The sequence below is a fragment of the Glandiceps talaboti genome, chromosome 10, assembly GCF_964340395.1.
Source record: "Glandiceps talaboti chromosome 10, keGlaTala1.1, whole genome shotgun sequence".
Classification (NCBI taxonomy): domain Eukaryota; kingdom Metazoa; phylum Hemichordata; class Enteropneusta; family Spengelidae; genus Glandiceps; species Glandiceps talaboti.
In genome coordinates this window covers 3,061,795-3,120,000 of record NC_135558.1, presented here as the reverse complement: position 1 = coordinate 3,120,000, position 58,206 = coordinate 3,061,795, and the positions used below count along the sequence as shown (strand labels likewise).

At 36.0% G+C, this 58,206-nt stretch overlaps 1 protein-coding gene across 4 annotated transcripts; it reads right to left on the bottom strand.

Moving 5' to 3' along the window:
* Positions 1-7,661: 7,661 nt before the first annotated feature.
* On the bottom strand, positions 7,662-56,931 carry LOC144440939 (dynamin-1-like). Of its 4 annotated transcripts, none has more exons than XM_078130412.1 (20): positions 56,662-56,931; positions 53,576-53,649; positions 43,224-43,373; positions 42,297-42,500; positions 41,835-41,933; positions 41,083-41,243; positions 40,245-40,387; positions 38,835-39,038; positions 37,965-38,103; positions 37,303-37,389; positions 36,401-36,471; positions 34,394-34,457; positions 31,367-31,480; positions 30,046-30,155; positions 26,710-26,848; positions 19,707-19,853; positions 16,189-16,245; positions 15,505-15,683; positions 12,589-12,762; positions 7,662-11,646 (listed from the first exon to the last, which is right to left on the bottom strand). In XM_078130412.1, exons 1-20 carry the CDS (start codon positions 56,820-56,822, stop codon positions 11,583-11,585), a joined length of 2,541 nt encoding a protein of 846 aa, XP_077986538.1. In that variant the 5' UTR covers positions 56,823-56,931; the 3' UTR covers positions 7,662-11,582. The 4 variants fall into 4 exon arrangements, with proteins under 4 accessions (XP_077986538.1, XP_077986537.1, XP_077986536.1 ...); XM_078130411.1 differs by lacking the exon at positions 19,707-19,853 and adding an exon at positions 19,470-19,622; XM_078130410.1 differs by lacking the exon at positions 34,394-34,457 and adding an exon at positions 34,144-34,219.
* Between the last annotated feature and the right edge of the window lie 1,275 nt (positions 56,932-58,206).

Genomic DNA, 58,206 nt, shown 5'->3' with positions numbered 1-58,206 from the left:
GGTTTTTTTCTTTGGCAACTTCTACCTTGTTACGCTTCGCTGCCGATAACTACAAAATAAAAAGAAACTTTTTTTCTCGTCTCCTCTACAATATTCAGAAATGCTAAAATCAATGACCAATCCAATTATGCACACATACATACATACATACATACATACATACATACATACATACATACATACATACATACATACATACATACATACATACATACACACACACACACACACACACACACATACATACATACATACATACATACATACATACATACATACATACATACATACATACATACATACATACATACATACTTACATACATTGAACGAATGAATGAAAAATTGCAGGATTGGTATATATGAAATTGACAAGGTTTAAATCTAAAGTAGTCAATAAATATCGTGCTGCTGTAGTTGTCTTGAATGCCACATAAAGAATCGCCCTTTTTCTACATCTTTTTCTTTTTCTCTTTTGAGTGAAGATTTGACATCAGAAACAAAAAAGGAATGGTCTCGAGAAAACTCAACGCTGTAAGTTAGTTGAACTCTCGAACTACATTGTGTCCTGTTCGCAGAACAACCTCGGACCAGAAAATGTAAGAATAGTGTGAAATTTGAAGTTTTAAACATTAGGAATTACATAAATTAGAAGACTGAGTTTGTTTTACCTTTGCGAGTAAATCTTTACCCTTTAGGGACCTGGATTCTGTGCTAGCCAAGAGCACACACAGCAGCATAGCTGCAGAACAGATAAAAGTAAGACGAGACATCTTGGTATACCAGAAGCTTGTGATCCAGGTACGACTTCTGGAAGAAAAGGTTGGCATTTATAGACCCAAGCGGGATCGGTAGAACCCATTTTTAGTTTATTAGAGAGGACATGGAGTGGCTTTAGAGTTGGTCACCTTTAACAAATGCGTTATCCTCAGTTTGTACTGTCTGTGTTATTTATTGAGCTGAGTGATTTCATTACAAACTATGTAAAATAAAAGTCAGTGCTGTCTTATATTGTATTATAAAACATATTTGCACATCACACCGAAAGTTATCTTACCTCCCAAAAAATGTTGGCACTTAGAAGAGAGGCACCTGAGCATGAACTTAATCACGAGATTTCCCTATAATGAGATTTCTCCTTTCATTCTATCTCCCTTTTGTCAAATGTGTTGTTGTGGCAAAGGATTCACAAAAGTTCCAGCTACTTTTTAAAAGCCGGATTCTTAATGAGTCACCCTTGGGTTCATCTATTGCCTTGGGATATACGTACAGTTACGTCACATCGAAATACGCCAGTCGTCAGGCTGGTTTGACAAAAAATGTTATATGTCACACTTCATTGTATTGGTCGATAATTCTTTTTTTTGCTAGCATTGCTACGTTCCATCGTCTGGCCCGACAGAAAGTTTGACAAATATTAATATGTAGCTTGACATAGAATCTTTAGGTAGTAAAATGCTACATTATTGTCTAGCTGTGATACCATTATCTTCGGAGATTGTTACACAGTGACCGTAAATGGTTTGTTCTCTTTTCGTTTGTTTTTGGGGGAGTTTGTTTTTTTTAATTTTCTTTTCTGTACTGTTGTATGGAATGTCGGTATAACCATTAAAGTAAACATTTGCTACCTTTAGCAACTAACAGTATCATATAACCCAGGCAAAGAAATTGGCAATACTGGTAAGATTTTAGGTTTTTTCTAGCCCGACGACGCACTGCTTCGGGTTTACTGGTTTCAATTGTAAATCATTTTCTTAGACTATCGATAATCAACACAGGATACTGTACTTTACAATTATATGTCGACCATTTAGAGGCCAGGAAATCAAGATATCTAAAAGTATTCTAGTTTGACATGACCGCGTAAATATCGGCGAATCAGAAGATACAAAAAGAAAATGGTCCTAAGATATATGGGTGTTTATATAGCATTGCAGATGAATCCATTTACGTGTTGCAATTAAAGAGTTTAAGATCGTTCAGAAGGGTTTCTTCTCTTCATACTTTCTGGTTAAATCGATATGTCGTGTGCTGTCATAAACCCATGATAATGTAATAGAAATCTGATCAACTTGCTGCAAAATATAAAATTTTGGTATCATTACAGCAAACCCTACTGATATACGGTTATATAAGACCGTCTGTCAACATAGTGTGGTTGTTGAAAGACATCCACCGTCACCAATTTGCATCTTCAAAGTGATTTGCAGTGACGCATTGAAAGACTTTTAAACCGAAAGGACCAATAAACAAGGAGATTCTTTATTCTACAAGAAAAAAAAACATTACTATTGAATGTGGTAAAGACGTCATTAATAGATTCAGACACTTGGTTATTACTATAACTCGTACAAACTATTGATTACAGCCATGGGATGGTTGGTGCACACAATGCAATCAATCGTGATTTGTGTGGGAAGGTCTGCAGGAGTTGAATATACTGATACTTGGGCTATTAGAGAAGGCTGTTGTGCACGCTGGAGTTGGCCTTGAAGCTGGATAGAGGGAAAGAAAGGGAACACTGCTGTGATTCCTTGTGCAGAATGCACTGCACCATTACTACACCCATGTGAACAATAATCACACAATCATCTATTTCATGTCTATTATTAAAATCACAACTTTTTTCATCTAAAAGAACTTTGTGTTATCAGCTTTGAATCAATGTGCAAAGCAGATTACTAGTTTTGTTTGTTACACTATTCAATGCAACTTGTATCTCCAGGGAGTTCTTACAACAACTTAAACCATCTTTTAAGATGCAAAGATACATCCCCTAAATACAATGCAGTTTACATTACAACAGAATTCCAGCATCTTAAACACTAAACATGGAATTTTCCATACATTGAGTGCCAACGCCTCAAATTTAGCTGACTCATCCACCAAGCCCGGCCAACAACAAGAGATAATGTACTTGTTGTCTGCTAAATCTGGCATTATGGTGCACTAAATTGCATATATTTGATTGGTATTTATTCAAAGACACAATCTGAGCCTAACGGGGACTATGAGTTGAGTTTGAAAGTTAAGCAAAACTAAAATGTATACTAGTATATTGATATTTTTATTTGTACATCAAAACAAATATGAAGTCCTATTGATGTGTTGATATTGTAAAGTATAACAAACCCGAAAAAGACGATCATGTTGTTGACCCATTATGAGTTATTATGGTCGAATGGTTTGAGTGGCTGGTTTGGAATCTTCAAGTTTCAGGTTGTGAAGTCACGATAGTTTAATGGGTTAGAGTGATTGGTGTGTAATCTGTACATTGCTGGTTATGGAATTATGATGGTTGAATTGTAAGAGTGGCTGGCTTGTAATCTGTACATTGCTGGCTGTGGAGACATGATGGCCGAATGGTTAGAATGGTTTAGCTTGTACTCTTCAAGTTGCAGGTTGTGGCGTCATGGTGTTAAATTGAATATTAATGGTTATACTTATAAAGCGGTTGGCTTGGAATCTGCAAGTTGCAGGTTCGAGATTGGGTCACAACTTTGCCTCAATAAATCCACCTGTATAATTGGGGACCTAGTAGGATAGAGGTTGGAATGTGGGTGTTTTAATTATTGCTGTGCGTAATTGATAGTATGAAAAAAGTATATACCATGTGCCACTATAGGTCCGTGCCAGGGGTAATGATTGTGAAGCGCTTGAACTATAGATATCATACACGATGTACCTCTTAATTGGCAATTTAACTTACCAAACTATTTGAAACTTGAAACTTGCATACCTAAGATATTGCCTAATTACCGAAAATCATTAATTATGCAAATGAATCATTAAGATAGCCACATCAACAAAAACACTCTTTGTTGTTATGCACAAATTATATGAAATTATAAGCCGGCATTCTTTAGATATTGCCCAATGCATGTACCAAATAATAACGATAATGGGACGATATATAGCACGTAAGATCACGTAACGATAGCGACGAGATCTCATTCATTGTCTATGGTGTTATCGAACAGACACGGGTGGCTTGAAATTACAATAAATCACAGAAAAGTTACTTGTCTGTACATAGTAAATCAATCCATCACAACGCACAGAACGTTTGTTGCATTATTTTAATGCGATCGGTAAGATATTCTTTGCAGCATACGCAAATTAAACCCCAAAGGAGTGAGCGAAATACCAGTAGTCTAAAACGATGTATTAGCTATTGTTGAATCCCGCTATGGAATGTTATCAGGACTTGTTAGCCATCTACTAACAATAGACCGAGGTGCTGTCTTGAATGACAACACGATAAATTACACTGTCAACCGAGTACCGGTTACCGTGTCGGCCATGGTTACTATGACGTATGCAGTGACGTGAGTGATCTTTAGTCATTACAAAACATGGGGTTTCATGACGGTACGTGTGTGTGTGTGCTTTATTTCATTTGTAAATTAACGAATGTTTTAGAATGTTACGTCAAAAACTACTTATTCAAATGAATTTAAATCTGGTATGTATATTCTTTATAAAGCTGTTGCATATTCTTTAGGCTAATTCGCATAAGGCCTTAAAAACAATTTGGTTCCGTTTACCCGACCTCATCTAGTTTTTCACTGCCGACCCTAAAATCTTTTTACGTATTCGAGAAAAAAAATCGCGACAATTGTGAAGTTTCATGAGAAATAGTGGATGCAGAAACTGACATCAACTTAAAAAGACAATCTAAAACTGTTCTTCCAATCTGTAATGGCTGTACATCTGATAGGAAGAAATTTATAACACAGAGACCATTTGGAAAACAATGGAAAAATTGAACTAAACACTCGCACATGAACAAAAATATAATAATAAATAAAATAAAAAATCTACCCACTCCACCTATTCTAAAATCGGAACCACACAATAGTTTTATTAGGCCTAATGTTTAGCAAATTTGTTGGATGTATTTGTTTTATTGACAAAACATTCTCGAGATGTAAGAAACATGAGTGAAAAACTAGGAGGTAATTCATGTTATTGCCAATTTGAAAGTCAATATGTACATGTCAATAATGACCACATAAGACAAAAAGGGCAATTTGGAGTCCAAAAAATAGCTTTCCACTAATCGAGTGTGGCTCCACCGTTAATGAAGTTGAGTTTGTCTGTTCTATGTGGTACCACAGTGGAAATAAGTTTTTAACTTTTCTGTGTTATCCCAGCACAATAACGTTTATTTTGTCTGTTGTAATAACTGTTTTCTGTATAACTGTATACTGAATGTTTATTTTCTTGTGCTGAAATAAATCAAATCAAATCAAATCAAATCATCCAAGCATAATACGTTCGTCGACATTTCTGTTGATGTTGACAATTTAACTATTGTTAGTGTTACAGTACTAATACACACAATAGACTACTCTACTCTCTATTCTGAATCTATATCCATTCTGGACATTTCAAATTCTATTTGTGGAACGATATATATATACTCGGTGAGTATCAATCTGCTAAGACAGTGCTCTATACCGCAGTGGCAGAGCGCAAGAGTTTTGATAGTTTTGATAGTTCTGGAACTCTTTCTTGGTTGTTCACAACACTACTCAACACAACGCAACACCACCCACACCACCCCAGGGCATCCAACACATCACGCTACGCCATAACACAACATATCGCAAAACAAAACAAAATAATACAAAACACTTCATGTGTCATCTGTTACATACACATGGTTATTTGATGTAAGGATTACATGTTTACACATTTTAACTGGGGGGGGGGGGGGAGGGGGTCGTTGTATAATTCCAAGGTTGTCTACTTTCGTTTCTTTGTATTGGTTGCCATGATACCAACCATGCACGCAGTGTACACGTGGTTTGAAAGACGAGTACACGTGCGTGTACATGGTCTCAAAACCAGGGGACCGTCCTGATTCTCAATGAATGTATGGCAACTATGGGACAGCAGGTTCGTAAATCGTCAACAGGTATGTTCTATACAATTTCAAAGCATTTATCCCCCGAAATCGGTGAATTACGTGGATGTAACAAACTATGGCTTTCGAGAGAAAATAAATTCGTAACCGTGAAGAAATGTTTGTGTAGTTTTATTAATTGTAAATATGAGACAGTAAGCAGCAGGGTCGTAAATCTTTACCTAATTATATTTTCTATGGACAATCGTTGCCGCGGTGGTGCACGTGACATGGACGGTGCGCTGTCCCCCTGGAAGATATTTAGACAACCTGTGTTATAACTTCCAAAATAAATTCATTTATAGCATTCATATAGGAGGAAATAGCTTTCCATGGCTTGAATTATAAGTGTAGTTTTCGTGGTCTGAGGTGTAGTATAGGTTTTTTTTCTCATGTAATTTGAACTGAAACGTACACACTTGTATTCCCGGAAAACGTAGTGAATAAACTCGGTATAATATAACTTCAAGCAACTGTGGAAAAGGAACCCAGTGTCTATTGTTATAAGGCTATCCTTACTCGGTGTCAAATCTTAATTTGCCATCTAAATCGTCAATACTGGTATGCTATCTCTGTATTACATGGAAAGACGTGCTCCATTTTGGAATATATTAGTATGTGTCAGACTACCTGGAAAGTGACCCGGAACATACTGGAAATTCCGACTGAAGTTTATGTGTGTGTTACTAATACTAGATAAATTCAAGGCTAAAGTCAATAATTAATGTTACATTAACAAATGCAATAAGTAATGTAAAGTGATTCGATAATACAATGCATACGGCCCTGGATAATCCCCTCTGCAGTCACAAATCATACAATACGCTTGAGGATGTTATATTGCAAGTGCAAGTCCTCCTCAAAAGGTCGTTCAACTCGACGGGTTCGTTCACCTCGTATTGTTTGTAGGTAGGTAGGTAGTGGGCGTAGGTAGGTAGGCTGGTAGGCAGGCAGGCAGCCTGGGGTGGGTATATAGGTTTGTAGATAGATAGACAGACATAAAAGTTGGTGGGTGGGTCACAGACACTTGTGTGTTGAGATATGTTTCAGAATACAATAAAAGAGTGAATATATAATATGTGACGTGAAATGGTAAAATAACAGGGTTTCAAGGGTCGCGTAATTAACTCCACACAATATTAATGTATATTTCGCGGTGTGGACTTGAACGATCTTAGCAACCCTAGCTTCATATTCCCTGTGGGAAGGGACATTTTCAAGAGGAGAGAGAGAGAGAGAGAGAGAGAGAGAGAGAGAGAGAGAGAGAGAGAGAGAGAGAGAGAGAGAGAGAGAGAGAGAGAGAGAGAGAGAGAGAGAGAGAGAGAGAGAGAGAGAGAGAGAGAGAGAGAGAGAGAGAGAGAGATGGACGGTAGTTTTTATTAGTTGTGGTCGATGGGACAAAAACGACATTCTTAATGATTGTGAATACTTACTCAAGAGGAAAAATCAGACCACTCTCGTCTGGGTGCATGGTCTCGTAATAGAGCCTCCAGCGGCGGGAGTCTGGGTAACTGAGACTATGAGATGTGGAGTGATAGATTTTGACAATGGCATCTGACATTTATTGAAGGTTTGGTTGAAACTGGTCTGTGCGTGCTTGAGATACATGTGGCCATGGAAAGGTGGGACCCAATATAGTAGCCCCCTTGGGCGTTGCCTTTTGATGGCTAATTGGTGGCTAAGAATGATGAACCAATTGAAATCCAAATTAATTGCCAAGCCAAGAAAAACATACATTTTACAGTCAGAAGTGTATTTGACATTGATTTATTGCTGTCAGTAGAAGTCTTACAATATTCACAGTTTTAACAAATACATCACAACTTTTCTCAGTATATCTTGTCTTGTCCGATTCTAATCTTATCAATGGAAAAATAAAGTGACTCCCACACACGTGGACAATCATGGAAGTTTGTAGGATCAATTCATACATACTTGGTTCAAAATGTTGGGTTCTTTTCAAATAAAAACAACCCGCTGATTAGCCTAATGAGACACTGTATTATTACTTTGTCATTTGTGTTTTCCCTTGTGTAAAGAAATGCTTTGTGTTTGCCTGCCAGAAACTCTTTTACATAACCATGTTAATTAGAGGCATGCTAAGGAGTCACTCAGTGAACAATACAGGCATACTACGGAACAAACCAGTAAACCTTGGATGCATACTTGGGAGTCACTCAGTGAACGTAACAAACATACTAGGGAACTGATCAGTAAATATTAGAGCCAGTAGAGGCATGCTAGAAAAGAGAACATTACTAGCATACTAGGGAGTTGATCAGAACTGAGAACATTACTAGCATACTAGGGAGTTGATCGGAACTGACAACATTACAAGCATACTAGGGAGTTGATCAGAACTGACAACATTACAAGCATACTAGGGAGTTGAACAATAAATATTAGAATCATGCTACGGATCCTGTTCACTGATGACAACGTCCTGGGTATCCCTATGTTGTTGATAATGTATGATGAATTTGTGCGGAGTCAAGATGTCCGGCTACATTCTATTGGCTAAAAGTAGTGATCTTGTCCCAAGCCATGATATCAGGCTATAGTCTATTGGCTGAAACTAGTGATCTTGTCCCAAGTCAGGATGTTAGGCTATAGTCTATTGGCTAAAAGTATTGATTTTGTTCCAAGTCAGGATGTCAGGCTATAGTCTATTGGCTAAAACTATTGATCTTGTCCCAAGTCGGGATGTCAGGCTATAGTCTATTGGCTAAAACTATTGACCGTGTCCCAAGTCAGGATGTCAGGCTATAGTCTATTGGCTGAAACTATTGATCTTGTCCCAAATCAGGATATCAGGCTACAAGCTACTGGCTGGTATACTGGTATACATCAGTGAATTCACTCCCCCACCCCCACCCCCTGTCAGGATGTCAGGCTATAGTCTACTGGTTGAAATCAGTTAATTTGTTATGCATCAGCTACAATACATTATACACACAGTATTCTCCATATACACACAGTATATTATCGGGTCTTGCTATAGACTGTAAGATATGTTGTGTCATTGCACCCTCACTTGCCTCCTCTCAATTGACCAATGTGTGAGGGCGCCCTGTCATGACATACCTTACAAACTATAGTAGTCTTGCTTGTAACACATAAATACCACAAACATTTTGACTGTGACACTCATTAATTAGTGACTTCATAAACCTTACCAGAGGCCACTATTCAACACGAGTAAATACTTCATTTTTCAAACACTCACTTTTCAAATTTTTGAACAACACCAAGCACTCAAACATCAACACGCAGACAAACCTGTACACACACTAAGTACACAGTATGAAGGTATGTGGTGGACCAACTTATGGATTCTTGCAACCAGCACGAATGGGGAGGGGAAACTGGGGGAGGGGGAAGGGCTGTTTTATGTAAAACACATAGGAACAACATTTTGCTGGGATATCAGATACCATATTTGCTATCAATAAACCAACTCAACAATTGCTATGTCTGGTGTTATAGTATGTTCTTAGTTTAAGTTAGCAGAATTGTCCAAGAGGTAGAAAGGTTTGAAAAACCCATGTCATCCCTACATGACATGAAACATGCCTACATGGAATGGTACATCCCTATATTGAATAGCATATCCCTACACATAACGAACCATCCCTACATAAAATGGACCGTCCTTACAAGGAAGAACACATCCCTTCCCAGAATGGAACAATGCTACATAAAATGGATCATCCCTACATAGAAAGGGAATCCCTACACAGAATAGAACATTCCTATCATGTTTTTACTAAAAATTAAAATTAAAAGCATAGATGATATAATGTATACAATTTACTATCTGTTACAACCACACTTTTGGGGAAATAAAATAGTCTAGTTTTAAAATTCAACATTTTGACAAGTGTGGATTCTTAAATGTTTTTCTTTAAAACATTGTTTATTCCAAAATATGATGGATTTTACACAGAAATTATTGAATTCGTTGGTTTACAAGAATCCTACGGCTATTATTATGACAAAGTCTCTATTTCTATATTTATCACCATGGAGAATTTGAAGGTGTAAGAGAATAATGGAGCAGAAGTGGAGAATAATTTGTCATTTTATCCTTGTTACCATGACTACAGATGTTGCATCTTTGTCAAATCCATCACGATTAACCTTCATCATACCACAATTTAGTTTTTTATTTTCATTTCCATCACCCCTACAAACATGTTGTAATTACAGATTTATCTAAAAACCATCACCATTTTCACTGTTATGCGCTAAAAACACAGACCCTGTAAACAGTGAAGACTAACTAAAATCATAAGTACTATTTGAGTGTTATATCACAATTGACCTGCTAATAAATATCGCCCTCTAGCGTTAAAGTATTGCACTAGAATAAATTGAAAAGGTCTGCTTACAACAAATGATTAAACGAGTCTCAAATTCAGCCTTACACTGTGTATACATATCAAATGATTCTTTGCAATGATTTAAATGATAAAATACAAGAGAAAACACCTAACATGAATTTCCCTCTCCATACAACTTTCTTATTAACATCACTAGAGGGCGCTATTTACCGGGTGGGACAGTTCAATACTAGTTACAGCATAGACCCTCTGGAGGGTCTATAGTTAGTCATGTTTCTTATATTATCACACTACTTTGTCCTATCAAAACGGGCACGTCAGATATCACATTGTAATATTGCCCATTATTTCATCCTGTCATCCCTGCAAATTTACTAATTTCTTACAACCTATTAATTCACACTAGTACTGGATCAAACCAAGTGAGATACATAACAGGGTGAGCCAACATTGAAATGAGGGTGAATTTACTGCTGTCACACTATCATTTATATGCATACTCATTTTAATACTCCTACAATTCTGTGAATATGGTATGATCTCAGTTCACACCAGGATTGGATCAAACCAGGATGGATACATAATAGGAGTGGCTGACTATAATCTGAGGGTGAGTTAACACAACAGCCATAAACATGCATTTTAGTATCTATTCTCCCTACAATTCCACTTACATGGTACAATCTCAATCACTGAAAGTGGAAGAATGCATTTCAGTAGAGGAGCCAAACTCTATAAATTCACACTGATTTACACAACAGCAATTTACACGCATTTAGACAGCTTACTGTCCCTACAAGTCTACATTTTTTGGTATGACCTCAGGTGATATTAGTTGTGGAACAAACCAAGTGATACATACAATAGGGTAAGCCAACATGCATGAGGGTGAATCTAGTGCTTGTAGTAAGCATTTACACACCTTAACATCCCTACCGTTATACTTATTTGGTGTATTTTCCAATCATCACCACTGGTAATATTTGATTATCCAAAACAGGGCAAGATATCACCAGGTTGACATTACATAGGCGAGGGAGTACATTTCTCCTTCAAATACATTAACGTTTGTCCAAATCTTACAAATTTTTCTATTACTTTTAAATCATTTACACAATTTGGTTACCATAACTACCACACTGGGATTACGTTTCCAATCTTGTACAACTTTCAAAATTATTTCTTAAGAAAACGAAAAGAAACATCTGAATATAGACAGACTTCAAATTTGTACATTTGATAAAATCTAGTTGTTGTTTTTTTTGTCTTAGAATTCCCTACAAAATAATGTTCACAAATAGAATTCATTCACATCAAGTGAGATACTGTTCACGTTGGTCTGGCTGGGACTGCAGGACGTCCAGGAATGGGTGGAGCTGACCTATCAGGACGTCTGTTGAAAAAAGATCAAATTATTAACATTACTGTTTTGTTACAGGAAATGTCATTATTTACGAATACCGATTGATAAGGATAAAGGTTATATGACAAAAGTCAAGTGTCTTGGTGTGTCAGTAGCACTCATTCAAATCATTATCATATTATGATGTCATCATATTTATGATTGGTGATCTCAGTCTGGTGATCACCACCATGTGTGGATCATATGACCATCAAATGTTGGTCATACTGGAATCTGAAAGAAATTGACACCGTAAAAGTTTCATTTTTTTCCACTGGTTTTGTTTCTATAAAATTTAAAGAGACCACTTGACATACATTTGTACCTTATAGTTTCTGACATTGTGCCAGGTTTGGTTGTAATTGAGTTGTGGGTGTTAATGATATGGCTGTCCATGGACAAAGGCATACACCAACGAAAACACACGTACACACACACACATACATACATACATACATACATACATACATACATACATACATACATACATACATACATACATACATACATACATACATACATACATACATACATACATACATACGTACGTACGTACGTACGTACGTACATACATACATACATACATACATACATACATACACATACATACACACACACATACATACATACATACATACATACATACATACATACATACATACACACACATACACATGCACACACACATACATACATACACACATACACACACATACATACATACATACATACACAGGCACACACACATACATGCATACATACACACACACATACATACACATGCACACACAATAACCACACACACACACACACACACACACACACACACACACACACACACACACACTAACACTAACACTAACACTAACAGACAGTCCATTCCTATAGCCCCTCCTGGGCTGTACCCACTCTTGGTGGCTTTTCCATACATACCTAGGGATAGATGGAACACCACCTGTAGGACCTGGTCGGGATGGAACATCTGGTCTTGAAGGTACCAGTGGGACACTGCTAGGTCTTGATGCATGTACTGGACCACTATTGTAACTATTCATAGAGGAACCAATAGGTCTGGGTGGTGGTCTTGAAGGTACAGGCGATGGCGGTCTGAAAGTTAACCATACAACATGCATATTACACTTACTGACATGGTGGGATGAAAGTGAAAGACAAAACATTAACTGAAATTCAAGACATTTTGCATGCCATACTTGAGCATGCATTGCTATTCAACACAATATCTTTTGCTACATCTGTACATGAATGTCATGAGGACCAATTATAATTTGAAACGATATTTTCCACCTTTGATTTGCACACTCTTGCAGTGTTCTCCCCAGGATTTTGTCACAAGAGGGGGGAATTGTTGCTGAGCGGAGCGAAGCACTGCGTGCGCTTTACGCACGCTGGGGGGTGGTCAGGAGGGGGGTGTCCCCCCTCCTGCCTAGTAACTTTTGCAATTTGCATCTTGTAATGGTGGCTTTTGGTGGCACTTTATTTAGCCATTTTACCCCACTTTAATCATGTGAATTTCAACACAACTGAAGTGTCAAAGTGAGTTTTGATATCTTAATGTTTAAATAGTGACAGAATTTAGCCAAATTTACCTGTGTCAAAAAAATAGTTTTTTAATAGTTTGTCCTAAATAGTTACTCAAATAGCTCATTTTAACACAAATGCTGAAAGAGTGTAACAAAACAAAATCTTCAACTTTCTGTAAAAAATTGCAGCAAATTTCAAGATGTTTCAGGACAGTTGTAGTGTTTACTACAAAATGAAATCCATTTTCAAGAGCTTCATTGCATCATCACCATACCACTACCAAAACAAACAAAAGTCAAACACATAAGGGTGAAGATAACTTTGCCTTTATGCATAACAGCTGAGTAACTTGTCTCACTTCTGTGAGAATTCTCCTGTGTTTGTAATTTCCCCATTGGTGACTGCTTGTTCAAAGTAAACAGTGTCAGATTTGGTCCATCTATTGATATTCCCATAGTGATTCAATTCGTCTAAATGTACTCTTTTCTAGTTGACTTCTCATTAAATTTATCATTTAATTCCCGGACTTGAGAACTGCTCAGAATGACGGACCAGTATTTGCGGTGACGCAAAACCATGCGTATTATACCGTACGCAATGGAAATTAATTTTTTATGCATATTTGATCGAACGATCCGTATCCTATACGCAACGAATTTTGTTACATTTGCCATACCCCTCGACTGACGATCGTACTATACTGAGTGAGAGTCGATTGTTTTTATTTTGATACATAATACTATTATAGACCACTAACGAACTTGTACCCTGGCCCTGTTACAGTCAATGTAAAAAAGACGCAACACTAATGTTGCAATTTTTGTTGCCATTGTTGTGTCTAACTGGAAAATTAATAGTACATGCCAAACACAGCTGCACATGTTCAAATGGACACTCAATACGTCACGCTCCCACGTCAAAAAAAAATCACACTGTAAGACATGCCTAGTTCTCTTCAGCATGTTCAGTTTTTTTTACGAAAACAAAAATAGTCGGTGACAATACGGCATGGCAGTTTCAGTTAGCACAGGTCTTTTTTGAAAGAAGGCGAAACCGCTTCGTGTCACTATGGGTGGTAATGAAGTCAATCAAAAGAAAATGAAATAAAACGAATCGGAATACACAGTTTTCAAGTGGGACAGGTATCCGACAAAACTTTCTGCTACGACGACTCACTAAGATTTTGAAAGGTCAAAGATTGTACTATGACGACACATGCAACGTCCGAACTATTAAACTAAAGGGAAGGGACAGAGGGGAACTTAGCGTTCAACTTCAATACTGACGTAGCCATGGAAAATCTTACTTGCGTGTTTTTATATTAAGAGAAGCAATTCATAGACACAGCGACTCTGAAAACCATAGATTTTGTAGTACATTTAGTGTACACGTAAAAACAGACCGTTCCGAGACTTTTGTCACGGCCCACCTATCCATGAACAATGGAATCGCCCACATTGACACCACGTGTTTATCTGTGTTGAGGCCATCGCATCTCACCCGATATCTCCGTAAGTTCGATCGTGGTTCGATGGGTACGAAAATATTAGCCCATTTTCGTTTCGATTACAATTCAATAAATAGTTAAGGAACTAGAATGTACCATTTTGTTCATTTTAGTGACATATTATTTAGTATCATCTAAGTAGTGTCGGTGAACAACACAAGCCTTTCAAAGTTTCGCATTTCATTTTGTTTTTGTACCGTAAACTCGAGAAAGTGTGTGTTTACATGCAAACAATCCCACGATCTGAGTTCAAGTTCGCCCTGAAAAGGACCGACGTGTAAAATATTCCGTGTACCTCCTGATCTGCATTGAGCTAAATGACGGAGGAAAGACATGTTGACTGTTTGAAAGCTATAGAATGAATGACAAGTTTGATGAAAGTATGCGTGAATGTGATTCGCACGAAGTTTGACATCAGTGACAGTAGCCTCTTTACCGAGATATTTGACTTTCCAAAATGGCGACCATGAGATCGTAGCGAAACCGCGAGAGAAGTAAATCGTTTTGCCCCGTTTGTTGAAAAAATATTCAATTCATTTTTTTTTCGTCAAAACTTACAAGGGGGCGCCAAGAATTTACAAGAGGGCGCAGCGCCCCTGTTACCTTGTTCAGGGAGAACACTGTCTTGTACGAGGCTGGTGATATAATGTACACACACAGATAGTCTGCAATTAGCAAGCTTAATAGGTAACACGCTGTACAGAATGTTCATTCAGCATTCTATTCCAAAAGTTGTTCTGGATTCATGTACTAGCACCCTCTATGGAATAAGGGGAATAATGACTTCACGAAAAACTTACGAGGATCCTCTAGCCTCAGTATTTAGCCAATCACTGGTCACTGGTGGCGGTACAGGCGTTGATATTGTAGTAGTATTGATATCGCCAATGATATTGAGAGCCTCTTTACTGGCATGATACATCTTCAACATTTCATCTCGTCTCTGGACCTCCTCTGCTGACTCCTCCATTAAAGTGGACTACCAAATGATAGCATACAAAGATCTGTCAATCTAAACCTGGGATTACGTCATTCAACTCATGGAAATTGTGTTATTTTGCAAATGATTGCATCACCTTAAAAGAAGACATGAATGAAGCTTTCCTTGTACACAATATTCAATATAGTCCTGTCTTATTGCTTCATTATCATATCTTGTATAATTTATTTTCTTCTCTTGCTTATTGGTGCTTTATTAGCAGATCTCATTTACAACAATATCTGAATAAAGCAAGACAATACATTACTTTAAGTTTAGGTCACATTTTTTTCAGAAAAATATCCGTGAATATAATTAAGTTTTTGCAAACATGATGATAAATGAAAAATGGGGGAGGGGGAAATAATGATGATTTCCAATATTTTGATTCATATTTCAAGAGTTGATAGGATGCAGGGTATAATTCCCTTATTTTTTGTTTGAATGCTTTCAACTTGGCTTGTGTGGTATTATTGGTATAATATGAATTCAATAAATGACTTACCTGATCACCACTGGAGTAAAGATGTGCCAATAGCTCAGATGTGATAAACTCTTTTGTCTGCAGATAAGAAGAGTCAATTTTAGGGGTTTATGTACTACATGTGTTATCAATCTCAGATACTATAAACTAGAGTATGCACTATAAATCCTTGTCATAAACTAGTGTATGTACTATAAATCCTTGTCATAGATTAGTGTATCTACAATACTGAGCAGGGGTATTGTTGGGGGGGGGGGGATTTTCCAATTCGGCCAATTGGATCAAAAAAATATAAAATATTAGTGGAGTCATGTTCAAAAAACAGTTCTATATGATTTTTTTCACTGTCAATGATGCTTGTTAATTTGACAAGGAATGCAGTCATAAACCAGTGACACATTAACTGAAATTTCTGTTTTTGAACACCTACTGTGCCTGCAACAAATATTATAAAAGTACATCTATTATACAAATGTATCCCTTCTAATCTTTTGGGTATAAATTTATTTTGAATGTGAGTAAATAAATAACGGATGAGTTGGGGCAGGGCGTTAAATTTAGTCCTGTTTTCTCAACTTGGAGTTGTTGTGTCCACACAAATAATCCCCTGACAGAAAGATGATTAATCTACGAAAAACAACACTTGTTAAAAACAAAAGTACTGGACTCATGCCTGTGTGAGGGCGCTTGTGCAGCTCAGCAGAATATGTGACATATCAATATTACTAGAGCATGCTGCCATTCAGGACACTGCCCTTGTAATAAAAGCCAAAACATTAAAACTAAATCACATAGACAAGTTAGAAACAACAAACAGATCAGGTAAAACAAAAACAAACAGTGGTTAGAATAAAAGTAGAAAAGAGAAAATGTAATTTATCCTCTAAAATCAAAAAGAGAAAACAAAAACGTAGTGAAAATGATTTGGGTATAAATAAGTATTGTCATGTTATCTGAATAGTGTTAGTAAAACTGAACAAAGGATAAAGTGTTAGAAAACAAAAAACGCTGCATGCAAGATTGACTCTCAGTAAATTACTGGGAAATAAAACAGTGAGGATACATAAAATCAAAAACAAAACATGGAGAATCTGATGAAAATCTGATCAAGGAAAAGACTTTATCTACATTATTTGCAATATTTGTCTATCGAGAAGGTAGTTCCCTAATATATTTTAAAGATTAAGAAAAATGAACATAAAGGACAAGTATACAGTAGGCGTAAAATACAATAAATGAAGCAGACTGGGCATCTCAAGAAAAATCTGTCAAAATGACACTTATACCGTGGGATATTATAATATTCATGAGGGACCATATCACCTCAACCGCCTTCTCCTTGTTCAGAATTTAATCATTAACATAGGGTAAATTATAGACAACATATTGGGGAAAGTAACTATGTCTATACAAAGGAATACATGTGTTAATCACACAACTAATGAACTGTGTTTTAATGACCATAGTTTTAGGGAAGATTTCTGAGTGAGGAGGATTTGCAGGACACAATAATGCTATAATACTATCATGATACAAAGTTAACTGCCGACATCAGACTGTGAACAAACTGAACCTGTTACAAACAGGGAAAGTAAACAATTGAATTCACTTGGCTCAGCATGTTAGAAGTGCAGAGACTTGTATTACACACCATGGTTTGATAAGAACAATTTTATGGCCTCTTTATATGTACATGAAATGCCAGGAGAACTCGAAATTTGTTTGTGAATGTGAATTACTAAGCAAAGGCACTAGAAAACTGTTCTTATCAAAGTTATACAAGTCTCTACTTTTAACATGCTGTGCCATGTGTTATTAATTCAATTCAATTTGTTTATGACAGGTTGTGTTTGTCCATGGTCTGATGTCAGCAGCTGTAGAATTGAATGAAACGGATCCTAATTGTTTAACACATGTACACACAAGGAGAAAGTTTTAAGGCTGTTCATATAATTTGTAGTTATTCTCTTATATATAGACTCTACAATATGAAATGTTAGGTTTGACACATGCATGCACACAGAAAGTTTAAGGAGGAGAAAATAACATAAAATTTGTAGTTATTCTCTCATATAAAAGAGTCTACAATATGAAATGTTAGGTAGCTGTAAACCATACACGATGGTGAAATCCTGTTCTCACATTCACTATAACTCATGATATAATTAACATATGAGAAAAAAGTATCAACAATAGAAGAAATACTGTCATGGAATATGGGAAACATAGAGTCTGACACAAAATAGAGATCATACACACTCCACTGTACCAACATTGGTGGAGGGTCTATGGACAGACTAAGGTAATGGAATCAAACACAGAAGGACAGACACAATAGCTGTGTTTACATCTAGGTGCCTACTTCAGTAGACTCAAAGATCCACAATTGTAGGCAACCCCTTATGTACTGGCAACAGATTTTAGTCTTAGCTAAAGCAGACAGTGACTAAAATTGCCACACAAAGAGAGTGACACTACCACTACCAGACAGAAACAAACAAGGCAAGACAGACAGTGACACAGGCCATAGACCCTCCACCAATACTATGCACAGCCAGACAGAAACAAACAAAGCAAGACAGACAGTGACACAGCCAGACAGAAACAAACACAGCAAGACAGAGTGACAGACAGAAACAAACAAACATAACCAGATAGATGGTGATACAGCATGACATAAAATAAACATTATCAAGATAATGTTAGATAGAAAGTATCACAGCCAGAACAGAAAGTAGTACAACCACACAATGAAAAGAGATAGTTCCAAGAGGTGGTGGTCTTCAGAATTCCTGCATGTAAAATGATTTTTCAGTCATTACAATGAAAGAATGCAGTTAGTATCTGGGATTGTATAGTGTCATTAAGTCACTTGAAGCTTCTTATACATGCAGTCTTGTGTTTTGTTAATGGTGGCGTGTTTGAAAATCTACCTGAGTAACGGTGGTATTAGAAAGTAAAATATACCTGAGACCCAACTCATTCTACTACCATCACATTCACAAACATTTTGATTTCTCCCCTATCCCATAAATGTCTTTTTATTCTTTAAATTTCACATATTTAAGATAAATTCGAACTTTGTTATTGCACATTATTTTACATTTACTACATCTACATAAATTCACATATACACTAATGCTCTACAGGCCTTTAGCATGGGAATTTCTGTATCACTGTATTACTACAGCAGTAAGCTTCAAATGTCGTAATTGACACTGTGCAAGCCACTATGAATGGGGTGCATTTCATCAGATCAGATCAGAAATCAGAGAAAATCGTCTGACTTGGATAGGACTTACGTCGTTGATCATCAGGAACATTGACATTTTGGGTACAATATCTCGAATCTGTTTACTAACAATACCATTGTAGGAGTCAACCAAATTACGAACAGTCTCGACTTGCCGTTCCAACATAGGGTCCAATGAACCTATACTTAAATGAGGTCCTCGCTAGTAAACAATATAAAAAAAATAAAAGAAAAAAAAGATGATTACTATCTAAACAACTAGCAATGCAATTGAAACAAAACTTACATCATTGATAGTTAGATGCATACTGGTTTTGGGTACCAGATCCCTTATTTGACTGCTAATAATACCCATGTAGGAATCAACCAGGTTTCGAATTGTCTCCACTTGGCGCTCCAGTTGTGGATCCATTGAGCCCAGAGTCTCCGGAGGCTATGCGTTATGTAGGAATTAAAAAACATACATGTCATTTCAAGTACTGAATACATATCAGTGCAATCTCCGTAAGACTTACAAATGTAAGTAATTGGATGTAAAGACAAAGTAAGATAAAATGTCACTGGTCAAGAGAAGTCAATGAAAAGTTGGCATTTTGGGATCAGCACTTTAATTGATGTCTAGCTATATAAACTACTTGTATCTATCAGTACCATTGAGAGTCACATATAAATGATTAGCATATACTAGTTAGATCTACCCATGTTGAAAAGACACTCTAGTACAGGTTAGCTATAAACATACTATTGTGACTTCATTCTCTGGCAATGTTTTTTTCCAGTCTACAAGTAACTCAAGACAGAGATCCGATAGAGCCAGTGAAGCAGGCAGAAACTATATCAACAATTCTCAATTCTGAGTTGTATTTAAGTCATTTGATGGCAAGTACCACTGCTGTAGTGATAGCAACATTAAATGAAATAAGGGAAATGTACTAACAGTGCTATAAAGGTGAATACTATAGGATCAGTGTTTTATTTAAGGGCGGTAAGTAGGTAAAATCTACCGGGGTTCCCACATCATTTTACCGGGGTTCCCCACCAAAATTATGATACATTGCATGGGAAGCACTACCAGTTTTACCTCTTTCCCCCTTTCTGTTACCGGGGTTCCCAAACCTTAGCAAAAACACTGAGGATTGTATGATCCAATGACCAGAAGATTAAACATTGGCTAAACTAAAGTTATCAGTATATTTTCCTCTAGTCTTACATATCTTATTCATAATTATAACACATTTGATTACACAGCTTTCCTCGGTGAGAAATCCTTGGAAAGCTGTTCACCATGGATAACAAGAGACCCCTATCTCAGAGGAAGAGTGGTCTACACTTACTATCTGTGTCTTTAGCAGCCAACCAACCTCACTACTCACTCTAATGTACATATAAACTATTTGTATTGTTAAGCGTTTCATTTACACTGAACAAACTAAGGAACCAAGTGAGGTGTTATGGGAGAATAAAGGACTCTAGTAGGTTCCCTTTCTGTCTGAGACCAGATATATCACATTATTTACTGCACAAAAATGAAGTGGAAGTTAGACATTTGGTTAACACAAGATATTTTGCTGCAAAGGAAGACATGTTAATGCCCAAATATAGTGCAAGATATATTCATTTAGTACATCTATCGGTAATTACCATATCAACATATTTATTTGTAACAATCTGACAGAAATGCAAAGCTTTGTCAGAAGTACTTAGTTATCTCATAGACCAGGGAGTGGAGGGTCTATGGTTATCTGTAGTGTATTGTATATCAAAGTAAGTACTTATCAAAAGTTCCCCATACTAGGCAGCCAGGGAAACAACATTGGAGGTTGACACAAACTTGATTTCTATTTGATATGGTATTATTGCATCTACAGAATAATGTCTGCTGGTTGTGTAGGCACTTACATAGACTGTCGACAGTCGCTCGCGCCTTTTTCCCTACGTTTTATCTAAACTCCGGTCCGGCGCAACACTAGTAATAGTATAATCGCAAACTGATATCGAGGGCCGTATTGCGAAGGCCCAAGCGACTGTTGTCCCTTGCCGCGCCCTCATGCGATAACAATAGGAACATTCAGTTTGTAGACTATTGACATTTAGGTCATAGTTCACAAAGCTTGTCAATCAAAATGAACATGGCGTAGTAACCAAGCGAGTCAACACATCGAGACGCATTGGAAAAACTTTGATACTCGCACTTGAAAGACTTTCAGAGAAGAATTATAGATACCTATGTCTCTGGGAAAGATGTTTTCGTTAGTGTACTGACAGGAAGTGACAAGTCCATAGCCTATGAAGCCCGGGCTATGAAGTCGCAGGCCTGTGGGTTATACTTCCATGCTCCGATCGTTCTCGCGATACAGCTAACAACATCTAGTCTGCAATTGTCCCAGTAGTATCCTCATTGATACAATGATAGCTCTAATATAATCCCGTATATAAACGGCGAAGGCCCTTTTATTTGTGGTAATTTTGCTAAACAATAGGGAAGTGGTAACAACCTAGCGGCCGACCCAAAGGTTCACCCCCCCCCCCCCCACATCAACAACAAAAATCACATAAAAAGAAAACATCAAGGAAAAGACACAACAAACTGTCATATCATATAGCATCGTGATAAAGATTACGTAAATTGACTCCTCAATCGGTATCTGAAATAATGGGGTACAATAGCGTTAGGTATATATAGACTCAGTACTCTGTGGAGGCACTAGTTGAAGACGTGTCGGATCGGAGCACGATCTCCGTGCCGTGGTAAATATGGAGGCACTTTTCTGTTTCAGGTAGAACGTCTACCATTTGCACATTATCTGCGCCTCACTATCAAACATTTTATACATGAATATTATTACTATATAATATGCTAGCTGCAGTCGAGGGAAGGTAAAAAAGGTGTCCAAAACATCTGTTGCTTGACTGGAGTGTCGGTCGGAGTTGGTACAATAAGTCGACTTCCGTAGCACTCTCTTGCTCCAGTACCACAGCAACAGCTAGCTGCATGCTAAACAAGGCAATAGACTAGTGAGCATGACAATGTATCAGGCGTCGAGTTTGTCAACGACGTCATTTGCGAATGTTATAAAAACGCGCGGTTTCAAGCTTTAACAAAGAAAGATAGGAAAGGAAAAAGTACTTGATTATGACCATCAAAATGCATTTACGAGGTCAAATTTGCGCTGCAGTTTACGTGTGTTGCACGTTGAGTAACCTTACATTGAACTGTATGCAAATTATACGATAGAGTACCGCCCCATTAAATGACGTCACATCATGAATAAGTAATAGCAAGGGAGATGCGGCAAGGGACAACAGTCGCTCGGGCCTTCGGCCCTCGACCTCGGGCCTTCGGCCCTCAATTTGCGATTAGACTAGTGTTGCGCGGGATCGGAGTTTAGATAAAACTTTGGGCAAAAAAGGCGCGAGCGACTGTCGACAGTCTAGCACTTACACTGAATGATGTCATCATAGGCAGTACTAGACTGAATGATGTCATCATAGGCAGTACTACACTGAGTGATGTCATCATAGGCAGTACTAGACTGAATGATGTCATCATAGTTGACAGGCAGTACTAGACTGAATGTCATCATAGGCAGTACTAGACTGAATGATGTCATCATAGACAGTACTAGACTGGATGATGTCGTCATAGTGGGCACGCAGTACTACTAGATTATGTACTATATGTAATGATAATATTCTACAAGCGTTGGTGTTGTCACTAAGATGAAAGTGATAACAATGCATAACCAGTGCTGTTTCCATGGATTATGACAACAAACAGAAACAGGCTATACACATGTGGATTTCCAAGTTACCATTGAACCTTCCTTGACACACTTTCCTTTAGTATTTGGTTTTCTGTTAGCGTAATAGTTCAATATCTTGAAAGTAAATTGATTTACAAATTTTCTTTTTAGAGCTATTGTTAGTACATAAAAAGACATACTGGTAGTGTTGAACATTGAACATACCAGACTCTGGATTTTTTTCTTTGGTGAGAGAATAAAATATTCTTTTTTAGAACCAAATTACAACTGAATATCAAAACAGAAATCAATGTAAATTTTAAGATCTTTCGCCCTGTTACTAGGATTCTGTCATCAAAATAAAATGTTTTATGGACTTTATATACTTAAAATCGTTGAACATAAATTGTGTTGAGTGAAATAGACTATTACCATAGTCCTGGGTAGGACATTCAACCAACCAACCACCATGAACTGCCAAACGATTTCATCTGAGATGAAGACTACAAGTGGAATGTCCAGTTATGATTCTTCTGGGTCTTATTGTTAATGTAATGAATATACTAGTATAGAGTCTTGGACTCTTTTTAACTTTGTGTTTTGATAACTGAAACTAGTGGATGCTGTAAATGTGCTTATGATCGATATTGACATGAGAGATGTTACAGAATCACGGAAACTTATTACCTTTACCAAAATACAAAATAAACAGACAATATCATATTGCTTGAAGTAATTGCAAAGGATGATGTACACAGCTGAAGCAAACTCAACATCTTTAGGACAAATGACATACAGCATATATGTAGATTAAGCAATGTAGATATCTCCAAAACAGACAACATACAGCATATGTGTAACATGGCATATTCCTAGGTTTGAATGACAGTGTACGTGTAGCATGACAGATTCCCACGTCTGAACGACAACATACAGCGTATGTGTAGCATGACAGATTCCCACATCTGAACGACAACATACAGTGTATGTGTAGCATGACAGATTCCCAGGTTTGAACGACAACATACAGTGTACGTGTAACATGACGGATTCCCTGGTTTGAACGACAACATACAGCGTATGTTTAGCATGACAGATTCCCAGGTTTGAACGACAACATACAGTGTACGTGTAACATGACGGATTCCCTGGTTTGAATGACAACATACAGTGTACGTGTAACATGACAGATTCTCAGGTTTGAACGACAACATACAGCGTATGTTTAGCATGACAGATTCTCAGGTTTGAACGACAACATACAGTGTACGTGTAACATGACGGATTCCCTGGTTTGAACGACAACATACAGTGTACGTGTAACATGACGGATTCCCTGGTTTGAACGACAACATACAGCGTATGTTTAGCATGACAGATTCTCAGGTTTGAACGACAACATACAGCGATGCTGCGTACGTGTAGTTTACACAATGTAGACATCTCCAAACAGAGAACATACAGCATATGTGTAGCCTGACAGATTCCCAGGTTTGAACAACAACATACAGTGTATGTGTAGCATGACAGATTCCCCAGGTTTGAACAACAGCATACAGTGTACGTGTAGCATGACAGATTCCCCAGGTTTGAACAACAGCATACAGTGTATGTGTAGCATGACAGATTCCCCAGGTTTAAACAACATCATACAGCATATAATAAATGTATGTATAGTTAACAGGAGGCAGTGACCGGTTCCACGGATTTGAACGACAGAAGAGCACCAAGAAATGAACAGATACTGAAATGTCATTGTTTTCTTTGTACTATACCTTAATTGTTGCAGACTACAAAGATTAAGACACATCAGAAGTTTGCCATGGCAACATGTCAGGTTGTCATGGAGGTATGTCAGAGGTTGTCATGGAAACATTCAGGTTGTCATGCACCAATCATGTAACAAAGAAAATTAGAATTACAGCAAAGACTGACAAAACATCACATAATTATAATACTTTTGATGTTGTATTCTGACATTATTTACCAACAGAATTAGTCAATTCACGTGATCACTGCTCTGTACAACTTTTAAGAAAATATGAAATATCCTCTGTGCTGGTTTTATAGAATCTTATAAAATTACCTTTCTGAAAGAAAAATGAAAATAGAATTCAGTGAAATCAATGACCACTTCTAGGAAAGTAATTTTGCTACAAGACTAACCATTTATTAAGTCATTTTATATCAAAATGGGACTCCAATTTTTTCTGCAACTAGCTGTAACTTATTTCAGTTTATCACAAAATGTTCCTTTCTTAATGCATCACAAACTGTAGTTCACAAGGAAACAATGGTTTCACATTGCTCAGGGTCTGAAATATTTTGCACATAATTATTTCCTCAGCATATTTTCACACATTATCCATGGAAATGCACATTCTGCAAGGCAGCATGCTGTTAGTACATTGACCTTTGACCTTTGTAATTTAGCAAATGATAATAAAGCAGTTACTCAATTATGAGAAATGAAGATATTAGTTTGTTCCTTTTATGGTGTGGTTGAAGGCACATTACGGTCAGTAATATTGATAGACTAGAGAATTAGACAACAGAATAATAATTATACCTAGTAAAATACTAAATATTGTTAGAGAACTGTCAATATTTACTATTATTGTTGTTGTTGTTCTAAGAAGAATCGCACAGTTTAGTTGGCAGCTAAAAATCAAGCTGGTCCTCAAAATTAGAACTGTATGGTGTCATACTAGACTATTGATGAATTGTCAGTAATTTTCACTGATCAGTAAGACAATACTACTACACCTAGTTAAACATTGTCAATTCTATCTTTATATCAGTATTATCACAGCCAACAATGTTACTTGGTACATCCATGTAGCTGTCCTAATGGATACTAGTCTAACGCTATCCTTAACTGAATCTCAAGATCTCTCCTTTAATACCGTGTTGGCATCAAAACTAGAATGGAACCCACTATGCTGTATATGTACATTCAGTTGGTTATCACATTTATTTGTTTTATTCAATTACCGTTGACAAACAGACACAGGAAGCATACCTGATCCCCGGAAATTTCACCCGGTTTTTCACTCATAGGACTGTAAAAGTTTCAAAATTTCACAAAAAAGATGAATTCTTAATTGCTTTCAATTTCCATATCAAAAAAAATTGGCAAGGTCTTTGAGCAAATGTATTATTATTTTTTCATGGCCACAAACCTTGTTATTATTGGGGTTCGTTTTTTTTAATACATTTTTTGTCTAAGTAAAGATGCTGAGGTCAAGCTTACAAATTTGAAACTGCGCAAGGACAGGACCAAAGTGACAATTTTACTTCAATTATTCAATGTATTAATAGATACAGAAACTCAGAACCAGCATACATTATAGCAGAATCGCTAAGTATAACACAAGTACCAGTATATATATCATATCAGAACTTCCACCAGCTGCCACTCCCATGTAAGGGTCAATTTTTGGCTTACTAATTTCCATAAAAATTGTGCAAACTGCTACATTTCCAGAATACATAGTATCCATACTGATGATGACATCATCCAGATAATAACAGTCTAACACTTACCCCTTCCTCACTCCTGCCTTCTTCATCTTGAGTTCTCTCTGGGTAGACACCAGCACGTAGGAATGATGCCTTCCAACTGTCAACTGTTTCTGACGTGTCTGCTGATAACTCTAACTGCTTGTAGTCTTTGTACACATTTCTATCCAACAAAGACAATACGATGGGTGGTGTAAAACACAGAGAAATCAAATACCAAGAAAAGACAATACGATGGGTGGTGTAAAACACAGAGAAATCAAATACCAAGAAAAGACAATACGGTGGGTGGTGTAAAACACAGAGAAATCAAATACCAAGAAAAGACAATACGATGGGTGGTGTAAAACACAGAGAAATCAAATACCAAGAAAAGACAATACGATGGGTGGTGTAAAACACAGAGAAATCAAATACCAAGAAAAGACAATACGATGGGTGGTGTAAAACACAGAGAAATCAAATACCAAGAAAAGACAATACGATGGGTGGTGTAAAACACAGAGAAATCAAATACCAAGAAAAGACAATACGATGGGTGGTGTAAAACACAGAGAAATCAAATACCAAGAAAAGACAATACGATGGGTGGTGTAAAACACAGAGAAATCAAATACCAAGAAAAGACAATATGGTGGGTGGTGTAAAACACAGAGAAATCAAATACCAAGAAAAGACAATACGATGGGTGGTGTAAAACACAGAGAAATCAAATACCAAGAAAAGACAATATGGTGGGTGGTGTAAAACACAGAGAAATCAAATACCAAGAAAAGACAATACGATGGGTGGTGTAAAACACAGAGAAATCAAATACCAAGAAAAGACAATACGATGGGTGGTGTAAAACACAGAGAAATCAAATACCAAGAAAAGACAATACGATGGGTGGTGTAAAACACGGAGAAATCAAATACCAAGAAAAGACAATACGATGGGTGGTGTAAAACACAGAGAAATCAAATACCAAGAAAAGACAATACGATGGGTGGTGTAAAACACAGAGAAATCAAATACCAAGAAAAGACAATACGATGGGTGGTGTAAAACACAGAGAAATCAAATACCAAGAAAAGACAATACGATGGGTGGTGTAAAACACAGAGAAATCAAATACCAAGAAAAGACAATACGATGGGTGGTGTAAAACACAGAGAAATCAAATACCAAGAAAAGACAATACGATGGGTGGTGTAAAACACAGAGAAATCAAATACCAAGAAAAGACAATACGATGGGTGGTGTAAAACACAGAGAAATCAAATACCAAGAAAAGACAATACGGTGGGTGGTGTAAAACACAGAGAAATCAAATACCAAGAAAAGACAATACGATGGGTGGTGTAAAACACAGAGAAATCAAATACCAAGAAAAGACAATACGATGGGTGGTGTAAAACACAGAGAAATCAAATACCAAGAAAAGACAATACGATGGGTGGTGTAAAACACAGAGAAATCAAATACCAAGAAAAGACAATACGATGGGTGGTGTAAAACACAGAGAAATCAAATACCAAGAAAAGACAATACGGTGGGTGGTGTAAAACACAGAGAAATCAAATACCAAGAAAAGACAATACGGTGGGTGGTGTAAAACACAGAGAAATCAAATACCAAGAAAAGACAATACGATGGGTGGTGTAAAACACAGAGAAATCAAATACCAAGAAAAGACAATACGGTGGGTGGTGTAAAACACAGAGAAATCAAATACCAAGAAAAGACAATACGATGGGTGGTGTAAAACACAGAGAAATCAAATACCAAGAAAAGACAATACGATGGGTGGTGTAAAACACAGAGAAATCAAATACCAAGAAAAGACAATACGGTGGGTGGTGTAAAACACAGAGAAATCAAATACCAAGAAAAGACAATACGATGGGTGGTGTAAAACACAGAGAAATCAAATACCAAGAAAAGACAATACGGTGGGTGGTGTAAAACACAGAGAAATCAAATACCAAGAAAAGACAATATGATGGGTGGTGTAAAACACAGAGAAATCAAATACCAAGAAAAGACAATACGATGGGTGGTGTAAAACACAGAGAAATCAAATACCAAGAAAAGACAATACGATGGGTGGTGTAAAACACAGAGAAATCAAATACCAAGAAAAGACAATACGATGGGTGGTGTAAAACACAGAGAAATCAAATACCAAGAAAAGACAATACGATGGGTGGTGTAAAACACAGAGAAATCAAATACCAAGAAAAGACAATACGATGGGTGGTGTAAAACACAGAGAAATCAAATACCAAGAAAAGACAATATGATGGGTGGTGTAAAACACAGAGAAATCAAATACCAAGAAAAGACAATATGATGGGTGGTGTAAAACACAGAGAAATCAAATACCAAGAAAAGACAATATGATGGGTGGTGTAAAACACAGAGAAATCAAATACCAAGAAAAGACAATACGATGGGTGGTGTAAAACACAGAGAAATCAAATACCAAGAAAAGACAATACGATGGGTGGTGTAAAACACAGAGAAATCAAATACCAAGAAAAGACAATATGATGGGTGGTGTAAAACACAGAGAAATCAAATACCAAGAAAAGACAATATGATGGGTGGTGTAAAACACAGAGAAATCAAATACCAAGAAAAGACAATACGATGGGTGGTGTAAAACACAGAGAAATCAAATACCAAGAAAAGAATATGTAAAGAAATTGATGTAGAAAATAAGACATAAGATATGTAAATGTTTACTATCTTGTAGTAAGACTGTTTTCTACTGACAACTCGAATGTTACATGACTAAGTATTATAGAAGAGTTTTTACACTACATAACATTTAAAAGGTAGGATTTTATGATTAGAAATAAACATCAACTTTAAACCATTTTATTCCCTATCTCCTTCTGTTCATGCCCCTCCCCTTCATGTACATTTGTATGTTCCCTTACTTTCCCCTAACATACTGTTTATACAGATACATACCCACACATACACCCCCCAGGCACACACTCCCGCCACAGACCTGACAAGACACACACACTCATAGTTAGACGACAGACAGACAGACACAGACAGACAGACACAGACAGACAGACAGACAGACAGACAGAGACAGACAGACAGACAGACAGACAGACAGACAGACAGACACACACACACACACACACACACACACAGACACACAACCTGCCAAGGTATGTAAGTGACACTGGATTGCTCATTAAAATCTACGACGACGACAACAAAGAAAGATACCTGTCTAAAATTGTATATATTCAGTTCCTTGCAATAGACATACTCAACATTAATAACACATGTTGTATGTTTTAACAATATCCAATAACAAATATTTGATCCTAAAATATTGACCATTGAGCTTACCTAAGATCTGGATTGAAGAGAGCAAATGTGTGTTTCTTAGACATGAAGCCTGATTCAATATCCCTGAGTTTCAGACCATCTAACAGCAGAAGATACTTTTTATCTTTTTCCTGTCAAATATTAATAGAAAAAATGTTGTTACCATGACAACACTTAACATCATCTTGCTGTTAGTCTATACTTCATTTATTCTGACAGTAATTTTTTATTTTTATCAAGTTCTGATTAATAATGTCACACACACATACTATGTTCATTCAGTATTGCTATCCTAGAGTGACTGAACTTCATAACAGGCAGTGGTATGACTCCAACCTAGTACTAGACTGAAAACTCACAAAAAGACAAATAAAATTACACATTTGAATACATTAATTCAAAATCTGAGGAGTCCCATCATGCATCACTTTAACAAGTCTAGGTATGTGGTACACTGTAAGATACGTCGCATTGTTCCACTCTCACTGTAGTCTGGTCCCCTGCCCCCTTTCTACCGCTGCTGGCGCTACACTCACGAAAGGAGTCAGGTATGGGCCACTTAATGCATGGCTGTGATTGGCCATTACTATCGAGTGTGCTAATTGGTCAAAAAGTTTATTGACAACAATATGGCGGCATTTAAAAAAGATCTGGACTTTGTCATTATCCTTGCTGTTGCGAATTTTCTTAAAAATTAAGCGAAGTCCGTCACTCCCACAAACTACACATGTTGCTGTGTTTATTTTCACTGGGGTTTTACTGACAGTGACAGCCATGTTGCTACGCCCTCACCACTTTACGCGTATACGAGCGTCTGTACTGTTGATTGGCTAGTGATGTCACGTGGTAGTCCGACATTTTTGTCAAGATCCTGACAAAAATGGTGGCCCATACCTGACTCCTTTCGTGAGTGTAGCGCCAGCAGCGGTAGAAGGGGGCAGGGGACCAGACTACTCTCACTGGTGAGAGGAGTTTACTGATGTGTGAGGGTGCCTTGTCACAGCATACCTTACAGACTAGGTATGTGGTCATTCATACAGAATAGGGAACTTGCAAACCCGCCATGTTGAATGTTGCATCATGGGAAATGTGATAATAAATACTAATCAAATAGTATTGTAAACAATAATGTTACATTGTTTTTAACCACAAATGATCAATTCATAGTTGCCCTGACCATTGTGGGAGGTTTATTTTATCAGTAGCTCCTGATTAGGTATTACAATAACCACAGATAATCCCATAATCCTTTGCATCTGAGCATGCTCAGTCTGGATTGCAAGTTCACTATTCTCAGTATGTCTTTGAAGACATACAGAGTAGAGAAATAAGAAATACCCACCTCTTCGTCCTTGAACCAGGCTAGACTTTCAGCAGTCAACACAAACCAGTAATCTTTAGATCCACCTTTCATAAAACTGATATTCTGAATTGTCAACCAGCCTTTCCTAATAACCTGCACCACACAAATAATCAAAATATTCTCAAATTATTGGTTTTGTCGGTAAAGAGATCTCTCAATGTTACTCACAGTTACCTATAAATACAATTAGTTAGTATTATGACACAGTTGATGTGTGTATTCTTTGTTATGATTGTTTTGGGTGAAAATATGGTGTTCTGTTTCAATGATTTGTTTCATTGATTCATCTGTTTCATACATAGGCACCTAAATAATACAAATTATATAAGTAAATAAACACAATTTCATGATGTATACAAAACTGTATGAATGTACATATTGATGAAAGTCAATCCGTTTAGGTTACTGTATCAACACAGGTGTGGATGAAAGTTAAAGCTTTCGTTTTCACTAAGTAAATATCACTTGTGTGTAGTGTCTCAAAAATTTAAATGTCTATCTTAAAGTATGAATATACAGGTATGTTTTTATGAAATACTTTGTTTTGAATAGCAATAATAATAGAACCCAATGAAGTGTAAGTATCAATGTGCATACCCAGGGTATTTGCAATCATGTTTGTAGTTCATTCTAGTGCACTTTTCTTTTGTCTGTGAAGGTAAGACACAGAGAAAACCACAATGAAGCACTCATGACTAGCACTCATGGTCAATAATACCTAAAGTATGCCATACAAGCATTCATCTATCATTGGCTTCTATCATAGTCTTATATATACATTCTTTCAAACCAAAGCTGTTATTTCTTCAGAAACAGTGTGAATAACGGCGCATTTTGACGGTACCATAAAAGAGGCTGTGGTTTGCAACGATGTATATACATGACTGTTCTCAGTTGATTACAAATCAAAGTATTCCATACAAGTAATCCCATTTTCTATATTTTGCAGCTTACAGGCTGGAATTTTGAATACATGTACTTTTTTTTAATTTGTTCATATTAATTATTAGTTGCAGATTAAGTACAGTTACAAAGCTAATGTGTCTTCAAAAATCAAGGCATATAAAGGACTTTTTTTTAAATACCACAGCATTGCAAAATTGAGAAATAAGAGAACTGAGATGAAACCTTTTAAACTACAAACCAATTGTGCCTAAACATGAGACAATAGTCTTTATACTTTATGGCATTAATTAATACAAACATGTTGTTATTAAAATTACCAGGACATACAGCTTAACAGACTTCCATCAACACGCACAGATATACTTGTATTCCTTATACCTTGTAACAATGTTTCCCATGATACATCAGTCTGCTGTGCATTATCTCAAAGAATGTTGCATTGTGGGAAGCTAGTGTGTATGTAGTTTCTATGGTATTAGGTTACCCATGATATACCAGTTTGTTTGCATTATCACATATAATGTTGCACTGTGGGAGCAAAGCAGTAGTCTTAGAATGATGTGGAGGATTCCCACAATGCAATACTGCTCATTTGATTTTTCATGAATAATATTGCATCATGGGAATATATGTTGTGTCTGGCAGCCAGGTTCTAACTCCTAAGAATGTGTGTTGGTAGACCATATGAAAAGAATTTTGCCAATGAACACAACAAAAAATGTGAACAATCTAGCATAGATTACTACCTACCAGCACACACACTAGATTTAGAACCCAATTTACTATTCTTTGTAGGCAAATGTCCAATTTCCTATTAGACAAACTGTGACAACTGAGGTTCTGTAGACAGCTTTGTGTACATTTCATGATATATAAAACACACTGTGATTACTTGGGTCTTGCAGACATAGCTTTGTGTACATGTCCTTATATCAGACAGAGTTTAATAACTGCTGTTCTCTGGACATTGTTTTATGTACAATTTGATAAATCTCAATCTAGTGGCAAGTGGTCAAACTGGACACCCTGACACATGGCTCAAATATCTGTACTTCCACATCTAATCAGACATGATATTATCTGTTCAATGAAGTTGAAGGAAGCCTTGAACAATCCTAGTTCATTATAACTAATTTAATTTGACATTACAATTTTAATACTGTCCCCCACCCCACCCCCCACCCCCACCATTGTCATTAGAATAATGAAGTACAACCCATAACACCAAAGTAAAGTGTTTTCTATATGTACCACAATCATTCATAGCATCCACATCAAGTGTAAAAGTATACTTTTTCATTTGCTAATTGGTAACATTAGAAAGGCCACATGCTGGGCTAGAATTAAACTGTTTTACATTTGATGTGAATGCTACGAGTGTAGTACTTGAGAAAGTGGATTACTTCAGTTTTACTCATTGTAGTTATAGTATGTCTGATACAGTGGCAATGGACATAAGCATACAACGAATAGTATGACTAAAGCAAGGGTATCATATACATAAGTCATGTTATCATTATACCTTTGTGCGGTCAACTAATACAATGATTTTCTAACCACCATGCAATCACCATTAGACAGCAAGCAAGCAACGCTAAGCTTCAGGTTTTTATTGGATATATTGCCCTAAGGTCTAGGACTAAATTGTCAAGGAGTCATCTCATGTATTTCATCTGATGATTCATTGCAGAAATGCCATCTTTCTAAATGGAATGACACCCCTGCTCATGAATGGATAGTTCTAGGCTACCAAAGTGATTCTAGCAGTAATGTTCAGATTGGTTGATACCATTGCAGCATGGTGGGTGCTGACAGCTGGAAATCAGACGGGCAAACAAGTCATGAAATACCTGATGTCCTATTCTCTGTTGTCGAGGTCCAACATTACGTTTATCACCTGAACTTCTCATTGCTTGGTGCTCAGCACTATACACAAAAATAACAAAATATGGGAAAATCAAATACGCCATGCTCTGTGTGTGTGTATGTATGTCTATGTGTGTATGTGCGCGCGCTCCATGCATGCATATAGGGGATGAATAAAAGTTGACAAGATGGAGGATGACAGGATAGTTGTCATGACGATGAACCCTAGTTTACCTGGTTCCCGAGAGATTGCGGCTTCTTCTTGACCAAGGCGGAACCTTCTGATTTGCTTTGTGCACTGTTGATGCATGGAACAAGATGGATTAGCATAGAACAGAAGATAAAGCACACACTGGACAAGACAATCTCTCATCGTGTTTTTTCAAGAGAATTGAGGAGATTGCCATGACACTTTACTATCAACAGAAAATGACTGATATTCTATCTTTGTTTGGACAGTAAAAACGTTTTTCATATGAAGTTTTGTTTTTGCCCTTTTCCTATTTTTCTTTGCTTTTAAAGGGACATGTCAGATTAGGATTAGAAATTAGGTGCAAAAAATCCAGATCTCTGGTAGTAAAAAAAATAGCTTCTCCTGAACAAAAGAATGACCCTATCTAATTCTTAAGATGCCACCGACAAGATAACACTAATGAGAGAACCTGGGATTGAATCACAGGCCTTTAACATTCTAAAAAGTTCGTACTCAGCATGCTGATGAGGACTTGTGCCTTTCAGCTTGTACTTGTACATGCAACTTCTCTCTTGACTACCCATTTCTTGTGCATGAAAATATCGTCAAAATTTGGATAAATTGTCAAAATATTGCATGTATAAAAAGTTAAAACGTTTAGCCTTTAGTTGAAAGATCTTACCTATGTGCACTTGTCTTTTGAAAATGAAATGTAAATGTCTGCATACATACATACATGCATAACCTAGACAGTCAGCCATTTTCTATTGACATGCAAAGTTGTTTTAGGCATCCTATCATTTACCAGCATTCAGACCATGTGATTAACATGTGACTAACACATGATTAACAGACTAGTCATAGAGTAATGCATTAACAAGAAATCAGGACAACTTTTGGTGAGAGAAAGACAAAATGAAGACATGAAAAGGGCAACATTAGTACTAAATATGATACTGCAGTGATTCATAGTGATAAAATATTACACTGAGTTTAAAAGAAGAATGGCTAAAAGTTTTGCATATGATGATGATGATGATATAGAGAAATGCATGGTTGTGTGTACTGGTGTAATACTATATATTGTACACTTGGTATGGTTAATAATGAATAGCTGTACAAGTCTTAATAGAATTTACCATGTACCATGCTTCTAATAGGGAACTTGCAATCCAGACTGAGCATGCTCAGACGCAAAGGACTAGGGATTATCTGAGGTTATCGTATTACCTGATCTGGAGCTACCAATAAAATAAACCTCACACAATGGTCAGGGGGACTATGAATTGATCATTTATGGTTACAAACAATATAGCAATATTGTTTATAATACTAACTGATTAGCATTTATTATCACATTTCCCATGATGCAACATTCAACATGGCGGGTTTGCAAGTTCCCTATTCCAGTGTGCTATAAGTGTATTCTTTAACTGAATTCTCCCAAAGTGGTGGTTAATTTTAGAGAAGAGAACATATCCTATAATAGAGTCTGGCAATGTTACTCAGTGATGAACAATGAACAGCATGCTAGATATCTTTCAACGACAATCTCTCAAGTTTTTTAATCCTGTAAAAATGCAGATTTTGAACATAAAATGTATAAAAATATGACTGAAACACAAAACATGAATCCTTATTCAAATGAATGATGTACCTACTCCTGTTAGTTAGCAATGTTAGGAAACTGAGTCACAATGTATTCATCACCAATGAGGTCACTGTTTATTCAAAAGATTAGACACCACTAGAGGGCACTGTTTATTCAAAAAGCCAACTGTTGTTTTAGCAGACCATCAACAAATCACATAAAGATGTACCAAACACTCATAATTTTAGCATCATATCAATGATTGCAAACTGTAACTCTTACTGGAATTTATCGTACATTGACCAAACTATACATTTCTTATACTTCAAAACTCAACAGAAAACTAACAGTATCGTTCCATTCATTTAAATTTGAGGTTACTGCTTGGACTAACAGTTGATAAATGTTGGTGGAATGCTTATACGAAATAAAGTGTCATCTGGTTATTTGTACTTACTTTGCAAATCCAATGAAATCTTCATGGTTAGTATTCATGTATGCTAACTGTATATCTACCAACATCATCACCTACAAATAAAGGTGGTTTCCATGTCAGTCAGTTATGATTTCAATCTACACTGCTTGTTATTTTATTTTTTTATTAAAAAAAAACTTGTACTGTTTTGGTGTTCTATATAACAACTTATCTCTATGTTGTCTGTTCTGGTGTTCTACATCACAACAACTTGTGTGTATGTCATCAGTTCTGTTGTTTTACATAACAGCTTGTGTCTATGTCATCAGTTCTGTTGCTCTACATAACAGCTTGTGTCTATGTCATCAGTTCTGTTGCTCTACATAACAGCTTGTGTCTATGTCATCAGTTCTGTTGCTCTACATAACAGCTTGTGTCTATGTCATCAGTACTGTTGCTTTACATAACAGCTTGTGTCTATGTCATCAGTTCTGTTGCTCTACATAACAGCTTGTGTCTATGTCATCAGTTCTGTTGCTTTACATAACAGCTTGTGTCTATGTCATCAGTTCTGTTGCTTTACATAACAGCTTGTGTCTATGTCATCAGTTCTGTTGCTTTACATAACAGCTTGTGTCTATGTCATCAGTACTGTTGCTCTACATAACAGCTTATGTCTATGTCATCAGTTCTGTTGCTCTACATAACAGCTTGCGTCTATGTCATCAGTTCTGTTGCTTTACATAACAGCTTGTGTCTATGTCATCAGTTCTGTTGCTTTACATAACAGCTTGTGTCTTGTCATCAGTTCTGCAGCCTGAACTCTGCCTTCAGCAGTTGTCTTTACCAAATAATTCTTTCTAAACTTAAAAAACTCAACAGGAAACTCTGCTTCAAGAGAATGAAGGTATGTAATGATAGAATATCATAGTTGCATTTTATACCTGATCTTTTGTCTTCTGTTCTCGTTCTCTGATGTGTGTTGTAACGATACGTTCTGTTTCTTCTCGTAATCTTGGGTACCGACTCATCTGAAGATACAGAGAGAAATTCGTTAACTCTAACAAAATTATTATTAACTCAAACATTACACTGAACATTTAGTATACAGTAAGAAAGACTGGGTAATTATCTTCTCACATTATGGTCAACACATTCAAGTTGTTCCGACTTTCATGCCAAAGTACTCTGTAAATTTCACTGTTTCAGAAACATGTCCGACGTAGATGGCCTAAAATTTCATTGAAACGTGTGCTATGAAGCAGTAACTACCCTCAACTGCCAACACACAGGCAATGTACTACAGCAGTGACAACAGAAGGAAGGTTTGTATCATTTCTAGGTTTGCTAGGAGAGGGGAAATGATGCTCTAGAAGGTTTTTTCTGTAGCCTGCTACCGCTGCTGGCAGTTTGATTAAAGTTGAATTATTCAGCCATGTAAAAAATATCCTAAAATACTACTGCCAGTCTAGCTCCCAGAACTCCCATCATGTATATCAATATTAGGTGTACAGTTTGCTAATGATGTGAGAGGTAAGGCTGATGAGGGCGCCCTAACAAAGTATATCTTACAGACTATCTATAAAAGTAAAAATACAATCCTTACCCTTTCACCACATTTCCTGACAACATGTGTTAACTCAGTTACTACCATATCAACACATTTCAATGCAGGTTCCTTCAATCTGGCTATCTGACGTTTTACAATGGTTTCAAATGCCATGTCTGGAGTAAACAATCCAACACTGTGGAAACAAACATCAATATTAATTAATGTTACAGCCATGTCTGGAGTAACTTCAAACGACTCAACTTGTGGAAACAAACATGCCCAATAATTATGTGATAACTATGTGAGTAAAGAATCTAACACTGTGGAAACAAACATACTTAGGTCATGCTTATTTTGCACTGAAGCCCGAATCATTCTTATCATTAATCAATAATATTCAACAGCTAGGTAAAGCATATGAAATGTATATATGTTCGTAACAAATAAAATCTGGCCCCAAAAAATTGTAAGTTTTCCTCCAAGCCCAAGGCCTCTGCTTATTACTATTTTTATTAGCATTGTTAATCTCCAGTAAGAGCATAAATTGTGGTAAATACATGCATGAAAGTTCTTATTTTTATTACACTGAGGCACACATAAACAGTATTTGTCATAATAATGCAAAAACTTCCACTACATGTGACCCACCTAACCACCATGTCTGTCCAGGGGTAGTACGAGACGCAGTACCACTTTTGACTGTCTACAACCCCCAGGGGAGAGATCACAGGGGGTAAATTAAGTCAAAGGTGGCACTTCGTCTCATACTCACCACATTTACACATCCTCTGCTCAAGCTTTACCCCGGGTGGAAAGACATGGTCAAATATGACTTTTCATGTAGTGTTCATTTTCATTACACAGACACAGGTTTAAAAGAAAGTGTTGATAGAGGGTGTCAATCTAAGCTTGATCAAATCTTACCGAACACCATGAATGTTCTTGATAGCATAACTAATTTCTCTTCTTAGTTCTTTCTCATCATATTCCATCTTGACTAATTCAAATGGAAATCGTTCATGGAATATACGATTTATCTTAGCGCCACCAGATAATTCTAATGTGTCAATTTCATCGCCAGCGCCCTCAATACGTTTCTCAAAGTCAACACCAAACTGCTGAATCATTCTGTGGAGATAGAAATTAGAATATGTAAGGAAACGACTAACAAACAACAAAGACAGAAGAAAATAATACTAAACGTATGACTGATCCACACATTCTCGCAAACCAGCGCTATTATTTCTTTGAAATAGGGACCGGCTCGTTAAGAACGGTACCGAAAACGGTCATGGTTTGCGACGATGTATGTTCATAACTTTATGTCAAAACTGTGAATTGGTAAATGTGGGGTTGGCAAGTCAAAAGATTTTCACGATTAGTTGTATCCCCTTTTACATTGTAATGTATCACTCCTTGGGTAGAAATACTTATTTCTTTATGATCAAACACTGAAGCACATATAAATAATGACACTCTCCTTACATACATAACAACTGTACAGTGCAGAATACCACACACAAATTTACAGGTATACACATTTGAAAAGAAAATACAGAATTTATGTTTCTGGTCATACAGTAAACTTTGGAACAGTAAATTAGAAACGAATACGTTGTTTCAATCTATCTACTACAGACCTTGATCACACAATGATTTAATTATTCAGTTTCTAGTCATTCTATCTTCATGTATTACAAACTGTAGCTTGCAAAGCAGCTGCATAGCGGCTCAATGACTAGTATGCATGCGTGTCCTACATACTATGCAATTTTTTGGGGGTGGTTTTACCCAAGGATGCATTGCTGCGCAGTGACTACACATGCGCATTCTATATGTTATGTGCATTCTCCATGTGGAGGGCACTATCTACAATATCATTATGAGGCAGCCCAGGCAGCCGGTCACAAATGAATCTACCCTGTGCGAGCTTATGGGCTTTGCCTAGTTATGATATATGATGTACGTAACTAAGTCATCTGTGGTACTTGAAATATCAGTCGAAATGTTCAATGTTGCAATTAAATACTTCACTCATTACATTTGACTAGGTGTAATGTAACAACACATTAACATGTACAATATATGTAACATACAGTTTTTTTTATCCAGTCAGAAAACACATGTGACATACAGGTCATATTACTCGTCTACGACTTGACTTGACAAGGCCCCTAATACCACTCAGAACAGAGATATTGAGGAATAGTAATATGTAAGTCTTTCTGAATTTTATTAAAAGTTTATATCTAGTTTAATTTTGGAAAACATTTCTTGTATTTGTATTTGTAATTTTAGTTGTTTACATCTATTCCATTTCTTGGTTAAACTTACTGTAACATTGCCTTGGTTTTCCGTGAGGGGTCATCAGGTCGTATATTTTTGTACTCTGCAACTTCTTTCTCCATGGACAATACTTGACCTTGAAGTTTACTGCGTAGTTGTGGTAATGTATCTCTAATGTGATTGGTAAGTTGCTATAACAACAATAAGTATATTTTCAGTATTAGTTCTGAACTCGGAGCATAAATAATTGACTGAGTATATTTCGACTAAATCCTTCGGTCTTCTTCACCTGTTATTACACATAGTTCAATGATGATGTAGACTTGTCATATAACTGCAGGAGGCTGTTGTAAAAACTTTGCATATCATCAGTATTTCTTTCCCCTTGTCATTTGAAAGTCTAGGTTATTGAATTGTATACTCTGTGCTCAAAACACTCCCACTTATTGGGTATACATATATGTGCAGCCCTTTGGGGTGGGGTTTTTCGCCCTTTGGTTTAAAATGGGTACTGTAATTTTAGAGATAAGGAGTCTAAAATGGGGTCCACTTTACACAATTTTCGATTTTGTTTGGTCTAAAATGGGGTCCTGGAAGAAACCACATAATAAATTCTTGACTAATTTGAAATTTCCAAGAATTTCCATTGGAATTTCCTCCAGCAAATTCGCTGGTTGACTTTTCATATTGGTGATTACATATTTTGGTCTACTATGGGGTCTACTAAAAATTTGAATGTCTAAGGTATTGGTTTTTGGTCAAAATGGGTCTAAAATGGGGTCTGGGGTTGATAGCATTGGCCACACACCCCTATCAGACCTGGCCGATGAGTGATGGTCACCACTTTGATTCCTGGCCAGCCCTGTCTGCATTAACTGGTACATACCTGATTCAATGCTTTCTGTAGATATGGAGTACCCAATCTGTCTGCAATGTGTCGATATGATGGATGACTGAGGAAAAATTTTCTTTCAGATGCCAGGGCGGCTTTAATGTCTTTTCTGCCTTCAATGTCCTTCTGACTTCTGTTGACAACACCAATATAACCTGAAATACAACATGAAACAAAAATATCAACGTCTTTCTTAATTCTGTAATGCAAAACATTAACACAGCCTAACATACAACATGATACATGTAGTATACACCTTGACCAATAGAGAAATGATGTTTTAATGCGATGCAGTGTGATCAAAATCATCTGAGTCTAAAAATTATGTAAATGGTAAAGTGTGTTTCACATATTGTATAATATCATCATCACCTTCATCAACAAATCATTGGCAATGCCGCCACCACTGCCATTTGCCTTTTGCCATCATCATCATCATCATCATCATCATCATCATCATCATCACCATCATCATCACCATAACCATGAGTACCCCCCCCCACCACCACCACCATAATCATCACCACCACCACCACCACCGCCACCACTACCTCCCCCACCACCATTAAATATCATCACACCACCACCATCCCCACCACTACCGCCACAATCGCCAGTCACCATCACCATCACCATCACCACCATCATCATCACAACCACCACCACAACCACAACCACCACCACCAGCCCCATCATCACCACCACCACCATCATCAAGAATCTCATCCTATTCAATCAACACCTACCTCGTCTTAGTGGCAATAATTTGTTTTCTAGAATGTCTCTTGCATCTGTGCCTTCATCCATCAAGTCTAGCTTGGTGATTACTCCAATTGTACGTAAACCTATGAATATACAAATCACCTTACTTAATTAGGTCATTAGGTCAATATACTTAATCAGGTCACTAGGTCATTATACTTCATTTGGTCACTAAGTAATGAATAACAAGTTTAATGCTAGAAGAATTATTATCTGGAATACTCTGAATATCATATCTTTAAGAGGTGACAATCTTCATGAGGTGGGATGTTTATTGTCATGCTAATTCCATTCAAATTCTACAGAAAATTAACCACCACCCCTATTTGTCAAAATTTCAGGCACTTTGTAGTCAATTTCTCTAAGTATTTTCAACAATTTGTTCACGAAAGATACACACAGGATACAATTATTTGATTACCATGACAACATAATGAAACACATACCTTGAGGATCAACCTCCTTGGCTAGTTTAAGTGCATCTGAGTTTGCCAAATCAGTGTTAGCTGGGGTGACTGCTAGAATCAGACAATTTGCTTTTACAATGAACTCATTCAACATACTACGGATCTGTTGTTCTATGTCATGTGGCTGGTCACCCACTGGTACTTTAGTCATACCAGGTAAATCTATTAGAGTTAAATTCAACACTGAAAAAAAGAAGATACAGTTCTGTCATTAAATTGGATATAGAAATTACATAATCAACTGCTTGTATACATAATGTTTTTGCTAAGGTAGGTAACATCTATTGGGGTTCCCATTGCCATTTTACCTGGGTTCTCAAACAAAATTACCATAGAATCTATGTTGAAACACTGCCATCCCTTTCTCCAGTTCTGTTCCTGGGGTTCCCTACCTTAACAAAAACATGACATATTATGTGAAAACCATTACATATCTACATGTATAAACCAGCGTAATAAAGTACACTGTACTAATATAGCATTTCTGTTCAAGTTTGGGATCCAGATTAAACAGAGAGTGAAATCTGGTAAAACCTGGGAAAACTTGCATTGCATACATACGTACATTTGGACAGAGATGAGACAACGCTATTCTACCAAAGCTGAAGATATGTTAAATAGCAATGAAAGGGTGAAAACAGTACAGAATGAGGAGGAAGGGAAAAGACAATGGAGAGGGGAGAAAAATATGAAACGGAAGAAAGGGAAAGGGAGAAAAAAAGGAAAAGGGGAAGGAATAAAGGGATGTAAGACAGTAATGAAAGAGAGAGCAATATGTTTGAAGCAAGGAATAGGAATATGTGGAAATAAGACTTACATGTAGCAAACTAGGAAATACAGAGATGATGGGGGGGGGGGGTTTAGATAAAATGTGGTCTTTGTATAAAAACTATAGAATATACATACCATGTGGTGAATATACCCTTAAGTTGATAGGTATTGGTGAAATGCCTTTATTTTTACCAGTCATTCTGTCAGTCTCAGCTTCAATCTCACCTCGTATTTCATCAAAATTTGTAAACCTCTTGTTCTTACAATGTAGAAATTCACCCCATTCTGAAAGAAAATAAGAACATTCATTATGATATCAATTCAAATATCACTTTTCATTTTTTTAAACTTTGTAACTGCATGGTATCAGGAAGAATTTGGAACACTTTCATTTACAAATGATACTAAATCAAAGTCAGTCAGAGAAGGTTTAATTAAACTGGTCATGGTTATTTGCCGCATATCATTGGGTGTATAATTTGTTTTAAATATTACATATGAAATACATACATACATACATATAGTACATAATATATATGTAAAGTCTGTGTGTGTGAGAGTGGATGTGTGTATGTACATGTGAATGCATGTATGTGTGCATGCACATGTATTGGGTGTATGCATGCATCATATGTGCTTGCACGTGTGTGTACTCATGTATGTGAGGGTATGCACATGTGTATATGCATGTGTATATACATATATGTGTATTTATTGCATGTGTGCGAGTGCATACATGTGTATTTGCATTTGCATATGCGTGCATGTGTGTGTGTATACGTCGACAGGTGTGTATGTGTCACTTTGTGAGAGATGATCTTGTTATTTAACATTGATATTATTAACATCATAATAATTTCTATCTTATGCAAGTACCAAAACCAAAATGATTTAGGAAGATTTTATTCTTCATTTATGATTTTCATAACAAAATCCTGACTATTTAGGTTGGAAAACAATTACACATTATTCCTATAGGCCACTAACTTTACATGTATATCATTGCAGCTCAGACTAGTATTTTAATATTACAATACAATCACTGAGTTGTATATATATTTGTCAGTCATGACGTCAATACTACATTTTATCCTTTTTAATATTTATACCTAATATTTCCAATCAATATCTTTAGGTTAATGTTCAGATTTCCATATTCAAGTAGTTATCATTGACAGACTCATTCAGAATGAAGAACATTGTATTGCAGTCGATCAATACATTTTATGTGAATGCAGACAGCAAATAAATGAAACTGTATTACATGTACATCCACACTGCAATAATCAGCAATATCCCTGTACAAGCAAACAAACGCATCGGTCTTGAACAGCACTGACAAGTTAATCACGGTGTAGTCTACATGTAGTTCCTATACATTATCATGGTTTAGTTAGAAATTACGTTGACATCCAAGTTAATCACGGTGTAGTCTAGTTCCTATACAGTATCATGGTTTAGTTAGAAATTACGTTGACATCCAAGTTAATCACGGTGTAGTCTAGTTCCTATACATTATCATGGTTTAGATAGAAATTACATTGACATCCCAGTTAATCACGGTGTAGTCTCGTTCCTATACAGTATCATGGTTTAGTTAGAAACTACGATGGCATCTGGACTAATCATGGTGTTTCTGTAGACACTTTTAATTTCTATGTACCCTCTACAGAAATTTAATATCATAATCCAATGTCAATTTCACTAAAAAAATGTACAAAAATGAACAAGTCACCAGACTCTAGATTGTCTCCAAATAACAAATAAATGTGTAACAATATTTCAGTTTTTATCAAGAGAATTATTTCAAACAAAAAAATCAAACGATGAATATTACATAACTTGACACTGAGGACATAGAAATTCATATCTTTACTCAAATGATAGATATACAACCAATCAGGGATTATCAAATTCATTATTCTGATGTGACCTTTGACCTGGCAAACCTGTACACCATAATACTAAACCTTCAGTATGGTAAAAGCAATATGGCCATATGTACATGTACAGATGTACCATATACATACATGTACACATACATAAAATATATGTACAGATTAGGTCATTCAATTATTTAGGGGAATTAGGACTTTATAATAATGAATCACCTACAGCAATGTCTAGAGAAGAGAATAACAGTGAAATATTCAACACATATATTTACAGTTACACATAATTTCTTTTTATCACTGGCAATAATGTTAGCACTCCAATCGTCAACTGATTTACACAGTTCTCCTTAAACCATGACTATGTTATAACACATGTACAAGAAATTACTCCAGTATTTCTATTAATATTAATTCAACAAGGTTGGGGAACCCCAGTAACAGAGGTAGAAAGTATGGTAAAACCTTACATAGATTTTTATAGCATCATTGTACCAGAATTTGATGTTGAATCAAGATTAAATTCTAGGACTTCCGTTAACCTTCTTTAAATCAAAGCAGTTAATCATAAGAATTTTGTCATTTTTTTCCCAGGTGTTCACAATTCTGAATCCTTTAATTACCATATTGTCAATCTCCATGGAGGTCCATATATAAATAATATCATGAACCATACAGTTCTAACCCAAATATTAGACTCAATTAGATACAATCAATGGAGGTCCAGATATAGATTTCTACATGTTACATGTATGATATTTCACTTGACGCCATTTTATATACACATACATGTACATGATCAAATTTGTATTTTGATACCTCACAGACATTGTTACAGTGGATTGCAAGTGATGAAAGTAGTAAGTGATACATGTGTGTTCTGATTCCTATCAAAGCACTCACTACTACTACTACAGACAAATAGTATATTTCTAATGTACAGTGTATTCAATGATTGATGGTGTCAAATTGATAGTCTTGTAATCCTTACATACTTGTAGTAAAGTTAGTAGGTATTGCAGTGATTTGGTTAAGAGAGGCACACAGGTAGATATACATTGTAGTAAATCTACCAGAGTTCCCCAGACGTTTTTAACCACAGTAAATTATACATTGTACGTGCTGCTGCAACAACCTGTGTACTGTATACTATTAAGACTAGTGTATTTTTTTAAGAGCCAAGATTTTCTGTGTTTTATCCTTTTCTCTTACAAGGGCAAGCTTCGATAACCCAGCAAAAATACAATATAAGAATATGAGGTACATTCGTACATATTTGCCGCAGTATATTGTATACATTTGCTCCAGTATGTTGTACACACATACAAGGTACACTTGCCAAAGTATGCGATACGTACATTTGGCTGAGTATGTTGTTTGATAAATCTGCTCCTTAATAGATTAATATCCCAGTTGTATGTTGTATACATTTACCCAAGTACCCTGCTTACATGATTACTCCCGTGTATATACATCTACGATATTGTATGTAACCTGGTATGTAGCACACATTTAACCCCACCCCCACCACCTCCCATATACTGTATACATTTAAACCCCCTAACCCATGTAGTAAACATTTAACCCCAACCCACCCAGTAGAATATATTTACCCCTTCCCCTCCAATGTAATATACATCCCCCCTCCCCCAACCCACACACACACATTTAATACCCCCCCCCCCCATTTTGTAGGTACAAATGTAGTATACATTTAACCAAGTATGTAGAACACATTTACCCTCTCTATGTGGTATACATTTGAAAGCTTGTGCATGACGTTACTAATTCAATGTACTCAAGTTGTTATTACATTAGGACTTAAAAATAGATACTATTGTCTCCAATTCAATACATTATATAAGGAAGTAATTTAATAGAAGTAAAGAATGCAATCAATGCAAATGGCACTAGTGAAATAGTGCAGTTTTACAAATATTTCTTACAATCATCATTGTATACATGAATAAAGGGCTTGGTTGATGTCAAAGTCATCATTATCAAATTCTTCTCCTTCTTAATATTGTTGTGATTTTTAGTTCGTAACATGTTCCATAAATCTATTTTTGTAAAACCATGGATCAATCCAGGTTTAATGTCATAAATGTTATACAATGTAATTGAATTATGGATTTTGATTTCTGTATATTCACTGTGCTATCAGTATCTCAGAAATCAGTGTTGAGTCAGTTTAAAGTTACACTGTACAATGATTATGTATGTATGTATGTATGTATGTATGTATGTATGTATGTATGTATGTATGTATGTATGTATGTATGTATGTATGTATGTATGTACGTACGTATGTATGTATGTATGTATGTATGTATGTATGTATGTATGTACATTTTGTATGTGTGTGTATGTATGTATGTATGTATGTATGTATGTATGTATGTATGTATGCATGTATGTATGTGTGTATGTATGTATGCATGTATGTATGTATGTATGTATGTATGTATGTATGTATGTATGTATGTATGTATGTATGTATGTATATATGTACATTTTGTATCTGTGTGTGTGTGTGTGTGGGGGGGTATGTCTGGTTGTCTGCCTATGTGTTCATGCATGCATGTGTGTGTATGTATGTATGTATGTATGTATGTATGTATGTATGTATGTATGTATGTATGTATGTATGTATGTATGTATGTATGTATGTATGTGTGTGTATGTATGTATATGTGTGTATGTATGTATGTGTGTGTGTGTGTGTGTGTGTGTGTGTGTGTGTGTGTGTGTGTGTGTGTGTGTGTGTGTGTGTGTGTGTACATGTACTGTACCTACTGATTTGTATGTTGAAATTGTGTGCTGACCTCTGTTAACAGGCTATGATCAAACCTAGTTAGAATTTTTGGAAACCTTTTGAGTTGACTTTCGTTGGGACCAGTTTTCATTAGTGTGTGTAGTATGTATATTAGAATACAATAACCTGGAATCCATGTTAATAAATAACCTGAAGCCCTTTGTTGTCTTTCTTTATTTGCATACATTTTTATCTTAATTTTGTAACAATGGAACAGCCACAAGTAGGGGCTGGTGTTTTGTTTGAAACAAACAAACAAATAAACAAGTAAATATTATCAAATACCTACATATGAGTATCTATATGAATAAATCTACATAGAACAGCAACACAACATTATTCCTTATATTCCATAAATAATGTTGAATAGATTCAATTAAAGAACTGAATATATATGCAATTATATCAACCGAAGTTAGTTGAACACTCGAACAAACATTTACACTAGTTTTGTCCTACCATACCCTAAAATCGACCTATTTATACATAAATTATGTAGATGCTAAACAAACTTATAAATAACATAGTGACCAGCATTAATCCTCAGAACTACATCATGTAGTGTTTACACTAGAATTATTCACAAAAGAGACTCAGAGATAGATAGCACCTCTTGTAATTACCATAGAGACAGGAAGGGAGTAGCTAGTGGTTGGTAGCTGTTGTAATACTGTTTTCACATAAAAAATGAAGAAATTAGTTATATTCAATTTTATTAAGAAGGCACTCAGAAATTACGAGAGGACTTGGCAACCTGGTTACATGTACTTTGTTAACAAAGTTCGCAGTCATGTTTGAAGTACACTGAAAGGCATACAATAAAGAATATGAATCACCAGGAATATTTCACAACGAAAGGTACACAACAAAAGGCATTCAATTTCACAACGAAAGGCATTCAATTTCACAAACGATAGGCATTCAATTTCACAACGAAAGGCATTCAATTTCACAACGAAAGGCATTCATTTTCACGATAGGCATTCAATTTCACGACAAAAGGCATTCAATTTCACAACGAAAAGCATTCAATTTCACAACGAAAGGCATTCAATTTCACGAAAGGCATTCAATTTCACAATGAAAGGCATTCAATTTCACAATGAAAGGCATTCAATTTCAAGTTTTCAAATAATATATTATCATACACACTTAGCAAACTCAAAACTAATTCATGATCGACAGAATGATCAGCATTTTCAAGGACTCAACTTGAGTAACCAATATTTGATGAAACAGTAAGTAGAGAGATACATATTAAATATGTACTATACATGGCCAATGATTGACAGACTACTGACTAGATATAAATATTTTCAATGTTGACCTTCAATTCCTGGTGATTCATATTCTTTATTGTATTTGTCAGCCACATTAACACTCACATGATACCTTTGGTCATGTCACTTATACATGTATGGTTTCCACAGACATGTATTTTAACATATTAGCATAATTTCATATAATTTGACTAACATTGTTTAGTATTGTTACTAGAAATTATATGACTATGAATAGTGGTACACAAATGTACACACACCCACATACGTACTGACTCACTAACAGACAGACAGACAGACAGACATCATGCATGCACGCACGCATGTGCGCACATACACACACACACACAGTGACACACAGATACACACAATTTGCTTCAGTTATTAAACTGGTTCATATAATTTGTAGCTACTTGAAAAATCTCAAGTTTTCTTTCATTCGTTGTCATTTTTGTACAATTTAATTATTGCTACAGAAAGAAATCATTCTATGATTTACCCGTAACCTTTACCAATAAGTCTAAAAGGGAATACCGATAAAACAGAAATTCAAAAGAAATGTAATTTCCAAAGTACCTTGTGATGAGAGTTTGACATGTCCGTATTATGAATCACATTCAACCTACTCAAATAAAATTTAGGACATTGGCAGTCTCATTTTTACATACACAGTAAAATGTTGACCTACAAGGCAATCAGACACACACTCGCATGCACGCACGCACACACACACTCACACACACACACACAATACGCTATCAGATCATCATACACAGCTACATCCAAGTTTTAACCTTGACTCCATCCTGACACAATTTGTAATGACATCAATGACAGTCATTTGATGAATTTGTAATCTGATGTAATGTATTTTTTATTGTTTGTGTATTTGTTGTTGGGTTTTTGGGGTTTGTTTTTGTTTTTGTTTGTTTTTTTGGTGTTGTTGTTGTTTTTGTTTGTTTTTGTAGGGGTGTCTTTTTTTTGGGGGGGGGGGGGGTAGGAGGGGCAGTGTGGATGTAAAGAAATCTAAATGTTAATTTGTATGCCATTTGCATATTGCTTCAAGACCTATGGAAAGTATTGTCAAATTTCTTCAAATATTATTCAAATAACAACTGTATACATGCTGTGAGAATGAATGTTCATAGACTCTGGGTTCACACTTAGTAATGAAATTTCTACTATCAGTCAAAAAATCCCAAATTTTTGCTGACGTCTTGTCAGCATCATCAGAACATGTGACAATACCCCATTGTAGTATGATGCTAATGATGTGAAAATTTGGGGTTCACTTCCAAGAAATTTATTGACTCTGTGGATACAAATTTTCATTAATACATGCTACTGTTGAATACAAAGGAAATTTATATATTGTATTGCACTTTATATTTGGTGAGATTTTTCTTATTTTTTCAATGTGTTATCAGTCCTTTTTATACTACAATCTCAACGTAATCTCCATTTTGCCATCAACTGTACAGAAAACATAAAAGTACAATCATTAAACACTATCAAAGGCATGTACCAACATAATACTTAACAGTATATTTACTAAAATAGTTTATCCAAGGTTTTATGGAAGTATTTTCATGGCCAAGTAGAAAAGATATAACCTCAGCTAGTGTCACTTAATATCTAAAATGAAGGACGTAACAGATCATAGGAATAGAACAGTACAAAATAATTATGTCACTCACGAATAAATTGAAAATAATTTAAACCAATTAAAAAGCTACACAATCAATCAATCCATTCAAATAAAATCACTACACCTCATTTTTTATACCTACTCTAAAGTTGGTTTTACACATTCAACTTTTGGAATTCATTTTTCCCATAAAATAGTATATCCCAGATTTGCTCTGGAATATAGCCTGGGAAACACTCAAACCAGGCAAACAGTAGACACTCTACATTAACATACAATGATAAATGTACATATTTGATTTCAAGTTTAGTATTAATTGTTTGCCTTTCCAGAAATAGCTCAGATTACAAACTGACATCTACTACACAAGTATGTAATATTTTTCTGACCATCCTGTGAAATATTGTATATAGACATTAGTAAATGCCGAACTGTGCATGTAATATGATGTACATGTAATACACAATGACATGACAGTATTCCAAGAATACGCCATGTCACCATTGTGTTGTAATTATTTCACAAGATTCATGTCATCTGCAATGATTTGTTGTGTGCCTTGACACAACTAAGATGTAGCGAGACCCTGGCTTTATTAATAGACGTTATCACGTATCTATCAGATCTGACAAAAACATCATGATAAAGTACTGTACCACACAAGTTGAATTGGGATTCACATATTTATAAATTTAAACACTTTAAACTGACAGAATTTCAGACTTTTTCCAAGTACATGTACATGTTTGCTAAAGTCCAATATACTATGTTACATAGTATATTACCAGGTTACTAGTCACCTACATGTAAAGACCCATGATTCCCGGGTTCTCACATTAGTGTTACATGTACATAACCAATGGTGTCATGACAGTTACATCAGGCAAAATAAAAAAAGAAAGTGTTTCCAATAACCCAACATATACTAGTTAAAGCCATTGACCCTAAACATTTTTTTTAAACATTTAAAACAAAAAGATGAGAAATTCTTTGTTTCTTGACCTGCATGCACGTCTATTTTCTTTCCCCACTGGTGAGTGATGGCTGTACATATTTCATCAAACAATAACGGAAGGGGTACCTTGACCAACATTTCATTTGGTTTTGGGCAGAAGCAATATTTTCAACAACAAAAAATGATTGAAAAGATAAAATTGAATAAAATTAAATTCCGGCCAGTCTACCTACCCTATCTGATGCCATGTTATCGGAAACACACAATTATTTTTTTTTTTTCATCTCATTCATTTCTTCAGATTAGAATAATGTTTCCACTGGCTTTACTAGACAATTCTTTTTCATAACTATATTTTAATCATAATCAAAGAAGGGCCAAGTTTAAGTTTATCAATTCCCTGAACTGACCCATTATCATTTTATATGCTACTACACTATCCTCTCAGTATACCTTACACTTTATCAATGCAACTATTCATCTAGCTAAAGTAAAACCTGATTGGCTTTATAAAGCAAGTCATGCATTTGACAGATAGTATTTCACAAAGTGGATGGCAGCAATAAATTGATAAGTCTACACTGTACACTCTAAGCATGGAGAAATTGACATACTCTATGCATGAAGTGGATGACAGCTAACAACTCAGAATATACATGTATATCAATTGAGGTACACTCTACATTAATAACCTAAACCATGGAAAAGAATATGATACAGTCTAGCCATGGAGTGGATGGCAGTAATAAACTGTTAACCATCCCTTTACTGTATACACCAAACATAGACTGTGTAGTACATGTATATTACACTAAGTCGCTACCAAGTATCATACCATGCAGGGGTGTGAACAAATCCACTGGTCCTGGGTCCGGGACTAGTGATTTTTTTTGGCGGACCACACAAATTTTACCTTGTCTGGTCCATTGGACCAGTACCTTAATGTTAATAACTATGTTAAAAAGTCGTCTGAATATACAGATTCATAGGCAAGATTTGATGTTTCGCATTAGCAGGACCTGGGACCACTAATATTTTCAGCAAGACCACTGGATTTTTTAAGGCACTGGTCCGGGGACCACCAGTTCACAAAATAATCTGTTCACCCCTGCCATGGGTCTACTCTAACTACAGTACACCTATGTATGTAATGAGATTGGATGTTGCAATGATACATGGTCACTACAGTGCATGTACATTTATACAGGGTGGATGTTTGAATGTAACAAGTAGATGAGTCATCCAGCATACAGACATATTTATCAATCGCTATAAATCATAGGTATATATACCAGTCTGAGTCAAATAACCTTCTGTGTGTTACAGTCACGTGTGTACACCAAAATAATGTAGCTGTATGTCGGCTTGTACATGTATGATATCAAAGTCTATATCCCTATGATTCAGTCTCCTAATACCTTGAGTTTTTATAAGGTCTGGGAACCAAAGTAAAAGCAGGCAGCAGGCCTTGAAATTAGCAGTAGCCCCGGACACAGACAAATTTGAAAAGTACAGTCTGTTAAACTAATGGAAGTCAATAGAAATCTGTAGCTGAAACCATTCACTTGGATAGAGCTGACGCTGTCTCAATTGGCTAAAGCTGACTGTACAAAGCACATACGTTTAATTCCAGCCCTGAATTGGAATAGCAGAGGAAGTTATCTTGCTAGGTAACAAGCATACATTTCAATACCTTATACCTTACAGTAACACTGACAGACTTCAGATAAAACAAACTGCAAGTATCTGATAGTGGATAACAGCCTTGGGGTGAAATTTCTCAGTACATTTATCTGTTCCTATCTGAGCTTACATAATTAGGATTAAGTATACAACCAAAGGGGAGATAGAAATGCCAATGGCACTGAAGCACATCTACACTGATAGAAATACATACCTGCTTTGGCATAATTCAGCTGCAAAATAAGTGGTCTTCTGGTGACAATTCCTGAACCACGAGGCAAAAAGTCTCTATTTAAAAAAAAACAAAAAAAAAAACCTGTCATTACATAATCAAGTACAGATGATGAAAATTACTGAACTTTTTTGAAAATGGCTACAATATTTTTCAACAATATCTGTAACAATACAAATATTTTTCGATTTTTTAATCATGGTAATAATGCACTGGGTGTACTCTTTCAATGTTGAATTTTCATTTCAATAAATATCACTCTTTACCATTTGAAACTTATATTATAATATCAATACATTCATGAAAACTAAGTTATTATGTAGAATGTAAACAAACTCTTTCCATTCATAATTCTGGTGTACATGTACCCATATTATGATGTTGGTGAAAACTAGAAAAGAGATCCCCATACAGAGATAACACTGCCTGACAATATATTGGGTCCAGGAAATGAAAACTATACTCTGCAGTTCTAAAGTTTCAACAGAAAGTGTGTTTATCTTTGAAATGTTTCAGTTAGCATTTGTATGAGGAAATCAGAAAAATAGAGATAAAAACCATGGCAAGGAAACTAAAATGTCAACTCTATGTTTACCTTGTGACTTTCTGAGTTTCAGTAAAATTACAGACAACTATAGAACGGAAGACAACTTACGAAGTACGAAGGGGGGGGGGGGGTGTATAAGTAAGGTTATGTTAGGGGGTCTTATCATATCACAGCCTCTCTAACTTGATTGCAATTCTTATAAAATTCATAAGGACATAGGCACACTTTTAATTGGAACACTAAGAGGCCAAAATAATACACCAGGGTGTATGTTTACGAGAATGAGTCTGGTAGTGGTAAGATAAGGTACCAACAACCCTTAACTTGATCATAAAAGCATGCAAAGCTAGTACTATCCATGGAAGTATCTCCTCTCTCCATGTACATGTTATTATCCAAATGGTATAAGGACTTATTAATATATCGGTAGTGGAATACTACAGCTAACTTACAAGATGTTCTATCAATTACTTTAGTTCCAAAAGTACATAATTATTAACCAAACTACATGTATATGCTAACCCATTGGAATAAACAATACCTGTATTAATTAAAACAGAAGTTGACACTCCTGGTAAGACATTTATTGGTTATATAACCATGATACAATGTAGAGTGAATGATGACACCATTGAAATGCTAATGCAATGATGTATGGGAAACTTTGTTATACAATGTTTTTGTGAACCATAGACACTGGCACAGTGGAAGGGAAACTGTTTATGGCGCAAAGTATTCTTAATATTACAATAGAGTCACTAATTTATGTCTGAAGTATAGAACTGAATAACTTATCCTAAATACACTGTCTACTATAAGAAACTTGTGAAATACTGGGAGTGTTTATGAATTCTACAAACTTTTTCTCTTGAAAACACATTTTTAAGAAGTCCTTTATTCCATCTGCTGTAAACTTTTAAACTTGGACTTGGCAAAGAGTAAATGCAATTTTTAATGCTATTGTTCTGTCATTTTTCCGTAGCACAAGGAAACACTTTCATTCATTTTTATTTTTTTTAATTGGATGTATACCCTCAGTTTTACATTGTGTTTTGTCTGTATGCTTTGTCTTGTCTTTTATTACATTTGATGTTTGCCTGGTACTTAGATGAATTTCCATGTTTTTATGGACAATAAAGTACAACTACATGTACATCTAATCAAATTTAATCTAATCTAACAAAATTGAATACTGAAATTTTGAATGTAATACAGATACAGTAAGTACAAAGGTCAATTGCAACAGCAAATATTAATATTCAAATATTAATCATTATTATTATTATATTCTGAAAAACGTCAAGTATCCCATTCATTATTATTATTCAAAAGACTGTACACATATTGTTGTTTACATGTTGCTACGGTGATAAAAAATGATTTGAATTATTTGCCTTCCACATTACATGTACATTTGTATACAGAACTAACTGAGACTAGCTTTATGTTAATATAATGCAAACAATAACATACGTTAATAACATAAAATACTTTTGTGTACATCTATAATCTATATATGTAAATTTATGAAATGTTGATTCATGAATGTTATGTATGTAAATTAGTCAATGTTTGACAGAAATGTCAACACAAGTGCAAGTACCAGTGTAACTGGTAGATCACTTTCTGAATGAAATACACTTCTCTCTTTCACTATTAATTATGCCCCCATATTATTTTTAATATTCTATCATTTATGTACACCCCCCCCCCCCCCCACCGCCACCGCCACCACCACCACCACACACTATAACTTTTAAATACTTTGATTTCATTGGTTATTGAAGCCAGGGAAGTGTTAGTTTAGGATTTAAGAACTCAGAACTGTTCTTATGTTTTAATTTTCATCTACAAACATGGAAATTGAAAACAATGTCTATACAGCCTTTACAGGTCCTTGAATTTGAACCTTTTTGTCACCAAGTTGAACAGAAGTACATCTTGATCATGTGTTCATCTAAAATGGCCCATGCCATAGAAGCTCTGGGTGTATACGCTACGAGGTTCGACACATCTTCCCTCTCTTGCAGCGTATATATTCAGAGATACTGCCATAGCAACTTTCAAAGTGAACGTGACCAGAACTTCCGTGATATCGTGAGTGGCCTCAACCGGCCTAACAGTAACACATCACGCTGTTCAGCAACGCCTCTCTCTCTCTCTCCACAAAATTCAGTCTCGATCTCTATGTTTGTGTTTCCAGACAGAGGCTACGGAAACTTGGCCCATTTTTCTTGTAAGATCACCAAGGGAAACTATTCATTCGAACGATATTTTAATGAAATGTTTAAATAAGTAATTCCGAGATCGTGAATTGTACACGATCATGGAGGTAGAAAGATTGAACAAAGATTTCCGCTGTCAAAACGCTGTGTACATACTTCCTGTATGCGAGCGCCACTCAACGTTGCAAAATAAATTGCTTACACAGACGTAATTGTCCTTGATTTTACCTACGTGCTTTATATCTATATATCATATATATTGAAATTCATCATAAATTCTGCGAAAACCAACTTACCTGCCAACAAAATTTTCTAAGACGCTACTTTTCCCAGCGCTCTGGCCACCGACAACAGCTATCTGAGGCAAGTCAAATGTTGACGACAAACCGACGGTTGTAAAAGCATCTTGCAGTTTGTTAATTATGGGGATCAGATCTTCCATACCACGGTTCCCCATATTGATAGGTGTCACGACATCGACGAAGCGATCAGAGACTGAAAAATAATTTCCTTCCTTGAAATGGTAGTATTTATAATGAAACAAGGGGAGGGAAGAAATCAAAATGGCTGAAGTGATTACACATGCGTAGATTTGTTATCATGAATACGCATGCGTACAACATTACGTCAGTCCTTCGTCAATCCAGCTCGTCAGTCGAGAGTGATATCACTATGACCCAAACCTTTAAAATAGGTTTTTGTGTCAAAGTGAACAAAAAGAAGTTTGGCCGTTTGGCAAGGCACCATCAGTCGATGAATCATAGGTACCACTCAAAGCAAAGTTTGGGCTTTTAATGACCAAACATGGTCAAAATAATTTACAAACAGTGGCCTAGTAAAATGGACAACACAAAAAGTTTATTCACCTTTCTCCAATTTTCACTACCTAAGTCTGACCGACAGCCTGACAAGAGTCAATGTAGGAATGTAGGTAAGGGACCGGTCTAAAACATAGTGTGCCCTCTCCCACCTTATATAATATATACACATAACAGGTATTTGATCGTGACTCAGAGGACTCATCTTGACTTAAAATATTTTACTAGTCATATAAAATTAGTGACTATATGCACAGTGTAAATATATTGAACATCTTGACTAAAAGGTAGGGGGGAAGTTTGACACTTTTTAACACACACACACACTATACCTATGTGTAATCCCGCCTGCCCACCTGCCTGCCCGTCTGTCTGTCTGTGTGTATCTCTCTCGCTGTATACCTTTTAGTGAGCTATGGCCAGTACTTGACTATTTTACATTTAATACATGTCTATGGTTGTACGAAATACATTCAAAGAGCAGGCGATGGTCTGGGGATGAAATTCATTTTTAACACATTTTTTACATTCTGTGGTTGCACAATATATATTCTAGGATCAGGCGATGGTTGGGGGAGTTTGCACGAAATATATTCAATACATTTAATATATTTTTTACATTCTATGGTTGCACAAAATACATTCCAGAATCAGACGATGGTCAGGGAATCAGGCCAGATTAATATATCACTACGTATACAGACATTTCACGTTGCAAGGCATAGCAAAGTATTTATTTGTAGCCAAGACATTCACAAAGCTTTTGATTCTTTATGGTGGAATTGTCTATTTCACAAATTGTACACCACAGGCATAAATTCAAAACTTTGGAGGATATAGTACAAAATATGTTCTATGGACAAAAATGTCAAATTGGCATAGACAAGTATGAATATCCTTTATTTCATGGTGTACGACAGGGAATTCCAGAAGCATCTTTTCAACAACTCTTTTCCTAATTTATGCAAATGACCTCTTCGTTGAACGAGAACAGTCACGTGACAGTTGTGTCAGATGTTCCAT

Excerpts from the sequence above, each read along its gene's own strand:
- LOC144440939 (XM_078130409.1), bottom strand. The coding sequence starts at position 56,822 with ATGGGGAACCGTGGTATGGAAGATCTGATCCCCATAATTAACAAACTG. Across the intron at positions 40,388-41,082 it reads TACAGAAAGCATTGAATCAG|CAACTTACCAATCACATTAG; the intron begins GTATGTACCAGT and ends TTGTTGTTATAG. Across the intron at positions 39,039-40,244 it reads AAAACCAAGGCAATGTTACA|AATGATTCAGCAGTTTGGTG; the intron begins GTAAGTTTAACC and ends CTATCTCCACAG.